This window comes from Herpailurus yagouaroundi, unplaced genomic scaffold (assembly GCF_014898765.1).
Source record: "Herpailurus yagouaroundi ecotype Mexico unplaced genomic scaffold, PumYag 182, whole genome shotgun sequence".
Classification (NCBI taxonomy): Eukaryota; Metazoa; Chordata; class Mammalia; order Carnivora; family Felidae; genus Herpailurus; species Herpailurus yagouaroundi.
Genome location: NW_024412413.1, coordinates 49,212,116 through 49,284,204, shown reverse-complemented (window position 1 = coordinate 49,284,204; position 72,089 = coordinate 49,212,116). Strand labels below are relative to the sequence as shown.

Genomic DNA, 72,089 nt, shown 5'->3' with positions numbered 1-72,089 from the left:
TACAGCAACATATATATATTTTTTGAAGTAATAAATTATAAAAGAGAAAAGCAAAAGAATGACTGTGAGAAAACATGGCCCAAGAGCCCAACAAGGATTCACTAACCGTTGGGAATGCATTTGGAAGAGGATAATCCCCTGACATTGAAAGCGCCCAAAACCATGCCATTGGAAAAACAAGCGGGGAAACGTGGGACCATCTCATCCAGAAGAGAGATGGGAAGAAATGACAGAGCTGAGACGGAAATGAGTGAAACGCTTGCTGTTTGCAAATGTTTAACAGTGGATGTGTCACCCAATGCCCATTCTCCCCCTCTCTCTCACAGGACAGAACCCTTGATTTTTAACTGAATGCATGCCTCCCCAAATACAGACTGCATTTTCTACCTTGCTTGGGGCCAGGCGTGACTCTGTAACCAAGTGCCGGCCCTGCTCTGTGCACACACACAGGGTGCATGTTAACTTCCAGCCTGAACCTTTAAAGGGAAAGGACAGAGCCTCTTCTTCCCCAACATACCTCCCAACTAATCCACCTGTCCCATGGAGGATGTGTCACAAGTACTCTGAACCTCAAATTTTGGAACTAGGAAAACAGATGATGAATTTCAAGAGGATAGATTTCAGGCCGATCCAAACAAATTTCTAATAGGCAGAATTAGAGATAGAAAGGGCTTTTCCGGGAAGTATTTTGTCTCTTTTAAGTGCAAGTGCTGTATGAGAGCAGTGTTATAAAGAAGATTCTGGTATAAGATGCAAAATTGGACAATACAGTTGGATTGGTCCTTTCAAGTTAGGAGGTTCTATGTTCCTGTGAAGTCCAAATTTCAAAGCATTTCTGTGTTAGGCTAAAAAAAGATGACGGAAGTTCATTACAGTGCATTTTTCTGAGGCCACATTTACTACACATCAGTGGAAAATGTAAAACTCCAGAGTCATCCTAGACTGCTTCCTCAATACTGATCCCCCCTCAACCAGTTGGTCTCCAAGTTCTTTCTGTTTGACCTCCTAAATATCTCCCAAATCCATTTCCTCTCTTCCAGCTTCACTGTCACTATTTTGCTTCCCCATTGTTTCACTCCAAAAACATTTCCTGAATATCTGTTGCACGACAAGCACCATGTTAAGCACTGAGGACACAATGCTGAACAAGACACTCTCTGTGCCTTTAAGAAAGAGATAAGCAAGCAAACAAAAAAATTACAATCTGATGTGCTAAATGCTATTCTGAAAATATGCTGTGCAAGGGGTACAGCCTGGGAAGAGGGAATCAAGCAAGGAAGGCTTTCTGGAAGAGGTGACACAGCTGAGCTGAGTCTCGAAGAAAATCTCCCCAAATATTGCCTCCTCGGTGGAGTGAGTCTTGCCCTCCACCCCATGCACTCTGTATATTTCTCCATTTTGCTTACATTTCACCGTATATTTATCTTCCTATCTCCCTTCCTAGGTCCTAACTTGCTAGAGAAACTGTGAGTTTTATTTATCATTATTAGCTTAGCCATGACTGCATGACAAGCACATAGTACACATACAATCAATATCCATAGAATTGATTGGTTTTCATTTTAGCTAATAACTCACAGCCCTGGTGAAGGACTCCATTTTTAATGAATCCTTCTCATGTGTAGTAATTCACGGCACAGTTCCACATCAACCTTTGAGACTTTCTGCTCAGCCTGACTGAACTTTCACTTTTTGTTACTACCATCGTGTATACATCTGACCGTTCCAGAAGACTCCCTAACAGGAAGGACAGTGACTCTCACAGCCTTCTTCCCTGGGAAGCTGCATCAACCATGGCCTGCCTGGGAAGACAGTGCTCTCCTAGAGGGCTGCCGAAGGAAGGACGAGGGCCACACTGCCATCCCAGGATCCTCTGTCAAGAGCGTCAGTCATAAGTACCGTGGAATGACTGACTGGGTGCATGTGCTTCCGTACCTTCATCTCTGGAAACAATGACAAGAGGTCTGAAACCAGTTTGAAACCTGAACATCGTGGCTTGACTTTTTTTTTTTTTGCATGTTATCTGTGGGCAGGTTAAAATGATCAAGTTCTATTTTCTAAGCTGGACCAGAATGAGGTAGTGGAAATTCATTATAATGCAGTGTTTCCCAATGTGTAAGACACATTCCACCCAGGGTTTGCAAGATGATTCTATGTGGTACGCAAATGAACGTGTTTTAGTTAAGAATTTATCTGTTTAAGGGGCACCTGGGTGGCTCGGTCGGTTAAGCGGCCGACTTCGGCTCAGGTCATGATCTCACGGTCCGCGGGTTCGAGCCCCGCGTCGGGCTCTGTGCTGACAGCTCAGAGCCTGGAGCCTGTTTCAGATTCTGTGTCTCCCTCTCTCTGTGACCCTCCCCCGTTCATGCTCTGTCTCTCTCTGTCTCAAATATAAACATTAAAAAAAAAAATTTTAAAAAAAAGAATTTATCTGTTTAAGTTTAGCAACCTATTTTAAGAGCCATATGTGTATTAACAGTTACCTTTTACTGGGGGCAAGTAAACGTATATGTTGATTTAAATCCATTGTCATGCAAATAATAGCACAGGTATTCTTAGAGGAGAACCACTGTTACATTACATTCCTCAAGATTCATACCGACCAGTAAAAATTACGGCAGGAGATGTGCCAGAGCCAGAAGAAACCTTGGAGGCTATCTAATTCAATTCAATACTTTATTCACTTATTCATTCAACAAATATTTATTGGGCACTTACTGTTTATTAGGGTTTGGGCAGAAGAACTACAGCGAACCGGAGATAGTCTAATGAGTGAAACAGATATGAAATATACAGAGGAATTATAATTATGATAGGTTCTGTGAAGAAGTAAAGCATATATGAAACCATTAACAGTAGAATAATGTTTGAATGAAATCTTAAAGGATCAGAAGGAGTTAACCAGGCAACCCGAGCTTGCAGGTGGTACTGAAGGCAGGCGGTGGGAAGAGAGGAGGGTGCGTGAGACCCAGACAGAGCAGTGTACCTGGACTAAGGGACAATCCAGCCCCTCAGTATGCAAATATCTGTATAGATCACCTGTGGCAGTTAATTTCAATCAGGACCAATCCAGAAATGGAGGCCCAATAGTGAAGTGACCTGACATTGGCCACACATCCTAAGAGCAGCAGGACCAAAGCCTCAATCTATTCCCTCCTGGGTCCATACATTTACCACATGCTTAGGTAGCGTCCTATATTCGGGCCCTGTACTGGGTGCTGGGGATTCTACAGGGAACAAAACAGACAAAACCTTGCCCCGCACAGCTTCTATTCTGATATGGTGGAGACAGCCAATAAACAAGTCAATGTAAGTGTGTCCGTCAGTGGGGTGATGAGGGGTGAAAGGGTGGCTCTGGAAGGGGTTGATACTTTGTATGAGTGACCCTCTGATGATGTGGGCAGAGGCCTGAAGGGAGACAGAGCACAAGTGGGGAGGGGCAGAGAGAGAAGGAGACAGAATCCAAAGCAGGCTCTAGGCTCTGATCTGTCAGCATAGAGACCAGTGCAGGGCTCCAACTCACAAACAGAGATCATGACCTGAGCCAAAGTCGGACGCTTAACCAACTGAGCCACCCAGGTGCCCCAAGACTAGTCAGGTCTCTTAACCCCACTGTGGCCTCTTCCTACCACTCCGTGCTGTTCACCGGTCTTCGGGCTCCTTCGGTTCTACCTGTGCTAAGAGCAGGCTCAGCTCCTTCAGCTCTAATGATATGCTGACCTACACAATGTTTTCATAGGAAATTTAGTTTCCTGGGTATAATATAGGAGGGACCTCTCGGAAGGAATCTCCATCTATAAATACTAAATGGCTTTAGGGTTCATAGAGCACTTTGCGGGTGTTTGGGGGTATGTGTCCATTTCCCAAAATGTAACCGTCTCTGGTTCTGATAAAGTCCAGAGTAGGACCTATAAACCGAAGGGAAGGCTTCATCCAAAACCCAGTGGCCCCACCAAACACTTTATCTCACTGTGCCTCGGGACACCAGCTTCTCTCTTCTTGCCTTTTCAATAGTCCAGTCTCTACTCAAACACACTAAAACCATGCTTTTTCCTTAGCATTTGAGAAAGTTTGCTTGTGAATAGGCATTGAGACATGGATATTGGTTTCTTACTGGGTGATGACCTTTAGAGTCCTATAGTGCTTCTGACTGAGTTTAGCAGCCTTTTGACTATTCTGGGCAAATGAATGATTTTGGGAAATAAACAAACACATTGAATTCAATCACCAAAAATATTGGGGAGCACGAGTGAAATTGTTTCCTTCAGGACCTCGGGTTTGCTGACCAGCAAATGAATATTTCATAGCCCCGCTGATGTCTGGAGTCCATAAGCAATGCGGCAGGTTAGGCATGGTTTGCAACCAAGACTGGAGACCCCGGGCTCTGTGGAAGGACAGCGTGGTCAAACTGAGGCACGAGGGGCAGCTTCTAAAAGTGGGGTAATGACAGGCCATGGGTACACCACCTCCTCTCAAGTCCATGGCAAAGCCAGGGAGCATGTTCCTCATCGCCAGGATCCCATCTCTTCCAAACGTTCCTCAAAGAAAGTAGGGTGCCCAAAACAGACCCATAACTAAATACGGAGTACAAACTGATGGTTGCCAAGGTTGTGGGGTGGGGCAAAAAAGAGGAAGGGGAGTGGGGAGGTACAGGCTTCCAAGTATGGAACAAATAAGTCAGAGGAATGAAAGGTACAGCATAGGGCCTATAGCCAACGGTATTGTAATAGTGTTGTGTTGTGACAGGTAACGGGAAGCCCTAGGTCAACAGCGCAAGATGAAGAGAGTCCTCCAGGCTCCCCCTTTCCATTTCCTTCTTTTCTCCACAACTTCACCTCTCTGGGGGGGTCTTAATGGAGATAAAACATGGGACCACAAGGTGTGGATGGGGAAAGCAGAGAGGAGGAGTGGCAGGGGACAAAGAAGTGATTTTGGAAAATGAGCTAGATCGAGAGAGGCTAGTCCCTGGCAAATAGAATAATCAGCATATGATTGAAAAGAAGAACTGGATGGTGGGAAAGCAATAAAGAGAAGAGGGGCCAAGGACCAAATCCATACGGACCTGGAGGAGGCCCTGCCTATTCATATCACAAAACACCAAGTCACAGTGTTGTCTGTGTGCCTCGGCGGCACGAGGAACACTTTGCAGAAGTGAACCGGCCATCGCACAAACTGCTCGCTGAAATGGCCCGGGTCTTGCAGGCCTCTAGGTGAGAAGCCGAGTCCATGTAAGGCAAAAACAAAGGCCCAGCCATATTATTCATTTAACTGAAGGGCTAGCTGGGCAAGTGAGGCTTTTAAGCCCTGAAAAGTTTCCTGTAGAGGAATTTCAGCTGCATTGAGGCTTTTATTTGACCTCCATCGACTTTCCTAACTGTACAGCACCTGGGAGGAGCATGACCAATCTCTGACAGCATCTCAGGTTGGTAGCTTGTGGTCTTTGAGGCTTCACGTTAAACCATTCCAAGCAGTTAGTTTACATGTCTGTCCCATTTGATCTGATCCGGTTGTTACCCACTGTACTCAATAAAATTCCAGCACGCTGTCATAGAAAGGACATTCAGGAGAAAGACGAACAGTTTACTTATTAACATAAAAGATCTGTTGGGAGCTAAGTTCACACCAGACATAATTAAAAGTCATAAAAACCCTTAAGTAGATAATAATCACAATAGCATCTATGGAAGTCTCGATAACATTATATCGTATTCCAGAAAGCTGTCACTTTTCCTCCACAAATATTACATGAGTTAATTCTGATTATGCAGCTTTAAATTAAGTGTACTTGGGGATAATAAAACATGTTCAGGATGAAAGTATTCTTTGAAAATATAGAAAATGTACATATTAGAGATCATTTATGGATCTCCAAAACTTTATCATGTTAAATTTACCTAGCCATCTAACTTGGTATCAGTACCATGTACAAAAGTTTTTTAAAAGCAATACAGTCTTATAAATTTATTTCCAGTGGTTCTCATTATATTCCAAAATAACAATCAAATCCATGCACTTGGCTTCTTGCATTACTTAATGCTTTCCAGGAATTGTTTAATCCAGGAAAGAAGAATATCCAGTTCACTGACAGCTTTGTAGATTCCTTTGTTTCCAATCTGCAGATAAAATAGAGATATGAAAGCAGAAATTTTCACATTTTAAAAAACAAAGTACAGTATTCAAAAACAATGATTTGAAATACTTACCCCATAAAATGTTCTTTTCATCCTGGTGATCGTTTTCATCTCTCTAGCTGATGAAGCACATGAAATCTAATAAATCAACAGAAAATACAGGTTATATTATTGAAAAGGCTGTAATAATACTTTTCTACCCATTCAATAAACACTTATTGAGCAGGTATAATGTTCTGGGCATAGATGTGCACTGGCAAATAAATAATAGTTGGTCTCTGTCATCACAGAGCTTACAGTTCCATAGGAGACGCAGATGATAAATAAAGAAACTAACATAAAGTTACAAATTACAAGGTACAAGTAAATCTGTGTTTGTAATGCCGGGGACTCTATGATAAAGGATTTACAGGAATGGCCTACTTTCAACTGGATGGTCAGGGAAGGCTCTTTTGAAGAATGACGTTTAAATTAAAATCTGAAAAATGAGAAGGAACCAGTAGTATGGGAGCATGAAGAAAGGATAAAGGGCATTTGGGGAAGACGCACAGGAGAGAATAATTCAGGCACAGGGGAGGGTGTGTAAAGGCCCAGAGGCAGGAAGGCAACAAGACTAGAGTAATCCAATCAGAGAGACAAAGGAAGCATAGGAGATGTGGGAACTTACAAGAACAAATTCCCTCTTTGGAAAACCATCCTGTCCACTACGTACATCGCACAGTACAGTATTCAGGCACTAATTGCCAGGAGAAAACATCAGGAAATATTAGTTTCTAAAGCAGGAGAAGGAGCGTTCAATGTTTTGAGAAGATGGCTTGTAACCAGGCTAGGAGAAACTGCCAATCTCCTTTGAGGAGGTGAATTTTCAAACCCTTTCTGAGCACAGAAATCACTTAGTAGTCAAGTAGGAGGTCATTAACATTGCCTTTTGCTTGCCCATGACTTTAGTTTTTACTTGTGGAAACTCAGTGCTAGAACAGACCAAGGAGGTGGTATAGGCCAATTCTTCTCAATTTACAGAAAAGAAAGCCAAGTCCCAAATGGCTAAGTTGCTTGCCAAAGGTCCTGTCCTAGTGATAAAATCGTGCTGGGCACATCAGTAAAGGTAACAGTTAAAACTCATGAAATGGAGGGGCTCCCGGGTGGCTCAGTTGGTTAAGCATCCGACTTTGGCTCAGGTCACGATCTCATGGTTTGTGAGTTTGAGCCCCGCATCGGGCTGTGTGCTGACAGCCGGGAGCCTCCTTCAGATTCTGTGTCTTCCTCTCCTTCTGCCCCTCCCCAGCTTGCGCTCGCTCACTCTCTCTGTCAAAAATAAATAAAAACTCAAAAAAAAAAAAAAGAAAACTCATGAATGGAAACGGCTAAAAGACAGCACTTTTGAAACCAATAAGACATGGCCAATGTCAATCAGCAGGTCCCTTTAGGCCAGAACACAAAGAGAAAATTGGGGACAATGGGCAGCATTCAGGCTCCTTTTCTTGCCAAGCAAAAATAGCTGAAATGATTTGACAGTTATATCCTGAATGCTGTTACCGGGCCTAATGGTGGTGATGGTGTCATGACTGCCCAAGTGGGGACTCTACTTTCAGGTATACGCTGTATAGAAGGAAGAGACCCCTCTTGTGCAAGGGGCCTCCCCGATTAGGCACAGAAGAGCTTGCAGACACAGAATGTTCGCGTTAAGGTATAGTTTACAGGACTCACGCCACGACATTGGATTTTCCTGTGGTAAGAACCCTGAATTAAGAAGAGGACATTTCAGGGGCATCTGGGTGGCCCAGTCAGTTGAACATCTGATTCTTGGTTTCGGCTCAGGTCGTGATCTCACGGTTTGTGAGTTCGAGCCCTGCGTCAGGCTCCTTGATTGACAGTTAGAGCCTGCTTGGGATTTCTCTCTCCCTCTCTCTCTCTCCCCCTCTCTAGCTTGCTCTCTCTCTCTCTAAATAAATAAATATTTAGAAGAAGAGGACATTTCAACCCAGACCAGATCCAGTGAGGCCAAAACAATGCGTGACAGATCCTGGACAGTGGTAGGCCATCTCAGAGAGTACAGTCAGAAAGAATCCATTCATTCATTATGCAAATGATGAAGTGCTCACTATGTGTCAGACTTCAGTGCTGGACCCTGAAGACATAATGATGAACCAAAAGAGTAAATAAAGAGCTGCGGACAGGAAATTAAAAACAAAAAACAAAAAACAAAAAACAAAAAACACCAGATCAATATTATTAGGTAAAAATTCAGCAGCTCCAGGAGCTCTCTACTTTATCTCAATCCCCCTGCAACTGAAGACAGAAACACTGAGAAGATTGCTACGTAAAAATAATAACAGTCAACAGGTATTATGTTAGTATTATGTATCAGGCACTAATCCGAAGGCTTTGATTATACTACCGCATTCGGTCCTCACAATAACCCTGTGAGGTAGGTGCTATTGTTATCCTCATCTTACAGATTCATAAGCAGAAGCACAGAAGTCAATAGTATGCTTGTGTACACACAGTAAGTGGAAGAACTGAGATCCAAACCCAAATATTCTGACTCCAGAGTCTGTATTTGAAACCACTCTATTATACCAAAAAAAAAAAAAAAAAAAAATCAGCATAACTTGGAAAAGATATTCCAATTCAGCCAAACTCTTGTTGAAAACCTTCAAAATCCAGTTCCAAAGAGAGATTAGTTCAAAGATCTCTGTTCTGCATTATAGAAGGGAAATGCTGGAAATGGCTTTAGAGGACGAAGCTGATCGGCAGAGACAGAGACAGAGAAGATTTCTACGTGAAAATGGGCGATGTGATAATAAGCAGAAGAAGAAATACTGTGGGGTGTGTGTGTGTGTGTGCGTGCATGTGTGTGTGTGTGTGTGTGTGTGTTTCTTTGTTCATTTTGTTTTTCAGACTGGAACTACAAGAGTAAATTCGAGACATAACAAAGTCTAGGTCCAGCCAAAAGAGTAGCTATGGAAAGAAATTCAGACAGGTCTGCCCATTATCGTATAAATAGACAGTTTGATTAGATGCTGATTCCTTCTGACCTGAAATTATCTAATAGAAAAGTAGTTGGTCCAAATCTTGCATTGGGATGAAAGAGAACTTCATAACAGAATCAACATTTGCCTAAATCCAAGGCACTGTAGCGAAGTTCTTAGGTGCAAGGATCGACCACAAAGTACAGAACCAAGTTACACGGCACAATATCCAGTATGCCTGTGCTGGGATGTAAAGATTTAACACCAAAAGTGGGAAGCCAAAAAAACCAACCAAATTCTGGACCTTACGGAAGTTAAATATCATTAAGGCATTCCTTCTGACTGTGTCCAGCCCGCAGCACATCCCAGAACAGGGTGGGAAGGACAAGAAGGACTTCTGCCTTCACTCCACCTAAGAAGGGCGAGGAGAGTAAAAAAGGAGAAAAATAAGGTTTGGCAAAAAACAACAACAAGAACCACCTCCACCACCAACAGCAATAGCAAGAAACACTTAATAGTGCCAATGTTGCCACGGGAGCGTGCTGGTTTATGGGATGCTTTCTGGTGCCTTGAGATCCATTCACTATATGTGGCCTCCTAGTAAAGATCTGATGCAGAAGGTTCTCGTTTTCCTCACTGCTGTCAACATGTCTACAGACCCAGCAGAGCAGCCAGGTTTTACGGTCACAAGTCAGATGGCTTTGCCATCTAATATGCAATTAGAGAAATTTCTAATGCAGTGATTTCCTCTACCTTATATTTCCGTGTATAGTTGCATTTGCTGAAAACAATGCACAACAAAGGGTCAGCGACATTACTGTAGGAACGGATGCATGATTTGACAAACTCAACCAAAGCAGATGTGATCAGACTGGAGGCCATTTGTTAGTAGAGCTAGAATAACTAGGGCTCAAAGAAAAGTATGAGATGTCAGAAGGCAACAGCCTAGTCATGCATCATTAAGTTAATACATTTTTATTGCATAGTTATTATACACTAAGCATACAATAGTGCCTCCACCCATATCACATTGATTAATTTAATTTTTAAAAGTAGCCTGCCAGGGGCACCTGGGTGGCTCAGTAGGTTGAGTGTCTGACTCTTGGTTTCAGCTCAGGCATGATCTCATGGTTTGTGGGTTCGAGTCTCACCTCGGGCTCTGTGCTGACAGCATGGAGCCTGCCTGGAATTCTCTCTCTCTCTCTCTCTCTGCCCCTCCCCTGCTTGCTCTCTCTCAAAATAAATAAATAAGCAAACAAAAAAGTTTTTTAAAAAAGTAGCCTGCAAGATAGGGGCACCTGAGTGACTCAGATGGTTAAGTGTCCAACTCTTGATTTCAGCCCAGGTCATGATCTCACGGTTTGGTTCGTGCTCTGTGGTTTGGTTCGAGCTCCTCGGGCTCTGTGCTGACAACAGAGTCTGCTTAGGATGTTCTCTCTTGAAATAAGTCAGTCAGAGAGAGACAGATTTCATATGATTTCACTCATACGTGGAATTTGAGAAACTCACAGATGAACAGAGGGGAAGGGAAGGAAAAAGAAGATAAAAACAGAGAGAGAGAGACAAACCACAAGACACTGTTAAATACAGAGAACAAACTGAGAGCTCATGGGCATTGCAGGGAGGTATTAAATGGGTGACGGGCATTAAGGAGGGCACTTTTCCGGAAAAGCACTGGGTGCCATATGTAAGAGATGAATCACTGGGTTCTGTTCGTGAAGCCAAGACTACACTGTATGTTAACTAACTTGAGAATAAAACAATTTTTTGACTTAAAAAGTTTTTTTTTTAAAGGAATGTTCTCTCTCCTCTCTCTCTGCCCCTCCCCCTGCTTGCATGCATGCACGCTCTCTCTCTTTCTCTCAAAAATAAATAAATACACTTTTAAAAATAAAATACAGTAAAATAAAATAAAACAAAATAAAATAAAAGTAGCCTGCAAGATGAAAAATGGCCTTGGCGCACAAGCGATGGCTCACAGTCTGCTCAGACAAATGGTGACGCAAAATTACAACACTGTGTGATAAATATTGTGATTTAAAAAAAAAAGACAATTGCTCCAAGAAGTAGAGGCAGCCTGACTGTGGGATTCCAGAAGACTTCCAGAAGAAAAACTCCAGTTAGCTGCACCTTGAAGGGTGAGTGTGGTGGAGTGCAGAGGCAGGGAGAAGAACCAAGTGGGCAGAAGAAACTCAGTGCTCCAGACTGAAGAGCGCAGAGATGATCTGGACACCCTTCAGGTCTCAGCTAAAATGCCCAGATTCAATGAGCTGCTGTCTGGCCCCCAGCTTCCAGCCCCGCCGCAGCGCCTCCTGCCGCCAGCTCCCTGCACAGCACCCAGCCCTAGCTGAGACCCACTGAAACTGGCTGGCAGCATTTTCAAGGAGTTCTAAAAGGACGGAGATATTATATGTCAATTTTGGTTGTTCCAGCATCTGGAATAGTGTTCAACAAGTATTAGATGCTCAATAAATGTTTGTTGAGTGAAGGGGTCAATGAACACAACGCAAGCACCAGCTTACAGCTTTGAGGTTCACAGGGCCTCTGGTTTAACAACAGAACGAAGCATGTCCCGGGCATCAGTGAGCATTTTGGTTTCTTAAAAACAACGGGATGAACAAATACAATCCGTAATTTTGTGTCCCCAATCTCCTCACATTTTGAATAATTATACAAATTTAGATTATGTACGACCGCTAAAACACAAATGGAAAATCCCTCTCCACTGATAATGCTGTGGAAATGAAATACGTGGGTCAAGGACTAGACAGCTACACATGCTGTATTCCTGCAGAGAACTAACTGTACATAGTGTATTCTCCAAAGAACGACCTCAAATTCTTTCTATGAAGAGTTTGATTAGCTTATATCCTATCATCAACAAATGCAGCATTTTCACAACCACTGGAGGAATGTAAAATCGTACATAAGCCCCTATGTTTACCTCATCATACGACTTCAGACTGGATTGCACCATCTTTTTTTTTTCACACAACATTTCTCCATGTTCCATAGAAAAAACTAGAAAGAGTTGCCAAATACCTTCACTACAAACTCTTAAACGCTCTCAATGTAACTTTATCAGAATGAGTCCATGCATGCCTGTTAACTAGACTTATTATGGTGATCGTTTCATAATTGATACAAATATTGGATCATTATGTTGCACACCTGAAAACTAATATAATGTTGTATGCCAATTATATATCAAGAAAAAAAAAAGAATAATTCCACGTAACGTAGCCCATGGAAAGATAGAGCTGTGCCCCATAATTCTGACAGAGAACTTATATACCGCTAACTAAGGAGCGAATTTGGCAACAAAGAGATTCTGTAATATCATTAGAAAATATATATACACCAAGATTTAAACCGGTTACTCAAAAATCATCTCTTTATGTTTAAAGAACTACTATAAATTGTACACATTATGCAAGTTAACACTAACATGGGCACTGAAAAGGAATTTGTTGTTTAGGTGACCCATTCCTTTGGAAATTGTCGCCAAAATGTAATTGGAAGAAAATTAGTGTTGTGTGTAAGGAAAGCAATAAGGAAAGACACTAAGAATTTGACAGCATCGTTATATGCTAATAGACACTAGCATGTGCATTTAAGTCTTCCAACAACCACAAGATGAGATTATTGGTATTGCTGAAGACAGGTTTTGGACTGGACTTTGCGCTTAATGAGAGAATAACACAGGGCTGGTCTCACTTTCTACTTCTGGTTTTATCAGTTCAATCGGTTGCAATGAAAACAACTTGAAACTGCCAGGATAAGTAACAGGCATGTTTTGTAAGTTGATAAGCTAGTTGCAATTAATGACACAAATTACCTGTTGAATACACTACAAGATGTGGAGACACAAATATTCTCTTAGCCAAGACTTACCAGACTTTAAAATTAAGTACATATAATAAATATAAAGAAATGTATCTAATGGAATGCCAATTAAAGGAGATAATGAAATCTTAAAAACTAGTGGAGTTTTTTTTCAGTTTCAGTTTCAACTTTGATCACTAGCGATTAGGCAAATTTTTCATGAATTCAACTGAGCAACTCGTAAGTTCCTTTTTAAGTCTGAGAGTATTTGAGCATCATGAGAATCTTTAGGGGCACCTGGGTGGTTCAGTCAGTTAAGTGTCTGACTTTGGCTCAGGTCATGATCTCACAGTTCGTGAGTTCGAGCCCTGCGTCGGACTCTTGTGCTGACAGCTCAGAGCCTGGAGCCTGCTTTGGATTCTGTGTCTCTGTCTCTCTCTGCCCCTTCCCCACTCATTCTCTCTCTCTCTCTCTCTCTCTGTCTCTCAAAAAAATAAATAAACATTAACAATTTTTTTCTAAAAAAAAATCTTTCATGTGTTTTTTCACATATGCATAGGTCAGCTTTCCAAAAACCATTTAGCCAAATACTATGGCTAGCAAAGATTATAAAAATAAAAATGTTTACATTCCCCATAACTTATTTCCTTTGAATAATTATACGATCTGAATTGCCCAAATCAGACTAATTTTAAAATACAATATTTTATTAGATGCCGCAAAATACCTAGAATGTTACAAGAAACAAGGAGATGACATTCAAATACAGTGGTACCAGAATTCCAGACCAAATAGCTTATCATGATAATTGTCATGGTTCTGTCTCTTAGGAGCGGTTTAATAACACGCCAGTCTTGGTGGACTTACAAAATGGAAGGCAGGAAGCTTGTAGAAGCCAGAAAGAGTCCTCAGAAGTGAAAAATAATTTAAGTCCATGAGTTAATAATAACTCTAGGAGAAAATAACAACTCACTGATCACCTGGGAAGAATGTTAGAAAATCAATTCCTTATATTGAAAACTAGTACAGAAAGAAAAAGAATTAAGTATTTGTTCTGCCTTTCTTATATGATAAGTTCCTCAGGAGAGCCAAGTAGTAAGGGTAGGTTCTGTTTGTGGAATTACCCCCATTTATAAATAAAGAAGGTATAATGGAATTTTTAAAGTATCATTTTGCAGTGCCTTATGAATAAATATATCTAGACAATAATTAACGATTGCTAATATCATAAACATAAAAGCCATATACTATGTGTCTCTGATGAAAAGTACACAACCCTACATATAAAGTGATTCAGCCAAAACATCAAGCTAAATCTGATCAAGTATCTATGTGTAATTACCAATGTACGGAAAATAAAGAAAAACAAATTAAATGACAATGAAGATTCAATCCTCAAACTGCAGACTATGAGAAACTTTGTCAGGCAAACAACGCTATATCTTTGACAAATAAATTGGAAGAAGAACAAGAAGAGGAGAAAAGAAAAAATCTGAAAGACTTCATCCCTAATAGAACTGTATCACAAGATATGCTAAAGGAAATCCTTCAGAGAGAAAGAAGATATTACCAGATAGGAACCTGGGTCTACGCAAAAGAATGAAGAGTCTCAAAAACGGCAAAACACGGAGTTTAATTAATGAGTTAATAAAAGGGATAAAATGGAATCATTTAAAAAATCAATCGAAAAGAAGTCAGAAAAAGAAGAAAATGGAACAAAGGATAACTGGATAAATAGAAGAGAAACAACAGGGTGGTAGATTTAACCCCAACCATATTAAACCCCCATCACATTTAAGGTAAATGATCTAAACCTACCAATAAAAAGATTGTCGGCATGGATAAAAACACACAGACCCTAAATATATGCTGCCTAAAAGAAATCCACTTTAAATAAAAGGCACAAACAAGTTAACAGTGAAAGGGCAGAGAAAGATATATCATGCTAACACTAATCAAAGGAAAGCTGAAGTGGTTCTATTTTTATCAGAAAAAGTGGATTTCAGAACAAAGAATATTATGAAGGACCATAGGGTACTTTTATAAAATAAAGGGGTCAATTCATCAAGACGATATTGTAGTCATAAATACTTACGCACCTGATAGCAGAACTTCAAAATACATGAGCTACTATACCATGAATACTGATAGAGAAATAGAAAAATTCACAATTAATGCCAGAGATGTCCATAAATGATAAAATAAGTAAAAAAAAAAAATCAGTAAAGATATAGAAAAATTGGAAAATAGTAACAATTAGATCTAAGTGATATTTATAGAACACCCCACCCAACAGCAAGATATCAATTCTTTTCAAATACACATAGAACGTTTATCAAAATTAACCAAATTCTGGGCCATAAAACATGGCTCAACAAATATCAAAGGCTTTGAGTCACATAAAGGATGCTCTTTGACGAAAATGAAATCAAATTAGGAATCAAAATCAAAAAGGCATCTGGAAAAATCCCCAAATATACAGAAACTAAAGGATTCCCTTCCAAATAACAAATGGATCTAAGAAGAAATCAAAAAGGAAACTAGAAAGTACTTCAAGTTAATGAAAATAGCACAACATATCAAAGATTGTGGGATGTAGCTGAAGTACTTTGTACCAAAAGGGAAATTCAAAACACTGAATTCCTATACTGAAAAGATTAACAAAACCTCAAACTAATAACTTCAGCTTTCACCTTAAGAAAACACTGAAAGATCTCAAATTAGTGACCCAATCTTTCAACTTAAGAAACCAGAAAAAAAAAAGAGTAAACTCAAATGTAACAGAAGAAAGGAATAATAAAACTCAGAATGAAAATCAGTGAAATCAAAACTGAAAATCAATAGAGGAAATCAAACTAAAAACTGATTCTTTGAGAAGTCAATGAAATTGATGAATTTCAATAAAATTTCAGGGGAAAAAAGGGTGAAGACAAAAAATACCAATATCCACAATGAGAGAAATGACATCATCCCATACTATTACAAACATTAAAAGGATATTAAAGTGGGTTGCCTGGGTGGCTCAGTCGATTAAGCGTCTGACTTCTGCTCACGTCATGATCTCACGGCTCTTGAGTTTGAGCCTCGCCTCAGGCTCTGTGCTGACAGCTCAGAGCCTGGAGCCTGCTTCGGATTCTGTGTCTCCTTCTCTCTCTGCCCCTCCCCTGCTCACACTCTGTCTCTCTCTCTTTCAAAATAAATAAACATTAAATTAAAAAAAATATTTTAAAGGATACTAAAGAAATAACATGAACAATTTTGTGGCTAAAATTTGGTAGATTTGATGAAATGAATAATAAAATTGAAAAACACAAATTATCAAAGCTCACTCAAGGAGAAATTAAGAACATCAATAGCTATGCAGCTATTAAAAACTAAAATACTTAGTTTAAAATCTTCCCATACACAAAACTCTATGCAAAAATGGCTTCACTGGATCATTGGCTTCAAAAAATGGCTTCAAAGGATCAATTCTATGCAAGCCCTTCCAGAAAATGAAAGAGGGGAGAATACTTTCCAACTTACTGAATGAGATCAGCATTATACTAATTCCAAAAATGAGACAAAGATATTAAAGGAAAGGATACAAATGTCCCTCATAAACATAGACACAAAACTTATTAATAAAATTTTAGCAAGTTGAACCTAACAATACATGATAGGGACAACGCATTATTACCAAATAGAGTACATCCCGGAAATGCAAAGTTGGCATAACTTTGAAAACCAATGAAATTGGTATCAATCGTCTAAAAAATAAAAATCACATGGTCATCTCAACAGGTGAAAAGGCATTGACCTAGATGTGAAACCTAAAAGTAGAAAAAATTGTAAATGAAAACATAGTAAAAGTTCTTTGTGACCTTGTGTTAAATAAAGATTTCTTAAATGTGGCACAAAAGGCATGATTCATTGAAGAAAAAAATTGATAAGTTAGACACCATCAAAATGTAAAATGTCTTCTCTTCAAAAGACACTGTTAAGATAATGAAAAGATGTCACAGACCAAGAGAAAAATATTTGCAAATTATATATCTGATAAAAGATTTGCACGCAGAATATACTTGAAAACAAACATACGCAAAACCCAGTGAGAAAATGACCAACCTCTTTTTTTAATGCGCAAAATATCCAAGCAGACACTTCCCCAAGGATATATTGATGATAAATAGGCAAATCAAGAGATACTCAACATCATTAATGACTGGGGAAATGCAAATTGAAAACACAATGTGATACCACAACTACACTGGCTGGCATGTGTAAACATTGACCATACTAAGTGATAGCAAGGATCCTGAGTAGTGAACTCTCACACACTACTGGTGAGAACGCAAAATGGGATAGTCACTTTAGAAAACAGTTTGGCCATCTCTTACAAAACATACACCTAACTTATGATCCAACTATGCCACTCCTAGGTATTTACCCAAGAGAAATGAAAATACCTGTCCAAAGACTTGCATACAAATATTCATAGCAGCTTTACTTGTGATAGCTTGAAAGCTGGGGGAAGAAAAACCCATCAGTAGGCAAACAAACAAATTGTACTACATCATTATCATAGAATACTACATGGCAATAAAAAAGGAATAAATGACCGATACACTCAGTAACACGAGTGAATCTCAAAATAATTATGCTGGGTGGAAAAAGTCAGACATAAAAGAGTGTAACATATAGGCCATTTACATTAAATTCTAGGAAATGCAAAAAAATCTACAGTGACAAAAGGCAGATCAGTGATTCCCTGGGGACGGAGACAGATCACAAAGGGGCACCAAGAAACTTTTGGGGGTGATGGATATGTCCATTATCTTAATTGTGGCGATGGCTTCACAAGGGTATACGCATGTCAAAACTACCAAATTACACACTTGAACTATGTCCAGTTAATCGTGTGTTGATTATATCTCAATAAATCTGTTAATAAATACATCATAAATATTAAACATACCCAAAATATATATGGAAAGCTTACTACTACTCTTATGATTACTCTGATGCGTGGGACTCCTGAAACTTCTAGCAGGTCTGACAGCAACTCATTTACCTTACTCCAAGCTTTCTCCTTCTCTGTTTAATGAATGACACCCCCTCCCACTCAGCCCCCCAAGTAAGAACCTTAGGCTCATCCCAGACTCTCCTCTCTTCCTCAGACTCTCCTCGCCCTTCCCTATGACCCGAGTGTGTTCACTCCAGCCACATTATTGCAATGCTTTTTATATACTTTTTTCTCCCTAGAGCCTCACCCCCCCCCCACCTACATCCCTCTACCTTCACCAAAGAGCTTTCTCTGAAACATAAGAGTATGTGATCTTGCCCTGCCCTTCGATGGCTTTACATTTTTCTTCAGGACAATCCTTAGCCGGTGTTATCATGCCTCTTTTAACCAGCCCTTTATTAGCATCTCCTGGCTAAAATCTAAACAACCAGCCTCCTCTAGACATTCCCCAAGCCATTCTACATTCATACTCAGTTACTTGCTGTTTCCTGAATATGATATGTCATTTCACACCATCAAGCTTTATTCAAGCTTCTCCCCCCACCATTCCTGCCCCCTCATTCCCCAGGAAACCGAATGCAGTCATCACCTCCTTCAATAATACATGCTCTCCAAACCTCAAGGTGGACAGAATTAACTACCTCCCCCCTTTGTGCTTCCACAGTGACCGGGTCACACAGAAAACTCAGCATCACACATGTCACATTTCATGATTCACTGGCCTTCTTTGTTTACATCTCACTGCCGGTAAGAAGAGTACAAGCACCAGAGACCGGGGACTTGATCAGACTGGTCTTTCTCACCCAGGACAGAACCTGGAAAATACAGAAGTAGGCCGCCTGCTGTAAGCCAATTTGCAAAAATTCAGTTTACAAAACTGACTTGTTTCTTTTAACCATTTAGTTCCAGTTGATTGGGTTTTCATTTGTCTTTACAACACCATTTGCAGGAAAGTCCTATATTCACAAGAAGAAATCATTCACTGACTAGAGCAGATGCTCAGTAAATTTATATTAAACAGATACCAGCTTCTCTTACCAAAAATACAAAATTATCATTGGCCAAAAGATTAAGCCAGACGCAAGCACCTATTTCCCCGACACGATGTCTGCGAAGGCTTTCCAAACTCAGGCTAATCCTCTGATTTTCTTTTTCAGTTTCGCAGAGGTGGTTGGTATACCTCTCAGCATAAACTCCAAAGTCTGTGAGACAAATTAACTGGGGCTAGCAACGCTTGACTTCAGGTGGGAGAAAGTAAGAAGGAAAGCCCAGAATTAGATGGCGCTCAGGGAGGTTGAGTGGACGTGTGTGCTCCTATTTGGCCACAAGGGGGAGCCAGCCACTTTGGTATGCAGTCACAGCCCGCGCCGGAGGTACCCCACTGCTCCCACAGGCCGTGTGACCCAAGTCCCTGAAAGAAACATCTCTATTGGCAGAAGTATCTTTTTTTGACAGATCTCGTTAGGGAAAAAAACTTCTCCAGAAATAAATCCAGGCAAACCAGAGTTCCTAGATAATTGTATTTTTCATCTAGAACGTTTCATGGTCTTGGTTATAGCCATCATTGAGTTCTCTAGCTATTTGAGCCGAGGAAACCCAACTGATGGGAAAATAGACACACCTTTAGGGGCTCCAGGCGTCTAGATACACTCTACAGTATCAGGCAAGGATTTATTCTAGTGCCTCACCACCATTAACAACTTCATTTGAAATAACATGATATGAAATCGACTGACTAATGCAATGAATAGCACCTACACAGAGGAATCGGGGTTAAAACAAAAAGTGAAGAGAAACAGGATGCATTTAAAAGAAAAAGAAAAAGAAAAAACAAAAACAAAAAACAAAAAACAGGCTGAAGAGGATCCTGGTCTCCAGACACCGAAATGGAAGCAGCTCGATTGTTCGTTTGAACTCCACCCCAGGCTACAGTGGCTGCCTTAGGTCTCATTATTTCCCCTATATCAAGTCCTTCAAGAGGTAGTCTCCTCCTCCTCAAATCTTTTAGCGGCGAAAACGCTCTTACTTATAACCTAATGGGCTGGCGGGAGGGGGAATGAAATATAAAACTACATAATAATTCAACTTAAATTTAAGAGGCTATTTATATTATTCACTATCTTAACAAGATGACCTCAAAGGTAAAGTACAAAAAAAGCCAAAGAGAAGTGAGGATCTTTCCATTCGTTTAGGCAAGGGAATTGGCCCAGGGCATTCTCTCTCTTCTACAAAGAGGCACCAGGTTGTAATTTTTATGTTGCAGATACATGAATGGGATCGGAGAGTTTATAAGACACCATGCAACCCTAGCTTCAAACAAGGACATAACTTAAACACAAACTAACCAAAGAAAAAGAGAAGATAAATTCAGTGAAATTTTTTACCTACCGACCACCTCACCCACATATAATGCCTCTGTGCTGTGGTCTGCAATTTGAGATCCTGAACACTTTGACAGACCCCAAGGAAAACACATCTTAACTCTTAAGTGAACCTCCACCTGCAACTGCCCGGAATTGAAGTCTCAGTGACCATAATGCCCAAGAGTGGAGAACTCGTTTCCATCTAGCAATCCAAGGACTGCAATAATCATCACTACCCCCCCTTCACACCGCCTGCAAGGCGCAATCATAAGAGGCTGAGAAAGCACGCTTGGAACCCAAACAGGATCATAGAAAAGATTTACCATCCCCCCCAGAGGCAAGTCGACTAATATTGCACTGATCCCAGCTTAATTGTTTTGCTTCATTTTGTTTCATTGTTCTGCACCGGTCTTTCTTATTGTGAATGTTTATAGAGAAATGTGGTCACTTTAACCTTCTTAATTAATTCCCCATTGCTTGTGGTGACAGTGGCCATACTGCAGCATCAAATAACTTAAGGGCCAAAGAAAACATACCCCTGTTTTTATAAAGTTTGGACTGAGACCGTGCCTTAAAAAGGGTATAGCTATAAAAAAAATTAGGTAAATAAGAAAAAAGCAATCTAAAAGCTCTCATCAATATGGCAAGGAAAGAGAGGAAGGAAGGAAGAAAGAAAGAAAGAAAGAAAGAAAGAGAAAGAGAAAGAAAGAAAGAGAAAGAAAGAAAGAAAAGAAGGAAATAACAGCCTAGAATAGTGTGTGGCACATGTTGGTGCTTAAGAAATATTTATTAAATAAGTGAATGAATCACTTGGGACTCATATACAGAGCAAACAATAAGCAAACAAACAAATAAATAAACAAATATTGAGGATCATTCCGTGGTATTTTAGATCTCCAAGATGTCGTATGTGCCACTCCTTAAGAATAATAAATATTAAAAAAAGAAACAATAAGTATTGGCATTATGAGTTACTCGTGGTTATTCAGTGCTGGTTCACTGACGATAAACCACAAGCCACCAATTAGAAAGCCCCTTTTACTCACCCTTGCTTGTGGAGACAGCTCCCTACAATGCTGTTTTCTAGGTAGGTTTCTAGGATCAAACTCACTGTGTTTGCTGTGCATACTTACACAGCGGCTCAATTGCTGCCTAAGGCTATGAAATTCTTCCACAAAGTGTCTTTCCTTGCAGACTTGTAATTGGAGTTGACCAAAAACATCGTCCATGAAGAAGGACAGAAGCTGTTCTTGGAATCTGCAGTTTTTCTATAAATAAGATATGAGAAATCGCATAAAGTAAACCGTGGGATATAGTTTTTGTAAAATGTCACTGCAATCCCCACCTGATTATGACGTAATGACCACCTGGAAAAATTAAAATGCAGGAGGGAAAGCATCAAACAAGTAGAAAGTTGAAAAACATTTAAAAAACCCTCTGGCTCACCATAAATAGCTTTTTTGTTTTCTTTTTTAATAATCGTATATTTTTAATGCGGTCTTCCTACAATAAAACAAAAGGAGATAAGTGTTATCCAGAATTACAAATGTCCGTTAGGTCATCATTTTAAGCAGAGCCTGATACTTACTGGAATTGTTGCTTTGAGCCATGCCGCCTTGACGTAGAGTCTGTCAACAGCTTGGGACAGTGTGCCCCTTGGGTAACAACCTTTCGCAGAGGAAGATTGCTTGTGCTTGGCGATGACAAGAGACAGAGTGGCAAACAGCAACCCAGACCTCAAAATGCAATTCGCCTGCATCTCCCTCCACCCCACTCTGGGCACCTGTCGCTCGCCAGACAGTTTCTTGCGCTGGTTCGATGATCGGATAACCTACTTACTTAAGCCCTCAAGGCCACCTCTTCAATGAGATCCTGTGGTAGATAACTTACAGTTTACAGAGAGGAAGATCACTCCGGCTGTTCTATTTTTTTTTAGAGCTTGCTTCATAACCGAAAAAAGCTTTGACCGCACTATCTGTGGCACTAAGAAAAAGCACAAGTTTACTGGGAAGGTTAGGGCCCCCTTTTCAAAAAAAAAAAAAAAAAGGGGGCGCCTGGGTGGCGCAGTCGGTTAAGCGTCCGACTTCAGCCAGGTCACGATCTCGCGGTCCGTGAGTTCGAGCCCCGCGTCGGGCTCTGGGCTGATGGCTCAGAGCCTGGAGCCTGTTTCCGATTCTGTGTCTCCCTCTCTCTCTACCCCTCCCCCATTCATGCTCTGTCTCTCTCTGTCCCAAAAATAAATAAACGTTGAAAAAAAAAAATTAAAAAAAAAAAAAGTCAAGTCAGAACCTCAGTTGCCTATCACAACAGATGCATTGTTTTAAACAGGTTCATGACATGCCAGTAAGGGAGACTCATCTCCGGGAGGCCGTGTGATTTTTTTTTTTTTTAATGTCCGTATGAAAAATAAAATCTCCTTTTTAGCCAATATCCCCACCCCCCCCAAAATTAACCACAGGTAGAGTGGAGAGCCCTGGGAAACTTGCTCATGATCTCCTATGGGTTTTACACATATCCCTTGCAGAGTCCTTCGCCAGGCTCCCTCTCTTCTCTCAGGAGCCACCTTTCTTTAGCCAGCCAGCCTTAAGACCCAAAAGAGTTTTCCAATTTTTCTCAAGAATTTTTCCAGCTCAGAAACTGTAACTCCCCTAACATACTCAAGATTTGTTTGGCATAGGGACCTGGGGTTAAGGCCCACGGTTTAGTAAATTCTCTATCATCTCTGTCCAAGTTGACTGCCCAGCTTCTAGCGCTGGACTTCGAGTAGCGTGCACATTTCTTAAGGAAAGAGACCCAACCTTTCTATCTCTGAATCCTTAGCCCCTACCCAGATGACGCCTCATCTAAGGAAGCACAGCCGATGTTCGTTGAATAAATGCTTTCCTTTCTACGTCACAAAATGCTACTGTAACTGTGTTGCTTTTTTATTCCATCAACAAATTTCTGTCGAGGATCTGCCTATACAGAGACCTGTGCTAGGTACCAGGGGGGCTATAAAGGCAGATGGTCCATGGAATCCCATCCTCAATTCTGCCCCAGTTCTTGTGATAGTGGTGACAGGTATGGTCCATGTGAGGGAGTAGCCCCAAGCTAAGAAGTGGATGTGGCCTAGAATCATATAAGGAGAAGCAAAGACAAGGCACCAAAGCCTAGCATGCGCAGTTAACGTAGTACTTGAGCAAAACAACACTGGAAGCTGGTTGTGAGCAAGAGATTCCTCAAAACTAGTCAGTGACAGACTTCAGAATTCAAGACAAATGTCTAAATCAAAGACCACCAGGCTGGCAAAGGAGCGAAGAGAAAGTAGGAGTGAGAGGTCCAAACACTGGGGAATATTTCCTGCTGCTTCAAAAAGTAGGTAGATTTTGCAACACCGGAAGTTTATGCCCACAGGACCAGCTCTGCTGTGAAAGACACACTCTCTGAGGTGAGATGGGAATGTTCACAAAGAGCTACAGCAGAAGACAGCTGATTGGGAGCACAAAGGGAGTTCACAGAAATTTTACAAAAATTCAGGAAAAGGAAGAATTCTTTTTTAGCTAGGAGTAGCTTAAAGGTGTTTGAACTGGGACATGGAATATCCCAAGGTGGTGGTTTTTTTTGTTTGTTTGTTTTGTTTTGTTTTTGAGAAGAGTGACGCCTACTATTCAAAATTCCTTTATAGAAAAGAGTATGAACTACCAGGGATCAAAAGCCCAAATGCTTTCAGAGCGTGTAGGATTAACATAAACACCCTGGGTAAACGCATATGGGACAGTCGGAACTAAATTGCTTACATTGCCACCAAACCTAAAATCTGCCTAATTATACAGCCTGTAAACACACCGTGTGGGTGCACTAAAAGGACCACACAAAATACTTCCAGGAGCTGTACACTGCCTTGAGCAGCTAATTTGGGGGTCCCTGGTGTGCGGCAACAAAACGTAAGTGCAACGCGAATCGCTAATATTGGTAAATGAATATGTGTTCTGACGAATTTTTAACTCCTGCTGGTTGCATTTACATAAATGTCTCATGTCCCTGAAACTATCAGGACCCAAGGAAGATCATAACACCCCAGGGATGCCTCCGCTTTGATTCACAACCAACTCCAGAAAACTGGCCATTTCCTTATGTCTGAAAACCGTATCTCCCTGTGGACCATAGTCATCCTACATCTTAGTTGGCACATCAGCCTCATTAGGGTCCTTCAAACAGTCCAATCTGGGGGCGCCTGGGTGGCGCAGTCGGTTAAGCGTCCGACTTCAGCCAGGTCACGATCTCGCGGTCTGTGAGTTCGAGCCCTGCATCAGGCTCTGGGCTGATCTGGGCTGATGGCTCAGAGCCTGGAGCCTGTTTCCGATTCTGTGTCTCCCTCGCTCTCTGCCCCTCCCCTGTTCATGCTCTGTCTCTCTCTGTCCCAAAAATAAATAAACATTGAAAAAAAAAAAAACAAAAAACAGTCCAATCTGGCCCCCAAAGGATGACAAGTGATAAAGGAGACTCAAAACCCAGGTCCTAAAGACAATTCCGACAGGGGGTTCCAAAAGTGCCCCCAAGTAACAAAAGAGCCATTAGAATAAGTATGTGATATCCTTGGGGCACCAGCTGAAACACAAGTCTCTCTCATTTTGGATGTATTTTTATTATGTCACTTTTATAAGTTCCTTATACAGAACTACATAAAAATGGCTATTGGTTACAAGGAGATTTGGTTTTGAAACTCAGATGCAACTACCCTACTAGTTGTATAGCCATGCGGAAGTTGCTAATCCTCTCTGAGCTTTAGTTTTTGTCGTCATTAAAATGGGACAATAATTGTACCTACTTCAGACGGCTGTCATGAGCAAAAAATATGATAATATCAATAGAATGCTGAGCACAAGGACAGCTACAGATGCACCCTGCAAGTGGTAACTATTACATTATTATTTTTCAAATAATAAATGTATCTTAATCTGTCCAGGTACTATACCAAAATACTACAGACTAGATAGCTTATAAGCAACAGAAATTAATTTCTCACCGACGTGAAGGCCGGGAAGTCCCAGATCAACATGTCCGCGTGGTCACAGTCTGGTGAAGCCTCTCTTCTGGGTTGCAAACAGCCAGCCTCTCACTGTGTCCTCACATGGTGGAAGGGGCAAGGGATCTCTCTGGAGCCTCTTTTATAAAGGCGCAAATCCCATTCATGAGGACTCTGCCCTCATGACCTAACCACCTCTCAAAGGTCCCACCTAATACCACCAACTTGGGGTCTAGAGTTCAACATATGAATCTAAGACACAAGCATTCAGACCACAGCAAAATGCATGTGCAATACTCTGAATAATGTTTAAGTCTCTCACAAACTTTCAAAAGTGTTGAGAAATGGTTGAAGAAAGTGAGGAAAGCAAAGGATGAACAATGATCTGACCATATTTCAAAGAGTATGCAGGCATGAGGAATTCAATTCACCCCCACACACATCCAGAAAGCAGACCGGGGCCATTAAGTGGATATTTTAAGGCTGCTACTCCTACATAATGTACAGGAGAACATTTAAACAACTGATCTGCCCCAAAGCACAGCTGGCTACCCCAATTCCCAAATGCCGGTATGGCAGCCATTTTCCTTAAAATTCAGCTCCACCCTCACACACCCAAAAGAATGCCAGCAGCGCCCTCTGATGGTCAAGCATATCGAATGAGCAAAATGGGTTTCATGCAGAGAATCACAGCTCACTTTGAGACCTCTCCTCTGTAGGAGGAAAAAACCAACACCCATTCGGGTTCCTTAATTCTTAAACGATTTAGTTGACTCTAAGACACATTTGCGGTTTGGCTTTTTTCTTTCCCCCACATCTTAATATCTCTGAAATCACAACCCGTTTTATAATCCATCGTCTTATAATTACATCACCAAGTCAGCCCATACACAGTTGTCCTTCCCTGTGCAGTCGCCAGTCATGTCCCCACTTCAGACTGTGTGCATGGCTGTTAGTACGTGTGTTGAGTTGAATTGCTGTTCAAATATCTTTAGAAAGATTGCACTATGATTCAGCAATGAAATGAAAGTTAATGTGTTCACAGAAAGGCACAGAACAGCAGTGGGATGCAAATCTGCTATTAGAGAAACAAGTATTTGTCTTTGGAAGAATGACCAAAATGACATATTTTCTTGCAAGGCAACAACCAAGTGCTAAATGTTAAGCAAGCACTGCATCATAGCTTAATCAGAAGCACTTATTTCCTTTCTTAGTGATAAAATAATGGTGCAGCTTTGATCATATGGTATCTTAAATTTGTTGAAATATGATGTTTAACGACCTCAGTGATTGGCATAATTCCTAAGGATCAGAAATCCTAAACTCTACATAGCTATAAATAAGAAGTAGGTGGATCTACTTTAAACTAGTCATTCTATTTGTAAAAAACCCTGAAACCCAATATTTTTTTTCCAGGATAGAGCCAGAAGATAGAGATAAGAAATAGTCATAGATTGATAAATATACTTAATACAATGATATCTGAGTTTTGTCCTTTCAGAAAAGGTAGGTCCCTCTCTATCAGACAATTCCACCCAGGAAACATGTTGATCTTATGTTTATGTCATCAGAGGGATGGATGAGAACAGGCTAGAGAAGGAATGAAGAGGGCTCTAAACGGTCTGAAGGGGGAAGAAAGTGGATCTGGAACCTGGATTCATGGAACAGCATGAAGAGGAAAAGTGCATGAAAACCCTCTGAGCGTCTCAGCCTGTGTTCCCGGTTCTATGCTGGGTGACTTATACTCTGTATGTCTTCCCCGTGCATCATTCATTCATTCATTCACCAAATGTATTTTGGGCGTTTGTTATCTCCCAGGCTTACTGGGGCTCAGTATGCACCAATAAACAGAACAGAAAATGATTGATTTCATAAAACATCCTCGTGATAGTAGAGGATGGGGAGGACAGACAATAAGTAAATATAATAGATATAACTTATGTAAGCTACAAGCCAGTTATGTACAGTTGAAAAATGAAGCTTTGGAGAAAATGGAATAGAATAAGGGGGGTGCTGGTGCTTGGATGGGGATAGGTTGTAAACAGGATGATCACAGAAGGTTCGATGGAACATTTAAGCAACAGTAGAATAACGTGATGAGCAAGTCACAGAGGTACCTCTTCAGTCCAAAGGCACAGTCAATGCAAAGTCCTTAGGGAAGGTGCACGCTCAGAGTGTTCCATACACCTAGGAAGCCTGTGTGATCAAACCTAGAGCAAGGGAGGAGGGTAGAAAAATGTGAGATAGAAGAGGAAATGTGGACAAAGTCACAGCCTTTATTTCTTTTTTAAGTTTATTTATCTACTTTGAGAGAGAGCATGCAAGCAAGGGAGGGGCAGAGAGAGAAGGAAAGAGAGAACCCCAAGCAGGCTCCATGCTTAACCAACTGAGACACCCAGGCGTCCCCAAGTCACAGCCTTTAAAGCTATCAGTGGGACCTCAGCTTCCACCCTTGGTCGTGTGGGATATTTGAACAAAGGAGCTATATTGTCTGACTGAGGTTCTTTAAAAAGGAAACAGGAACCAAATACCCAGAAATAAACGAACAGATAAACCAAGTGTGATACATCCATACGGTGGAATGTTAGTGATAAAAAGCAATGTAGAGCTGATGCACATATGCTACAACACGGAAGAACTTTGAAAACAGTACGCTGTTTTCAGTGCAAAAGGTCGCATATTTATGATTTCACTTCTGTGACACATCCAGATGGGAAAATATAGAGACAGAGGTCAGCTTCATGGTCGCCAGGGCTGAGAAGGGGAAACGGGGGAGTAGCTGCTTCATGGGTACAGGCCTCCCTTTGCAAGTGATGACAATGTTTCAGAACTGGATGGAAGTGGGGTTTAGTACACTACGAATGTACTAAATGCCGATGGATTGTTCATGTTTAAGTAGTTAATTTTATATTATGTGAATCTCACCTGGGTAAAAAAAAAGAAGGAAGGAAAGGAAAAGAAAGGAAAGGAAGGGGAGGGAAGGAGAGGAAAGACAGAAGGAAAGGGGGTAAAAGGGAGAGAGAGAGAGATGGAAGTAAGGAGAGCCCGGCCACTGGTGCAGCAGAAAAGAAGCTACCGCTGTGGCATAGCTCTGTTGAGCTTTATGGGAGGGCCTGGCCCTTCCCTTCTTGTTTAATCCAGAAGACAACTGTTTTTTATTTTTTGGGTTTTTTTTTATTTTTTATTTTTTTATGCTTATTTATTTTTGAGAGAGACAGAGACAGAATGCGAGTGGGTTGGGGCAGAGAGAGAGGGAGACACAGAAGCAGAAGCAGGCTCCAGGCTCTGAGCTGTCAGCACAGAGCCCGACACGGGGCTTGAACTCACAAGCTGTGAGATCATGACCTGAGCCGAAGCCGGACGCTCAACCGACTGAGCCACCCAGGCGCCCCAAGACAATTGTTTTTTTTAACTACGTTGCCCATGTGAACATTTTAGTAGCTCTCGAAAAACATTTTTAAGAAGAAACTCCTACCTCATCCACCTTTTCAAACATATTTAGATCTGTTTGAACGCTTTTTTAAGAGGTGAAATCATGACCTGGCTACTTGTTTTTCTGCTGCAACCGAGAATCGGTGGAATTCGACAGGCCTTGACTGTCATATGTGAGCACTTAATAGTCCACGGGCTGGTTGGGAGAAGAACCCTTTCATACCCGAAAATATAGAGAGAGCTTCTCATTACGCTGGAGGCTAGGTAGTTTCAGAGCCTCTGGCACCGCTCCATTTTACAGAATCCAAGGAAGCTTAATCATATGCCCAGGTGACCCTTAGATCAACAAGGCGGAGGATTCCATCCGTGCTCACAAGACCCCAAAGCCCGTGTGCTTCCCACCGCCCGTGCGGCCTCCCACCGCACTGGAGAGCAGGACATAGGGACTATCTGAGGTTGTGAGGGACACTACAGAAAATAAGAGATGGCACGGTGACCTAAGGAAAAAGGAAAAAGAAGAAAAACACCTCAAGAACAGTAAAACAATTATTTATGGTATTTTACAGCCCTTACATATACATTATAAAAGTATCTAACGTTATACTTCACAAAGTATTCCTTTACTCGGTCTTATCATACATCCCAAGAGCTCTTTTTGTATAGCCATTTTTTCATAGCTCTGTAGGCTTTGACACATTGGTACCAGACACATTGGCCATTCATTCTCTGGCAATGAAAGGCACATCATCCATAAGTCCTGCCGAAAATATGACACCCTAACCACGATTTCAAAAATTAAAAAAATCAGAAGCCGATTATACTAACCCACCACAAAGGAGAACAGAAAACTGATCTCCACAGCTGTCCCCTTCGCTCAGACCAGCAGAAGAGAGAGAAAGGATACACGATGCACAAATCCAAGCATCCTCCAAAGTTTTGTCAGAGCACATATGACCACAAGACAGCCTTTGTACCTCATTTTCTAAGTGCATTAGAAATAAGGTTTGCAGTAATAACAGCAAGACTGGGGACAGAGTTTAGAAATCATGATTGTGAGAGTCACAGAAATAGATGTGCCTTTTCCATCAAAATGGATCAATCATCTGTCCTTCTCTTCAGCCCTGGGGACCTATGGCAATCAGCATAAACACCTAGTAGACAGTTACTCAGACTGAGCAATGCATTTGAACCTGAACTTACAGGCCACCAGCAACATGATGTCCCCCTTCAGGACTTGCTCTCACATTCAGAGTAAAAGCCAAAGTCCTTTCCATGGCCTGAGGGCCTGCCTGATTTTGCCTGTTCCCCTTCCATTTCTGGCTTCAGCTCCTCCCGCTGTCCCTTTGCTCTCCTGCTCTAGCCACAACACTTCCCTGATGCTCTTGGAACTCACGAAGCACACATTCGTCTCGGGGCCAATGCTTTCCGCCTACAAACCTGCATGGCCAGCTCTCTCACATCTTTGAGGACTTTGTTCAAATACCACCTTCTCAGCAAGGCTTTCCCAGGATATCTGCTATGGGCTGAATGTTGTTCCCCCCAAATTCGTACGTTGAAATCTTAATCCCCACTCCCCTAGAGGGTGACCATATTTGGAGATAGGGTCTTCAAAGAGGTAATTAGTTAAAACGAAGTCCTCTGGGTAGGCCCTAATCCAATATGACTGGTGTCTCCATAAGAAGAGGGAGATTAGGACACAGACATACACAGAGGAAAGGTGGCCATCTGCAGGCCAAGGAGGAGGCCTCAAGAAAAACTAGCCTTTCTGACACCTTGATGTCAGGCTTCCAGTCTCTAGAACTATGAGAAAATAAATTTCTGGGGTTTTTTGGTTTGCTTTATTTTGTTTTGTTTTTAATGTTTATTTATTTTGAGAGAGAGAGAGAGAGAGAGAGAGAGAGCATGAGTGGGGTAAGGGCAGAGAGAAAAGGAGACAGAGAATCTGAAGCAGGCTCCACACTGTCAAGCACAGAACCCGATGTGGGGCTCAAACTCATGAACTGTGACATCATGACCTGAGCCGAAATCAAGAGTTGGACGCTCAACCGACCGAGCCACCGGGCACCCCTAAATTTCTGTAATTTAAGCCAGTCAGCCTGTGGTGCTTTGTTACCACAGCCCCAGGAAATTAGAGTAATTAACCACACGCCCCCCACTCCTCTATTTCATTTTTGTTTTATTTTTTTCAAAGCCCTTATCATTCTCTAACATATGACATATTTTATTTATGCATTTTGTTTACTACCTCCTTCACTAAAAATCTATGCTCTTATCAGAGCAGGGATTTTTGTCTTCTTGCTCACTGCTGTTACACCTGTTCTAAACAGTGACTGTCACAGAGTATGTGTTCAATAAATACTACGCCCCAACGTGATCACCACTGAGTGCCCTGGGAGGTGAGAAAAGACCAAAGGGCAGTCAGGGTTCGAAGGAAGAGGGAGGAAGAGATTTGGGCGCTGGCACAATAACTCTGCTTTGGGAGGGCCTTTCTAAATGTTTCTTCTTGACCCACTTCTGAGCTGTGTTGGGCAGCCACAAGCAGCTCTTTATCTTCTAATGCTGTCTAGAAGATCTCTGCAGAGCCCACAGTGGGTATCCCCTCCCCTGCCTTCTGTATTGTTTCCTGTCTCTCCTCTGCATTTCAGGCCAAACCAGAAGTCTACAGAAGATATCAGACCAGCTGCCCGTCTGGGCTGGACAGGAACCTCTCATGCAGCTCTGTGATGAGTGATGCCAGCTACTCCTTGTTGTTCTGTATCTTTTCTTGTTGCTCCCTACACACCAGCTGTTCACTTGCCTGCAGTTAAACACATCTGTGCTTTTTGTATTGCAGGCCTGGGTCTCTCTGAAGGCAGGAATCAGCTAATAAGAGGTCTCTATCCTTCCCACAAACTTGTTTTTGTGCTAGTGTCTTCCAGAGGTTCTGCCCTGAATCAATGCATTCATTCTTTCAAAACATGTCTTGAAAGAATTATATATACACACACACACACACACACACACACACACACACGTACTATATATGGCACATATATGCATGTATGACGTATATGTATACATGTATATGCCATTCTGCTGCTCATAGCAGATCTTACATACGAGAGAGAGAGAGAGAGAAGTACCTTATATATATTGAGCACATGTTATGTGCCAGGTAACATGTAGGCAGTGAACAGAATAAGCCAAAATCCATAACATCATGATGCCTAGATTCTCGTAAAGAATCTTGTTAACCCAGGTTTCCCAGAAAATAGAGCCTGAAGCAAAGCTTGAGTGCTGATCCTTTACTAGGAGCAGTGAAATGAAGGGAGAAAAATGAGGCCAACAAGGATGGCCAGCACCTTCATGGTGGCCACTAGTAAGCTGGCCAGTGTTTTATGAAGAGGGCCAGTCTGTTGGGTGGCTCCAACAGGCTGTATAGAAACACTATGCCTGGGATCAGACCAAAGGAAGGGAAGAAGAGGATGAAAATTATATGCCAGCATCCTCCCTTGAAGATTTGCCTAATAGAGAGTTAACTTCTCATGCCTCTGGCCCCTCAGCACTTCAGGGGAAGCAGACACCACAATCTGCCCCACAGCACTTTTTCTGAGTTCAAAGTGACAGAAGGAGCCAGAAATGATCATTGCAGTAGCAGTTGAAAACAAGAGAGAACAAGAGAGTCTGAGATGACACATAAGATGTGTTTACAGAGATTTACTTTCCATTGTAAAAAAAAAAAAAAAAATTCATTGTTATCAAAAATAGCTAACAACAATGTAGATCATCCATTGTGATAAATGTATCACTCTGTTGGGGATGTCAATATTGGGGAAGTTGATGCATGTCGGGCGGGGGGGGGGGGGATATATATGCTTATATTTGAAATCTCTATACCTTCCTCTCAATTTTGCTCTGAACCTAAACTCTAACAAAATAAAGTCTATTTTTTTCAATGGGTAGCAAGATAAAACATTATTATAGTAATGATTACAGTTCATGGTTTTGCTATAACAACTTGTAGTTGATAGGGAAATTTAATTTTAAGTGTAATTTTTGTTGACTCTGGTTTATACTCAATGCTGAATTCATTTGCCATCCTGTCACTCAGAGCAGATCTTACTAGTTACCCATGAAACCATTCCCTTTTAATCTTGCTGGCAGAATTTTTTTGTGCCTAATGCTGGAAAATGAACTATGAATGATCTAAGCCAAGGGTTGTCAAATTACAGCCCAAATCTGACTCACAGACTGTTTTTATAAACCCCAGGAGCTAAGAAATGGTTTTATACTTTCAAAGAATAGAGGAGGAGGAAGAAGATGGAAGTGAAGAAAAAACATGCAACAGAGATAATATGTAGCCTCCAAAGCGTAAAATATTTACTATTTTGCCTTTACTTGTGCCTGAGCAGTTATTTGTTCGTCTTCCTCACGAGGCTGTCAGCACCCTGAGGACAGCATCCAAATTATATCTAACCTTGTATTTTCATAGTCCCTAGTCCAGGATCTTGCTACCCTATGATCTCAACAGTTGCTTACGGAACTAAATTGAATTGAAACGTCTAAGGGTGTTATTGAGTCAAACAGCAATGTAAGAATCATAAAGTTCCTGGGCTGTCACTGTGCCTAAAAATAGCATCTGCTGCAATGGCAAGTGGAAAATGTCATAGATGAAACAAGAGCTCAGCAGAGCATCTCACAGCATGCAGGTTTCAAAGAGAAACAGCACAGGCTAGTAAGGGCACAACAGATCGATTTCTTGATGGTATTGAGCTTATCCTGCACACGCATCGCTAAAGTAAGATATGGGATGCAGAGAATGAGCCAGACAGTTAAACCCCGTAGAAATAAGGAGAGACTGTGACTAAAATAGGCATGGAGGGTCACCCTGAATATCTTGGATCAAAAGAGGAGAGAGAAGGGGCTGCACACAGGACAGACAACCAAAACACAAGGTTGAGCTGTGGAAATTACTCAAGTGTAATAATTCTCCCTTCCCCTAGCTGGCGTAGTAGCCTGATTTAAAGATACCCCTGTTTGTCTGGCATGAAAGCAGCGGAGAGGAGAAAGACTCCAAAGGAACAAGAGCACTCCTGGCCCAGAGGGAAGGAGAGAGCTCTTTAGTTCCTGCATGTTGACGCAAGTGCCTCTCTTCCCCCATGGAGAAATCTGTTGGATAAATAGGATTTTTTTTTTAATTAAAGAAAGTGTTTTGATTTTAGAATTCAAAATACTATTGTTTCTGATTTTGCTTTGTTGCAGGGTCAAAATTTACAGACCACTCAGATATGCCAAAAACTGGCTTTCTTTATTGTCCATGGATGATACCTAAATTAACAGACTTCATCTTGCTGCTATGTGACTCGGGAGAGAATGGAAGAGAGAAAAGGAATATATAGATCAGAATCCCAGCAGAAAACATGTTGCATTCAAACTGGGTAATAGAGAAGAGTTTCAGAAGGGATTAATTTTTCTAAGGTGTAGAAAGAGTTTAAGGAACTCCGTAAGAAGCAGTGCAATGCCCTAAAGCTAAAAATACCTGGAAGCCTATTGGGAAACAGGGTTGAGAGCAATTTCCAAAACCAGGAAAGAAAGCAACATGGAAGAGAGCTATCTGCAAGGAACTACGGCATTTGGTAGAAGTATACAACCAACCTGCGTAGAAATCTGGCAGGAAGTCCCAGAAGAAGAAGTATTCCGCCCTTCTTCAATCTCCAGCTAACTTCTCCCACTTGCCACATGCAATCGAAAGCCAGAGAACAAACACATATATGAAGCATGTCGTATACGTCAGCCTCTGTGAGCACAGAGCAGAGAGTGCAAGAGAACAGAAGATGGATATGGATGGCCAGATTGGCACAACCCATCTCTTTTGTCTTCAGCATCCACTCTTGGATTTGCTGAGGTGAAAAATGTAGGTCTCCAGCACAGGAAACCCTTAGAATCTCATCAACCACTGTGTAGTTACAGGACAATATCAATGTGGTTATATTCCCACTTGCAAACTAGAATAACTTCTACCGTATTCTTCATCTAAGAGGTGGGGGAAAGGGAAAAGGGGAAAAAAGGACAAATGGAAAACATATCTGCTATAGTTCTTACTTTTATAGCTGTTCACAGGACCTACGTTAATAATTGTGAATTCCTTCTTCTACCACTCATTCCATTTTTCCTTTACCCACTGCCTGCACCTCCCTTGGATGGGGTCCTTCACTTGGTAAAGTGACTTAAAACCTCATTGCTATGGAAATGAAGTTCTTGAGGATCCTGTCTTTTCCAGTTGATGTAGTTTTCCATTGACAAGACTATTGAGTGAATTGACAAGACAATCTAGTCCATACCTTTGGTCCAGTTACAGTCTACCCAGCAGTCGTGGTGTAATGGCAGTATGATTTTCTCTTACTGACAAGGATCCATCATCTCAGTTTTCTCCACCTATTATTTCAACAATAAGCATTCACTGGGGAGGAGCCAAGATGGCGGAACAGCATGGAAGTTTTTTGTGTCTTGCATCCATGAAATACAGCCAGACCAACACTAAACCATCCTGCACACCTAGAAAACTGATTGGAGGATTAACACAACAATCTGCACAACCTGAACCACAGAATTCAGCAGGTACGCAGCGCGGAGGGGTGAACTTGGGGAGCGAGAAGCCAGGCAGTCAGGGAGGTGCTTTTGCGGGCAAAGAGAGGATGGAGATGGTGGCGCGGAGTGGGGGGGGGGGGGAGGAGAGGAGAGAATATGGGAAAATCACCCCTCCCCAAAAGCAGCTGGAGAGAAAGTGGAAAATTGGAATCAACAATAAGCATTCACTGAAAGTACATTTTAAAGATAAAGTCACCGTAGCTGTGGTTGCCTCAGAGACAAGAGGACCTCGGCTTTCAACCCTTGGTATCACTGCTTCTCATCTGATATGTGTCTTCGCTCAAACCTTAAAATCCTGACCTCTTTTCAGAACAAAATCACCTATCTGTCTTTACTTTCATTCCTATCTGGAGAACTACATACTAGCGAATAATATAGTGTAAATAAAAAGCCAGAAAAAAGAACTAACAGATCACTTTTCCTCTTAATGTATATGACCTACACAGAGCCCTTATTTCCTAAGCAATCCAAACTAAGTGTCACAGAGAGGGTCACACACCAGTTTCCCTGGCTCTACTCTCATCCACTCCAGTGCAATCATTACCTCTTCCCTAAACTATTGTGCTGGCATTGTTTCTAGTCTTACCCCTGTTAAACTTAGTCTCCATCCAATACCAGAGCGATCTTTATGAGTCATATCAAGTTTTTTCCCACGCTTGAAACTCTCTAGTGGCTTCTCATCAGTCCTGAATGCTGGTTAGTGTCTCTGGGGGCTTGCATCTCATACAACCTCACAGATGAATCTCCCCAACACCCAGGTGTTGCCATCTGCTACTGGGGGAGGAAACACCCATGGCCTCTGCCAACGCCAAGAGTAAGAGCAGTGCTCATAGTGCCAGCCAAATGCAAAAGAATTGCTACAGCAAGTACCAAGGTTTATGTCAAGACTCCCTGTGGGAAATTTGGACTATCTCATGCAGCTGCAAAGTTTGCCAGAACCGCCCTTGAGAACTGAAGAAGATCCTGGTACCTTCTGTTTTATGTTCCTCAGCATTCAGAATTTTTTCAATCTCTTTATTTTAGACTCCTTGCCCTAGATGGAAGCATTCATGAATCCAATTCTAAGGGTATTCTTCCATGTATGGTTTAATTCCTAGAAGATTGGTCAAAAATAAGTAAAATCACGGGCTCCTGGGTGGCTGAGTCGGTTAAGTGTCCAACTTTGGCTCAGGTCATGATCTCATGGCTCGTGAGTTTGAGCTCCACATCGGGCTCTCTGCGTCATCACAAAGCCTACTTCAGATCCTCTGTCCCCCTCTCTCTGCTCTTCCCCCATTCATTCTCTCTCTCTCTCTCTGTCTCTCTCTCTCTGTCTCTCTCTCAAAAAAAATACGTAAAATCCCAAATTTTGCTCAAATTATTACCCTGAGATTCATTTGGAAGGAGAGAGGAAAAAGTCCAAAACTCCAGCTTATCCCAGAAGTAACTATAATTGTATTAAAAAGCTTAGCTGGGGTACCTCTTAGTATTTGCAGCCCACACCCAAAAATATTAACTTCAATTAACCTGTGAGTGAACTTACAATTTACATATGTGCTCACCAGTCACCACCAGGTTGACCTAACCCTGCAAGAATTTGGCAAATGATTGGTGAGTGACCTATACAATAAACCTGGGATTCTTCACTTTTCAGAGGAGGAAATACTGTAAACAGTCAACCACTGACACACTGACCTCTCCTGACCACTGGCTTTCACCTTCTGTGGAAAGAACTGTATATTCCTCAACGCTGGTGTCATTTGTCCATTCTTCTAGATAGAGCTCATCCAACTAGCTCTACTTCTTTTCTCTTTTTTGAACCATTGCACAAATTTGGGAGAGTCCCCGAACTTAGTCCATTTCCCCTTTACTTTGTTTCCTGACTTACAGGAAAACTGGAGAATGCCTTCCTTAATAGATTCAATCTAGTTCCTCCATAGCACCAGGGGCTATGTGTATTTCTCTGCGAGCAACATCACCCCATTCTTTTATCCACAAACTGGTAATGATGCCAATGGATCCTTTTCTGTGTCTTACTGTTTTCCTTTCAGAATTGCATGCTGAATCAACATAATAAATCTACATAGGCAATATAAAAGAAAGCCCAGAAATCCCATAGACCTAGCTCAATACAGGTCAACTAACGTTACCCAATGTTTTTTTTAACATGTCTCTGATTCAATTTTCTCATCCTTAAAATAGAGATAATACTAACAGCTACCTAACTGGCTTAGATTCAAGAAAAAGTATATGAGGTTCTTGGCCCATTTTAGCAAATGAGAATGTTTACATGATGATGATGATGATGATGATGATGATATTAAAGGGAAACAAATCACAAAGCCACAAGATTTAGGATATCAAAGTGTTTATTGAGATCAAATAAACATAGCTCCATAATTATTGTCATAAATATTAGCTTTGTACTTAAGTAGCAATATCACGTAATACTTCTATAAATAAATCTATATTATTAAAATGACATAAATAAAATGTGTACTTACAACAATAAATAAATTCATAAATATAAATATTGATTCTGGAAATGAAGTTATTTAGGGCTTTTTTTTTTCCCTAAAGGAATGGGAAGTAATATTTTTTATGGGAGTAGACAATTGTTTTAAAAAAAATAAGTTTCTGGGTATAAAACACCAACCACAATAAAATTTTATCAATAATTCTCATTAAGCATGGAAGGTCTACCTTCTGATCCTGTGGACACAGGTGACATTGTTCTCTTTTTTAAGCTAAGCAGCGGTTTACTTAGAATCCACCCATGATTAAAAAGTTTGGCTTCCCATTTTCCTTTTGGTAAAAGAAACCTTTAAGGGATCTTGTTATTTCTAAGGGGCAAGAAGGGTTAGTCTTCCATTTTCCAGCTTTGCTCTGTTCAATTACAGGCATTTCTCAGGGCCATAAACAGCAAATCCAGTTCTCCAATTACTTTGATCTCTCCACTCTCTCCAAGCTGTAAAAATAAGAACACATGAGTATTTGAGCATTCATACCATACTTTTTAAAGAGGAACAAATTAGAAAAAGATGGTTGGGTTGCTGGAGACAAAAACCAAGGTTTTGCCTTTTGTAAAAGACTAATAACAATACCCTTTTTAGCGGAATATAACATGATTTGCCATAGAGCTTAAAATTATGGTTAACTGAACTTTAAAGGCACCAACGGGCATCAAATCTCAGTTGTATCTACACTAATGAAGCTGTTTAAAGCCACTTCCTAACCAGAGCAAGCGGATGGGAGCTGTGCAGACATCTGCAGGACTGAATGCCCCCACTATGCTCTGCCCTCCCTCATAGCCTCACTACAGTCTATGACCACCTAATTATAACAGCTCAGCTCACACACTTTTGTACCCAAACTATACATTTACCAATACACGTGAGCTTCTTCTGTTCTCACCTCCTTAACAAAGGGGGAAAACAACAACAGGTTTTCACTTTTGTAGGGAAAATACCAAATAAGTCCCATCCAGTTGCTTTAATTAGTAGAAAGTCAGATACACATTATAACACCACTTCTCTCCTCCTCCTTCCGGGTAGGCTGTAAATGAGGCTTTCAAACTCCGTAAGAGAGAGAACTCAGATTCAAGTTCAAAGCATTCTCCTCTGAAATTCATCTAATCTATTAAATGTGCTCTAGAGTATTTCAAGGAAACCCGTAAGCCATCATTGTCCTCTCTGCTTTGTTCTCCTTTCTCTTCCTCTTGTCTTCCATCATTCCACCTTTCCATACTTCCTTTGACATAATGCCAAGTGATATTTCTTATATCTCAAAGACTGCCAAGACTATAAAGAATGTTTGAAGTTGGCTTGCCCTACTGTCTATCATCCGTTCTACCACAGCCTGCTCTCTGCTTGTACCTGCAGTGGCAGGGACATAACACCTCCAAGACCGCCCTCCCATTTCAGCCAGTGTTGAACAGTTATCTCTGGTGTTGAGCTTCCTCTGGGTAATGTTCCTCTCTTGCCTATGCTCTCTGGAGCTACAGGGTTAAAACAAAAATACCATAACCGCTCTTCTAGGTGGCACCCCATTGCAAGAGTTGATTCTCCCCAAATGGATTAAAATTTGTTTTAAAAAATGCATTTAAAAAAATGCTTTAAAATTTGTTTCCCCACATGGAACACCGTCAGATGTTTCTCTCCCACCCTGCATTTTTCTAAAGCCAACAAAGTAAACTGACGTCAGGATTTTTCAGACCAGAAGTGCAGAGCACTTCTTTGCAATGGCATGCTAATATCCAGCCCTCCACATCGAGGTAATCGATATATGACAAGAGAATTGGTCTTCACAATGAAAGGCTACAAAGCCTTCCACTATCCAAGGAAGAAACAGACACATTCGTGAAATCATGATCAGGAAGAAATCCTTTTTTTAAGAAACACCAAGGTGGGAAGGAAAAGAAAATTTAGGTTACACCTGTTAGTGAAAATTCCATCGGCTAGAGCTTTCGTGCTTCTGAGGTATCACTGTGCCTGTCTGCAAAAGCATCACTTTCGCTGCTAGTAATCATTCCACTGGTTTTTGGATGAGTCACAACTGCTAGTCTCAGCTTTCTACTATTGTTCTTTTCCCCAAATAGGCCACGTGACAGTATCATTCACTGTTCGAATATACAGTAGCCTACATAAGATAAATGCTCACTGGGAATTTGTTGAGGGAAGGAGGAGACCAGAAAGGAAGGGGGAAAGAGAGAGGAAGAAAAGATTATTCCCAGTTCAGACTTTCATTCGCTACATGAAAGCCATTACTAACATTTCATTCTATTTGAAACTGTATAAAAGAAATTAGGGGTGGCTCACTCTTGCTTTTAAATTAAAATCTACAGCTGTTGGGTATTGTACAATGATGATTAAATATAAGCATGAATCATTCCAGAGATTCATCCCCTACATAAGCCCAGCTCTCTTATTATGATTTTTCTGGGCTTCTCTCTCCAAGTCTTAAACCGTCAAATCAATGACTTCAAAAATCACCTCAAATAAATTTTCCCCCAGGTGCTTTTCTGTTTTTTGAACAGGTGCCTATTCAGATTACACGCTAGTAGGAATCTCAAATTTCCTGAAGAATTAATAAAACTAAAACCAACACAAATTGCTGCTGGAAATAGTGTTGCATAGAGTATTCAGGAGATCTGCCTAGTAGCCCTGGCTTTGCTACTGGCCATGCCCAGAACATGGGGTGATGAGATTAGAAGACTTAATTTCCCAGCCGGTTCTAGGATTCTAGGATTTGCAAAATTGGGAAGCTTATTTATAAATATACAGACACATCTATGTATATGCACCGAAATGATCAACCCAATGGTAGGCGAATCAAGTAAAAAATTATCCATAGGGGGAAAAAAGAAAGAAAGGGAAGAAAAAGAAAGTGACACGTGTCTCTCCTCTTTAATAATTTAGCATTAATAGTTATCAGTAGTACCTTTTTCACTGTGTCCTTCAGGTTTTGCACATTTCTCTGGATATGCTGGTCATCACTGTCAACATGCTACAAAATGAAAACCAAAACACTTATTTTAGCTTTATGAACTTGAGTGTCCCTAACCGAGGTGCGTTACAATGCACCTGGAATTAAAGTTCTTAGCAATTTTGCCCACAATGACCCAGATTTCACCAGTGACCTAGATTTGCACAGCTCTTGAATTCCCTTGGACACCCAAATCCAGTCATTTCCCTTACATGGGACCTCTCTCCACCTTTGGGAAATCCTACTGAGGTTTAAGTGTGTGGAAAGAGTGGAGTGGTTTATGCAAATTCTGTGAAGAATAAAACCCTAACTCTCCCTCACGAAAAATGCACGCTCAGAACAAGAAACGGACATAAAGTATGTCTTGGGTGAACAGTAGGCCCTCCTTAATAAATACTGAGTCCCGTTGCTCCACCCAGTCCACCCCAATCTTTTTTCAAAATTGTAAATATTCAGAGCCATCAAGGTCATACACCTCTGACTCGGTCACTTCTTGCAGCATCCAAAGGGCAACCATGTTTGCCCACCCAGCACCAAATGTTAAATCTTTCCATTACCCTTTCTCTTTCCCATCCCTTCCATCTCTACTCAGAGGAACCATTTCCACATCTAGGCATTTTTTCCTACAGCTCCCAACACCTTTCTCTTCTCACATAACTTAAGTTGCTTTTTCCCAGGAACAGAGGAGCCTTCTGTGCTCTTGTCTTTCAGATACCCTTCATCACCATAAATTCAAAATGTGACTCAATTAAAGCAAAAACAAACACTCTGACTCCAAATCACTCCTGTAATGGTGTTGCTGAGGCACCTCTTGCTGCCAGCCTGGGTAGGGGCAGTGAGGGTTGGCGTGGAAGGGCTCTAAAGGGAAGAAGGGGGGGAAGGCGGGCTAGGAGTGGGTGGAGTTAGGGTAGGAGAAGAACTCACACATTGGCTTAGTTTGTTGCTGAGCCTGGCCAGGAAGGGCACCACCTCCTGCATGTAGGGCTGGAACCTATCAGATTGGGGGAGCAGCACTTCTTCAAGGGTAAAGTTCAGCACCTGCTTCATCAGATAGCAGCGCTCTCCCATCTGCAGGCAAAAGTGGAACAGCAGGGGTCATGGTAGGGGGCATCCAGAAGATCCAAACCATCATCACCACCGCCCAAATAACCATGGATGACACACTGCCTTGCTCATCATGACTATGACTTACGTTGACTTCGTAGAACAGTTTCTCCCCAATGAGACGAACATCTGTGTTGTTATCTGCCAAACTAGCCTGGAAGAGAAGAAAAGACAAAGTGCCTGGACGTCAGGGAGATAGGAGAAAAGTCTGTGAGTAGAGATGCATTCTATCCACGTTCCCCAGAGCAGCCCCAGGAAGACTAAAGAAAGAATTCAGATGTGTGCATGAGTTTAAAATAATGCACAGAGGAGTAAAGGGAAAAACAAAAGTCAGGTGGGCTAATGAATGGATTTTTTTGGAGTAAAGCTCAACCTACATATCCTCAAGGCCAAAGTGGAAGGTCTTCTGGTAAAGCCCAATCTCCAAAAATTCTCTAAAGAGACATAGAAAATAATCTCTGGTCTACCAGTGAGGATAGATGATGGGTTCCTAAAGATTTTAGTAGTGTCCTGGAGAAAATTTTTGGAACTCTCAGGTTCCAAGTAGATAGATGTGAAAGAGAGAGAGAGAGTTTGAGATGAGTACCTCCTTAGCCAACATGAAGGTGCGGTTGGTGATATAGGGCTGCTGGAAGTTGGACCCGTCGAGCCTGCAGTGTGAACTGATGGGCACAGCCAATCCTCCCTGCGTCCACAGGGCAATGAGAAGGAGGCAGCTAGCGGCCAGAGTTCTCATAAGGGAAGAGCTCCCAGGTTTCTGCAGGGCGGCCATCGCAGACACCTCTAACTTAAACAAATGGCGACTAGAAAAGGAGAACCTGGTGTGGAGAGAACAAGAAGCAAGATTACAAGGGAAAACAATGAGGCATCAAGAAGTTATCATTTCAAACCAAGCTTGCTGAAACACTTACCTGTTTCAACGATTCTGCTTGTGATGGAAAGGGAAAAGCTGCTGCTTTTATAGCCCCCAGAACACGTTTTTTTGTGAAAAAGATGACATCAGCAATTATCTAATTTCCAGTACTGTCTTCTGAGAACTACCTAACCACCAGAAGAGCCCACAAAACGCTACCTCCTATTTTTCCCACCCCGAAATGTGAGTGTTTCCCTAAAACGTCACTATTAGGGCCCAGAAGGTGTTTTTACAGATAAATCCCAGAAATTTTCTAAACCCCACTTATTTTTCAAAGAAAACAATTGCTTTGTCTTCGCAGATTCCGGATTCAGCATACTAGTTTTTGATCTTCCGTAGTAGCTGAGTAAACATTTTGGTTGTGGACTCATTTTCCTACCAGCTTCATAGATTCTTATCTCATTACAGGTGATAAGAAATAAAGGACCCATGTCCTATATCCTCTGCTTTAAAATAAAGAATAATGATAGCTTGGAGATAATCCCATTTTTAAAATTAATTTTATCTCTTTTTTTCAATATGCTGAATCCTGAGGAAGACTTAAAATTTTAAAATAATAGTGTTGGCTAATCTTAGCACTGCTTTCCTCCCATTCTGTGACTTTTAAATATTAACAATTATGGTGGCTGCAAATATATCGTAAAATTTTTTATTGAGGGGTGGGCGCCTGGCTGGCTCAGTCAGTGGAGCATGTGACTCTTGATCTTGAGGTCATGAGTTCAAGCCCCATGGTGGATGTAGAGATTACTTAAAACAATTTTTTATTGAATTATAATCAGTATCAGTTTAAATTTGGAGACCTTAATGCTAAACAATCTAATTGCCATTTTTCTTAACATGCAAATATTTTAAGAATACAGTGGCTATAGTAGTTTATCTTAAAATTTTACCTGTTCTCATTCTAAACAACACACAAGTTAAGTCTCAAAATAATATTTCCAAAAATATTTATTTTTTAATGTATTTATTTTTGAGAGTGAAAGCATTAGAGGGGGAGGGCAGAGAGAGAGGGAGACACAGAATCTGAAGCAGGCTTCAGGCTCTGAGCCACCAGCACAGAGCCCGAAGCGGGGCTCGAACCCACAAACCATGAGATCATGACCTGAGCCGAAGTAGGATGCTCACCCATTGAGCCACCTAGGCGCCCCTCCAAAAATCTTATAACAGTTTTTATTATGTGTATGGATGTCTAAGGAAGAGAACCTGGCAATATAGTGGTTATATGTTGACTTTGAATTATTAAAAATACATTGAATTCTTTTTTTAAGTTTATTTAAGTTTTTTAAGTGTATTTAATTATTTTGAGAGAGAGAGCACAAGCAGAGGAGGAGCAAAGAGAAGAGAGACAGAACCCCAAAGAGGCTCCGCACCTACAGTGTGGAGCCCAACTTGGGGCTCAAACTCGCAGTGAGATCATCACCTAAGCCAAAATCAAGAGTAGGAAGCTTAACCAACTGAGCCACCCAGGCACCCCTAAAAATACAATGAATTCTAAATAACACCTAAAAACTCAACTGGAACCCCTCCCAAAGGGTGGGAATGGGGAGCATGTGCTAGGGGAAAGAACGTGCAAATTAGTTTGTTCAGATTTTTCTCCTCCCAACTAGTTAAGATCAGGAATGTTGAAGAACTGGAAGAAGGAAAGCGAGTAATTGAATCTTGAGCGTTGGTAGAATGGCACAGACCCAGATGAGGAGCCACAGGAAGGGTTAAAACAGCACAAGGACACTGAGCATTTGGGAGGGTGCCTTAGGAGAAAGATGCAAAAGGGAAGATTCAGGAGAGTGCATGAAACTACACCCATTCCAAATGTTTGCTTGAGGTTGTTTATGAGTCCAAGATGAGGAAACTCTTTTTCATCCAATTTCCTATTGTATGAGATATGGCCATTTTTTTCCAAAATTCTGTATAATTATGTTAGCACTGATTTATTCTATATTATGGATTAAATAGTCTTTTGTTAGCTTGCCTGGGAATCTGACCAGCATACATAATTTTGTTCCCATGGGAAATAAGGGTTTTTTTTTTGTTTTGTTTTGTTTTTTTAATTTTTTTTTCAACATTTTTATTTATTTTTGGGACAGAGAGAGACAGAGCATGAACGGGGGAGGGGCAGAGAGAGAGGGAGACACAGAATCGGAAACAGGCTCCAGGCTCTGAGCCATCAGCCCAGAGCCCGATGCGGGGCTCGAACTCACGGACCGCGAGATCGTGACCTGGCTGAAGTCGGACGCTTAACCGACTGCGCCACCCAGGCGCCCCGAAATAAGGGTTTTTTAAGTTTATTTATTTATTTTGAGAGAAAGAGAGAGAGCTTGGGATGAGCACAGAGAGAGACAGGGAGAAAGAGAGAGAATCCCAAGCAGACTCCATGCTGTCAGTGCAGAGCCCAATGTGGGGTTTGAACCCACGAACCATGAGATCATGACCTGAGCCAAACCCAAGAGTCAGACATTTAAGTGACTGAGCCACCCAGGATCTCTGGGAAAATAAATTTTGACATTATCAAATTATATGCTTCCCAGGGAAGAGTCTCAGTCTTTTTTATCTTCATATCTCCAATACTTAAAACAGCTCCAGACACATAAAAAGAAATCAACAAAAAAGACGTTGATCTGTGAATTTAAATAATTCACTAAATATCTTTGGGAACACTCATGGAGGTAATTTGGAACTGCCTTTACAGTACTTCTAAAGTTGGGGTTGGTGCAGTACTACTTGCCAGCTTCATTGTTATTCCTGAATAGGGAATAAATAGCTGTGAAACAAAAACAGAGTGCCAGAAAATTGCAAACCAGTCTTTAACAGCAGCAACATGCGTATTGTTCACTATCTAGTCCTGAGGGACAAACATCAAAAAGATAGCGTTGGGGCACCTGGGTGGCTCAGTGGGTTGAGCTTCCGGCTTCAGCTCAGGTCATGATCTCGTGGTTTGTGAGTTCAAGTCCCACATCAGGTTCCCTGCTGTCAGCCCAAAGCCCACAGAACCCGCTTCAGATCCTCTGTCCCCCTCTCTCTGCCCCTCCCCCACTTTCGCTCTCCAAATAAATAAATAAATAAATAAATATTAAAGTGCTAATGGAGCCAAGATCTTAGGCTTCAGTGAACTTGACCAAAACCCGCTAACGTGAAAACCTGCTCTAGGATTGCTGAACAAGAAGTCTCAAAAACCCTTATTATTAGGAGAGGTTGTGGATACAGTATAAAACTGCTCCTGTGAAAAAACAACTGGAGACAAATGGGTGCTAAATAATTTCAGATCATGAAAGGCCTTCTCTTCAGCTGTTCCCTTGTGAATTTTCAAGTGTCTTCCAGCAGTCACCCTAGATAAACAGCAACCCTGGCTTCCCAGACCCAGACAGACATACCCATTGTTCATCTTTGATTTATGCAACAGTTTTCCTGCTCTAATGCCAGGAAGGGCTAACCAGAATCCCTAACCAGAAGGTAGCCTTCTCTGTCTCACTCACTCTACTCTCCCTAGCACCCAGAATAGTGCCTGCCACATAAATATTCACTGCATGATGAAACTATTTCTCAATTCATTGACTGATGCTCAGAAATCCACAATGCATTCTTTTTCTTTTTACGTTTATTTATTTATTTTGAGAGAGACATAGCACTAGCAAGGTGGGGGGGAGACAGAGGAAGAGAGAGAGAATCGCAAGCAAGCTCCACACTGTCAATGCAGAACCCGGTGCAGGGCTAGAACTCATGAACTGTGAGATCATGACCTGAGCCAAAACCAAGAGCCAGACGCTTGACCAACTGAGCCAACCAGGCACCCCAACACAATGCATTCTTTTAAAGTATACATCTCTCTGGGGCGCCTGGGTGGCTCAGTCGGTTAAGCGTCCGACTTCAGCTCAGGTCATGATCTCACGGTCTGTGAGTTCGAGCCCCCTGTTGGGCTCTGGGCTGATGGTTCAGAGACTGGAGCCTGCTTCGGATTCTATGTCTCCCTCTCTCTCTGCCCCTCCCCCGTTCATGCTCTCTCTCTGTCTCAAAAATAAATAAAAACGTTAAAAAAAATAAAGTATACATCTCTCCAGGAGAAATAGAACTTCAGGTGTCTGGTAAAAAGTTGTGTATTCATCATACTCCTCAGTATAACACACATGATCATTGTTCCCTGCAAGTTTCTCTCTCTCTCTCTCTCTCTCTCTCTCTCTCTGTCCCACTGTGTGTGTGTGAGAAAGAGAGACACGGAGACAGAGAGAGAGAGATCTCACCCTCCTAATCCTCCTTCCTTCTGCACCACACAACATCACCACCTCCACACCCGCCATAGGCCATTGGGCTAATGTATTTATACACATTTCTGAATCCTTGTAAAACGTCATGTGTTGTTGAGCATGCGTAGGTATTTTTATTTTATAGGAATGGTTCTCCTTCTTAATCTTTCACTCAGCACTGTGGTCTTGCAATCTATCCATGTTGCTATGTGCAGACCCTTTTTCTAACATGCCACTCATCAGTGTATATCCACGCTTTACTTATTTCTCCCCGCCTCAGTGGGCACCTAAACCGTCTCCAATTGCACTCTACAGACACTGCAGCACTAAGCAACCTCATCCAAGTCACGTAATGGTATGTTTTTGAGAACATCTTCGGGATACTTACCCAGGAGTAGGTCTACCCAGTCTTAAAGATAAGTTCATTGCCTTTTTCTAGATACTGCCAAACTGCTCTCCAGAAAGACAGCACTAAGGTTTGTTTTCTTTGGTTTTTTTCGATTTTGAATCCAGCTTTGATTTTGCCAACTTTTGGAAGTTTAAAACGCTATCTCATTATTGTTGTAATTCTTTTTTCACACACTTGGAGCCTCTTGAGTTTCCCCCCTCTCTGAATTGATTGTTTACATCTGTTGCCCATTGTTCTAGTGGGCTTTGGGGTTTTGTTGTTGATTTCTGGGCGTTCCCTGTATATTTCATACATTATCTCCTTTGCTTGTAGGCATAACAAACTCTCCTCTCAACTTGCATTCTACTAACTTCATTAGTTTGGTTTTTGTTGAATAGAAATTTGATTTGGATGACATCTAAGACATTATTTTTTATTACACGGTTTGCACTTTTCAAGGCTTTGTTTGAAAAGTCTCTCTCCACCTCTAGGTCACAGAGATATTCTTCTGTCTTTTCTTCTATTTATGGTTTTACCTTTTACAATCAGGTCTTTAATGGCTTTTTGTAGATGATGGAAAGTAGGGAATCCAGTTTACTTTCCTCCACATAGCGAGTCAGTTATCCCAACACAGTTCACTAAATGGCGAGTCCTTTATTATGTACGTATTTCCCATGTACAAATAGCTAGCTCTGAGCTCCCTGTTTTGTTCCATTGGTTGGTTGGTTGGTTGGTTGGTTGGTTGGTTTACTTATTTATTTATTTATTCTTGAGCCAGTTCCATAATATTTTTATTACTGAGGAATATCTTTATATCTGGAAAGGAAATTCTGCTCTCTTTGTTCTTTTTCAAGACTGACGTTGTTATTCATGGGCTTTCATATATTTTTTACATAAATCTTATAATAAATTTGTCCAGTTCCGGAGGGGTGGAGACTCAGAAGAAACTTTGATTGGGCTGTCACTTAATTTGAGGAGAATTGGCAACTTTATAAGATGAACTCATTCCATCCAAGAGCGTTTACCTGTTCTCTACTACTTAAGATCTTCCTTCATATCCTTTGACAGTGTGTCAACATTTTTTTCATTGAGGCCTTGTGTATTATTTTTAACTCCTAGTCACTTTATAGGTGAAGTAAGACACTAAAGCGTTATTAATCATTTTCCCCTTGGTGTGAATGAGTACCAAGTTGGATTATTGGGATATTCATCTCCTGGGAAAATGAAGAACGTATGCTTTTTTTCGCGGTCAGCAGAGAGGAGAGTTAGAGGTAGCCAGCAACAAAGCTAGAGATATTTTACTTCCCCATTATGCTCAGAGCTGACCCTGCCAGTACTTAGGCCAGCTTTCTTCCCTGCCTACTGCACCCTGTGAACACCCGGCCCAAGGGCACTTTTCAACCGTAGCCACCTTTCTCTTCTTCCTAAGGACGAAATCTTGTGAATTCATCTTAAGGGGGAAGACTATACCCCCAGGAATGTGTCATAATATAAATGAGTATATTTTCCTCTCTAGTAAGACCAAGGACTGAAATCAATTTAAATGATAGAAGGAAGCAACATTTATTCAAACGCCTCAGTACTCCAGCCCATATAAACAATTAGGCATCAGCTCCCTAATGTCTGTCCTCTACTGTGATTGATGTTGTTTTTTTAATTCATTTTCTTAAGGTTTATTTTTATTTATTTTGAGAGAGAGATAGGGAGCAAGCGGGGGAGAGACGGAGAGAGAGGGAGACACAATCCCAAGCAGGCTCCGCACTGTCAGTGCAGAGCCCAATGCAGGGCTCGAATCCGTGAACTGTGAGATCACGACCTGAGCCGAAATCAAGAGTCGGACGCCCAACCGACTAGCCACCCAGACACCTCTACTGTCAAATATTTTTAAAATCTATAGGTCTCTCCCAGTTGCTCACTTATTATTTTGACTAGTAAATAAGTTTAGAAAATCGTAACTCACACTTACTTGTAACACCAGATGTTGATATTCATAGTCAACTATTATCAGTGAATCTCTTATTCCAATTCTCTAATCAATTTTAGAATTATTAATGCTTCTCACAATCATTTCCACAGGTTGAGTACTATTTTTAAACACAACTTTTAAAAATTTTTATTCAGGGAGCACCTCGGTGACTCACTTGGTTAAGTGTCTGACTTTGGCTCAGTTCGTAATCTCACAGTTCATGAGTTCGAGCCCAGTGTTGAGCCCACTTCCATCAGACAGAGTCCCCTTTGGATCCTCTGTCTCCCTCTTTCTCTGCCATTTCCCCACACACGCTCTCACTCTCTCTCAAAAAAATAATAAAAAATTTAAAAATTAAAAATTAAAATTCTTAGTCACCACTGTATCTTGGTACAGATTTACTAGACTCTCTTAGTCTCTGAAGGAAAATTGTGGGCCAAATAAACTAGATATTTCCTACATTCTCACCACCCTGTTGAAAGTTTTTCAACGTTTATTTATTTTTTTGGGGGGGGGGACAGAGAGAGACAGAGCAGGGGCAGAGAGAGAGGGAGACACAGAATCAGAAACAGGCTCCAGGCTCTGAGCCATCAGCCCAGAGCCTGACACGGGGCTCAAACTCACGGACCGCGAGATCGTGACCTGGCTGAAGTCGGACGCCCAACCGACTGCGCCACCCAGGGTCCCCCCCTGTTGAAAGTTTTAAAATACATATAACCATAGCTGGGGAGAGTAAGACAGTTCCAATTCTGAGGGGATTTGGTTTTAAAATCTCATAAACATCATCGTGAGAAAATATTCTTTTTCCTTTTTCTTTGTCATTATCCTAATTCAAAAGCTTCATACATGCTATTAATGGAGTGAAGTATCACTAATTTAGTTTAGTTGGAAAAGATGTCACCCTGAATCTATGGTAAGTCTAAAATACAATGTGTTTTTAAAGAAGTATATTTTGGGGGCACCTGGGTAGCTCAGTTGGTTAAGCATCCAACTTTGGCTCAGGTCATGATCTCACGGTTTGTGGGTTCAAGTCCCGCATCGGGCCCTGTGCTGACAGCTCAGAGCCTAGAGCCTGCTTTGGATTCTGTCTCCCTGTCTCTCTCTGCCCCTCCTCTGCTTGTGCTCTCTTGAAAATAAATAAATAAAAAACATTAAAAAAAAAAAGCCTAACAAAAAAGAGGTATACTTTTGTTATCACTTCCAAATTCATACAAATAAATCAACTAGGCTAATAATATTTCATTCTATTTAATAAATATATATTTTGTTGTTGTTTCAATATTTTACCACGCAGAGGTTCTTAGACTCATGTTTAATACTTCAAAGAAATACAGTAATAGGTGACATAGTAATTGTGTTGTAGCAGCCTTAGGATTAATCTGAAGTGGGCTTACTTTTGAGAGAAAACATTGAATGTACCTAAATACTGATTAGAGAACTGCAATTTAAGTTGTACTCATGTTAGTTAATTAACCTGATTTTAGAAAAATTAAAGATCGACAGGTACTTGAATGAGTAGGGAGGGAATTAAATATTAAGAACTGGATAGAAATAGTGCTTGGTACACATAATCGGCTGACAAAGGGAGGAGTTACAATAAATGATAAAGCCATAGATAAGTGGGATCATTTGTTAGAATACACGGCTTAAACGCAGGAGAATAAGAGGAAATGCCTGGGTGATGTTTGCCAGGAAATAAAACTGCAACAAAGAGCTATTCACAGGGTGCCAGGTTGGTGCTGGATGAGAGAGAAAGGGGCAATATGCTTTATTCACTCATTTAGTCATTCATTCCTTCACCATAAGATCAGCTCCATAAGAGCACAGACTCCCTCTAGCACAACCCTTAGAACATACTGAGCCTTCAATGAATTGTAATCAGATGATCAAGTGAATTACAAGCAAAGGTGACCTGATTATTGTTGCAATAATTATATTTTGACTTTTCAATGCATTAAGCTTCTAGAATAGTGCCTGGCATCCAGCAGGGCACTTAATAATTGTTCTCTTAGTTGAGGGGACAAATGAACATTTATTGGGAAAATAACTCTCAGTACTTTTCTGTTTTCTCATCTTTGCAGCCACCTGCTAGACACCCTAATGTAGGAAAGACAAGCAGTTTTACCCCCTTTACAACTGGGAGAGTAAGATTTGTTTGCGACCTACCCAAAGCCACAGAGTCATCATGGGAAAGCCAGAACTTGAGGTCAGGTTTTCTGATTCAATGGCCACTGTTTTTACTATCTATCTCTTTCTCTTTCCATTCTCTGCAGTCTGGTTTCCTCAAGTTCATTGCTGAAGATGGCTTTGGGCTATACATTTAATAAGACTGACATTTGATATGAATTAACCAACAAAAGTCCCATGGTTGACATAAGGTCAGCTTCGTATAGCAGGAAGGCAACCATTGAGAGTATAGTCTCTAGTCGGTCTGCTTAGATCTGAATCTGGCTCTACATCTTACTAACTGGATAGCCTTAGCTAAATTACCTAAATGTTCTGTAAAAAGAGAGTAATAATAGCACCTACTACATATAGTTTTGACAATCTGTATGAGGTGCTTGGACTTTGTTCAGAAAACATTTGTTATTGATAATAATTATTATTATCCAAAATATGAAACAACCAGGAGAAAGGAATGGAGATAGTCATAAGGTAGCCAAGAGTTGGGAAACAGAGGTTCAGTAACTTCACTAGATGTTTACCTTGCACAGGCCAAGTCTGTTGAATGAATTAATGCACCATTGTTCTTGAATTCAGATTTTAGCATGAGTATCCCTTCTCCTTCATCCACTATGGTCAAGCTGTCCTAAGTCCTTTTGTTTTTTTCTTTGAAATATCTCTTAATTTAGGGTCTTTTCATAAACATCTACTGACACTTGTAGTAGAACCACCACAAGTGTGAGTTGTTAAAAACAATTCCAGAAAAAATATTTGTAACATATCTGAATTCCAGAATATGTAAAGAGTTCTTGCAAATAAATAAGAACAACCCTAGAGGGGGGGGACAATGAAAAAGACAAAATCTTGAACAGATGTTTTTCAAAAGAGAATATGCATATAAAAGGGGTAAGACTTCATGAGGCATAGGGAAAGGCAAAATTAAAACCACACACCCACCAGAATGACTACCAATTGTTGGCAAGCATTTAGAGCAAATGGAACTCTCATAAGCCACATGAAGGGGTATAAGTTGCTACAATCACTTTATTTTTTTATTGAAGTATAGTTGACATGCAATGTTACATTAGCCTCAGATGTACAACAGCAATTCGACAAATCTACATGTTACGCTATGCTCACCACAAGTGTGGCTACCATCTGTCACCATACAATGCTGTTACAATACCATTGACTATATTCCCTACGCTGTATCTTTTATCTCCATGATTTGTTCATTCCATAACTGGAAGCCTGTACCTTATATGTAATATAATATAATATAATATAACATATAAAAGTATATATCTTTTTGAATTAATGTTTTCATTTTCTTTGGGTAAATACCCAGTGGTGGAATTAGTGGATTATATGGTATTTCCATTTTTAACTTTTTGAGGAAACTTCACACTGTTTTCCACAGTGGTTAAACCAGTTTGCATCCCCACCAACAGTGCCCAAGTGTTCCTTTTTCTTTGCATCCTTGCCGATGTTTGTTCATTTGTTATTGACTTTTTTTATACTAGCCATTTTGACATGTACGAAGTGATATCTCATTGTGGGTAAAACCACTTTAGAAAATTGTTTTTGCAATAACTACCAAAGCTGGACAGATAGATGTCTATGACAAATTATTTAGTTTCTAGCTACGTACCCAACAGAAGTGAATTTGTTAACAAGAGACATTCACAGAAATATGCATGGTAGCATTCTTTACAACAGCCTGAGCCAAAATCATTAGAATAAAGTAAAGTATAGTTATATATTGGAATACTACACAGCAATGACATATAACATATGTCATATAATATACACATAACTACAGGCATGAATCTCACAAATAACTGAGCAAAAAAAAGCCAAATACGGAAAAATATAAACTATGTAACTCCTTTCATATAAAGTTCAAAAGCAGACAAAATTGGTCTATCAAGTTAGAAGTCAGAAGAGTCACCACCTCTGGGGGTGGTTAGACACTGAACTAGGATGAAAGGGCATGTCTGGGGGTGCTAGTAATGATTTGTTTCTTTATCTGGCTGATTATTTGGGTGCGTTTATCTGGTGCAAATGTATTGAGCTATGTATTTATTATTTATTCATTTTCTATATATATTTTATAGTCTAATAAAAATGTTCTTCATGTCATTATTCCTCAAAATCAGCTAACCTTTCCACTTGTGGCCTTGTTCACATTTTCCCTAATTTGGGCAATAATTTCCAGGGCTTCCTCTGCTCAGTTGTGTACTTCCTTGGGTATACAGCCTGGAGTAAAATGAAAAAAAGAGGAATATAAGAATATAAGTACTCTACATAACTTCCAATAAGTTATATGACTATTCAAACTCAACAGGAAGGTTTTTAATAGGAAAACTCCTCCTTACTTTAGAAACAAAGAGAGGATGGCAAGGAAGAAGAAGTGACCCAATGACAATGACTACCCAAAGTCACCACTGATCTGCTCTTTCCACATCGGTGGTGGAGCCACCCTGAGGGCACTCTAGATGAAAAACCTCTATGGCAACCACACACCTCTTTACTAGCTCTGTTCTCCTCTTGCTCTGCCAGCCCTGGTCACACTTATGTTGACCTCCATGCTGTTCAGGCTTTCCAATGCCTCCTCTATAGAAGCACAACCTCACTAGAAGCACCCCATGCTCTGGACCCTCCATCCTGCCCCCAACCTTATATATATATATATATATATATATATATATATATATATATATAATCTACCTAGCCTAAGTTGCTACTACCTAAGGTACCTAAAGTAGCACCAAGTAAATGAGACTATCATAACCAACTAATCCATACCTAGGTATAAATAACTAAGAAATTCTAAATGCAGATAGGCATTTTTGCAGGATTTTTTTCACATCTTAGCTCAAAGGAATGACTAATGAGAAATTTGGGGAAAATGACAGGCTTATAGAGGAAAAATTGGATAAATATCTCTTGGCAACTCTTTGCCTCTTTCACATATGTTGGGCTAGGTCTTACCTAGCCCTGACCCTGTGACTTTCTCCTAACATTAAAACTTCTGTGACCTCTTTGGAAATATTTGTGGTTGGTTACACTCACTGTAATTGAGAAAAAGTAGAGAGTGGTTTTATAGTTTTTGCATAGAATCCCAGAATATATGTTATTTGGTACCAGGTTGACTTCGGGGACCAACAACATAATTACTACCAGGTAGCCATTAATTAACTCCCCAGGGATGTCCGGAAAACCTCTCCCAGAGACCCCTCTGAGGACATGTTCTCATATCATGTTTGCCAGTGGGATTCCCCTGTATCACCCTGGTGGTTTAGTATTCTCGACAATGACTTACAAAATGAAAAGGATTGAGGGAAAGAAGTGGAAGCTAGCATCATTTTACCTCAAGAGCCACAAATGCTTCCTTCTTTCATTTTTTGTACCCACAGATAGAACCAAAACTCTACCTTGATCTTTTGAAGTAATCCACTTTCCTAGATGTCTACCTTTGTCACATTGTGTTGCTAGGTCATTTATTTCATGAATTGGTGAAACTCCAGTCGTGCTGGCAAGAGCTTTGTTCATCAAAATAAATTAAAAGTTCTGGCATTATGGTAGAAGTTCTATCCTAAAGTCCTAATCAATCCACAAAGTGCCTTTCCATGAATTTACCAAATTCCCCACAAGTCAGTCTCTCACAAGAGCATTTGTTGCATGAATTCTATGTGCCCAGCCCTCTGCTAGTCTTTATTATGCAGGAGAGAAGAAACATAGGGAAAGTTCATCATTTTATAATTGAACTAGTGAGACAAATGCAACGAAAAAGCAATTAGGGAGCATTGAAGTAACAAAAGGTATTGACCTTAAGTATAATAGAGATTCGGGTCAGAGTGAGAAACAGGTACATATACAGATTTCTTGTTTAAGGTCCCTCTGTGTTTAGAACACTGCCATCTTCCTTTTACTGTTTCTATTAGAAAATAAAGAAATTTGTCTTTCAGGGTCCCAAATGAAGCTAAATATTATCAGTGTCTGTTCACAATTCTGCTCTGAGAAACACAAATAAAAGGTTTCAGAATACAATATAACAATACTTTGGAGTAACAGCCTTCTAGGCCAGCAGAAAGTCAGCCAAAAACACAGGCTCTCCCTTGATTGACCAGGTCCTAAACACTGAGAGAATAATCCAGAATCATTTGAAATTGGCAGAGAGTGGAAGCAGTGTAAGAATTGTATACTTCTTTGAGTTGTTATCAACACAGAATTAATAGAAAGTTAAAAGCCCTTTGTAGCAAGACCACCTACATTTGTCAAAATTCAAAGAACTGTATTCCTAAAAAGGATGAATTTTATTATGTGTAAATTATACCTCAATAAACCTAATGAGAGGGAAGAAAGAAAGAAAGAAAGAAAGACAGACAGAAAGAAAGAAAGAAAGAAAGAAAGAAAGAAGAGTTTGGCTAGTATTTGTTTCTTGTGTCCTAAAATATCCACCTAATTGTGATTGAAAAATTAAAATGGGCCTCACCCAGAGAAGGTATTAATCCCCAATTTTGCCAGTTTTAAAATAAGAGTTTTCTCCTAAGTAGAACTGCTCAATAACGATGGAATGGACTGTCTTATAAGAGAACAAACTTCCTATCTATCACTAGAATTTGGCATTGCTTATGTAGAACTTCCCCTGCTGGGTGATTTACATAGCCCATTTATGATCCTACCATAATGCTCCAAGGGGGAGCACGTTACAAATGAGCCTCAGAGGGTGTGTGTGCCTATCACTTACAGCTGTGTCCTTCAGGTATCTGTGACAAGGCTCCCTCCTGGTGAGGCCTCCACCAGCCACCATGGCAACTGCCAATACTTCCTAATACATATATTCACTATTTTCTTTTTGTCTCAGTCACCAATTGCTATATAACAAATTGCCCTCAAAATGTAGCAGCTTAAAACAAAAACATTTGTTATCTAATATAATTTCTAGGCGTCTGGCTCTGGGTCACTCATGATGTTATAGTCCAGATGGCCAGTGCTGCAGTCATAGGAAAGGTTGGCAGGGCCCAGAGGATCCACTTCTAAGAAGGCTCATTCATGTGGCTGCTGTTGGAGGCCTTGTCTCATTACTATATGAGGTTCTCCAGAAGGCTGTTCGTGATATGGTCTCTAACATCTCCCAGAATGTGAGATCTAAGACAGAGAGGTGGGGAGTCACAGTGCCTCTCACGACCTAGTCTCCAAAGTCACATACCATCACTTATGACTTACCCTATTCATTTGAAATGAGCTGCTAAGTCCAGCCTACACACGAGGAAAAGGAAATTAAGCTCAATCTCCTGGAGGGAGGAATATCAAAGGATTTGTAGACATATTTAAAATCATTACATCTTCCATGATATATTTTCCTCCATGGCATTCATTACCATCTGACATAACACATTTTATTTATTTGCTTATCGTCTGCCTTATAGCACTAGCATATAATCTCCAAGGGACTTTTCTCTGTTTTATTTACCGTTGAGATCTCAAAACAGTTCCTGGAACACAGTAAGTGCTCAATAAATATTTGATGAATAGGCTGATAAAGGAATAAATCAATGAAACAAAACTGAAGACATCAGCAGAGGCTAGACTGTGGAAGACCCCTTAGACCATGTTGAGGAGTTTGGACTTTGCCCTAGAAACGTGGGAAACTATCAAAGAGTTTTAAACAGGTCATGTCATGTCCTGGATGTTACAGAGTGATTCTTGCATCGGTTGTGGTGTTTGAACTCCATTCCTCTCAGGTCCTTTCTGACTCAGAGTGTGGCCCAAATTGCCATGACACAGCTCTCCTCAGCTTCACTGCTGGAGATGGGCCCACCCGCAGAGATCCACCTACTGTTGAAGTAGTCTCACGATATGGAAATTACGTGTTATAAGTAATTGACAAACTTTAGTCTCATGATATGGAAATTGCGCGTTATAAGTAATAGATAAACTTTAGTCTCACAATATGGAAATTGCGCGTTATAATTGACAAACTTTAGTCTCACGATATGGAAATTGCACGTTATAAGTAATTAACAAACTTTAGTCTCACGATATGGAAATTACGTGTTATAAGTAATTGACAAATAATTTCTGGCAAATTATTATTGACTGACTTCTAGAAGTCTAAGACTTTTACAATATAATCATGTTATTGTTCGACGTTACAAAAAATTTTAGAGTAGGAGAATTCACAAATATAGAATCTGCAAATAATGAGGATGGGCTGTACATATATTCAGGAGAAGGAATAGTCATTCTCAAAACAAATCAGTGCTGTGGAAGACTATCAGTAAAAGGGGAAAGCAAATAATTGTGGCACATTCCACATAGCATTCAAGTAAAATGAAGACTGAAGTCTCAAGAGTCCACTGGATGTTGTGAATACAAAGTGGCTGTTATTTCTTAGAGCACTTTCACCGGAGTAGTTGAGACAAGGATTTGGTTGCTATGACTTGGGAAATAATTAGGGGGTGGAGAAATGGAGACAAGGAAGATGCAACTGTTTTAGGAAACTTGGTCGTGCACATCAGACTGGAGAATATTCACCATTGCAATGTATGTTCTGTGAGGGTAGGAGTCTTCTTCTCTGCCGTTCATTGTCGCTTCCTCAGCATTTAGGACAGCACCTGAGACACTGGCGCTCAATATAGTTCTGTTCCCGATAGGCTTGGCCCGATAGAGCTGGGAGGGACCATTGAAATCATGTGCCCCATCTGCTGACTTTACAAAGAAGAAAACTGAGGCCAAAGAGACTGAACAATTTGCCTACAGTCCCATGGCTAGCCAGTGACAGAATTATAGCTAGAAATCCGAGACTCTTTAGCCTTATTTCAGTGTACTTTTTTTGGCTATACTATGGAGCCAAAAATAGGAGAATGGAAATGAGAGGGAGCAAAAGTATTTGGCCTCATTATTACAACAGGGATTTCAGCACATGGAGAGGCTGGGAAGTTTTCTTCAGTGAAGAAAGCCAACTGCAAACCAATGTGTATAGCGTGATTCCACTTTTGTAAAATATGGACAATCTAGCCAGCACACCCTTTTTGACAAAATGGGGAGTACTAGACTGTTAAAATGGTTTTCTCTGCAGGGTGGGATTACAAGGGACCGTCACTTCTAGCAGTACGTATTTCTGCAGTGTTTGGGTTTTATCCAAGGTATACATTATCTTTGTTAAGAGAAAAATGAAAGAAATACTTTTAACGCCTACGAGAAAAATCCGCTGCTGTTAGAACAGTACAACGTTGGCTACGTAGAAGATTAGTGGATCTCTGGCCAACGAAGAGAACAAGTTTTGTGAGGACGCCTGCCTGGAACCACCGCTGGAGTTTTCTTCAAACACCAGAGGGATCTAGAAGGAGAATGGGAAAAGATAGAATTTCTATGCAAAGGAGGAGAAAGAGAGGTGGGGGAAAAGAGATAGGGAGGCATTCCCACTATGGCAAGGGGGCCGAGGTATGCTAAAAACAAACCACAGATAATCTAGGAATTAATAACATGGGCACCTACTGAGAAAGAAAATGACTCAGAGGTTTGCAGTATCAAGCACAGAGGGTTTCCTGCCCGCTCCCACATCTTGCTCCGCTCACATTCACACATGCACGCACAAACAGCTCGGGCACACTCCCGCTGTCTGCACCGTTTATAAATTACCAAACCCGCAGAGCTAACTTCATCATCAAGGCTGCTTGAGGAGCCAATGAAGTGATGCATGCAAAAAGTAAAGCACAGCAGCAGACTCATCAGCACAGCTGTTATCATGGGGCTGAATCAAAAGGCAATCCTCGGAATGCATACACCTTGGGGAAATGCACAGATTGCTTTTCTGGACACGTACGCTTTCTCTTAATTAAGCACCGTTGTACAGCATTGTCTGGAAGTGGGAAATGTTGGGTGTATCCTGACTGAAGATGATGCTGGAAAGTCTCCCAAAAGGCAATTCTACTTTTTGAGGACCTGGTGGACAAGAGAGGATTTAGGGGGCTTTTTTGGCCAAAGTTCAGGGAAGCACTCTCTTTTCTTTTCCAGGCTGTAAAGTAAGAGGGTCTTTTTAAAAGTCGGTGAGCAAAAAATTTAAAGCTCTGAGAGACAGGCATCAAGCGTAAGACTTTCAACTTAGATAGCACTTGGGAGTGATTAAATATTCCCTGAGTTGGCTTCTCAGTGCTCCTCCAGGGAGGCTCCTTTTCAGGAACTATTTCAAACATCCAAGCAGAGCAGGAGATCAACACCTCCCTCGGCCCCAGCCCCAATACTGGATGAGTAAACAAATGGACCAATGGAAAACAACAGAAAGTCAGAATTAGAACCAAATTCTTATAAGGATTTGGTGCTTGACAAAGGTGGCTTCTAAAATGGACTAGTTAATAAAATTGCTGGGGCAATCGGGTACTCACCTTCAAAAAGACAAGGTTAGATCCATAACTAACATAACACTCATCAGAATATCACCAAATAAAAATTTATACATGGGTGGAAAACAGAAGAAACTATAGAAATATGACAAGAAAACACAGGTGGAACATCAGAATAAGAAAGGCCTTGCTAACGGTGACTCAAAATCCAGAGGTTATGAGAGAGAATCATGATGCCTTCAACTCTATAACCAACAAAAGCCCTCTGAATGGCAAAAGAATAGCAATAATAATGATGACAAGGGCAAAATCAAAAGATAAGTGACAGATTTAGATATGTGTCACTCATAGGCAACATAATCTCCCCACTACATTTTTTTTTTCACAGAAAGGAAATACAGTGCCCTTAGACGTATGAAAAGATATCAACTTTGGTCATAAAAAGAAAAACAACAACTGTAAATCAGAACTACATTAGAAAACCATTTCTTGCCTATCAGATTGGTAAAAATCCAAGAGTGTGATAACATACTCTATAGGCCGGGCAGTGGAGAAAGAGGTGATTATATAATGCTGGTGGGAGAGTCCTATACGGGACAATTTGACAATAACCATCAAAAATGCATTTGCCTTTCAACCTACCAATCCCACTTCTGGGAAGTTATCCTGCAGATACAGCTGCATGAAAAAGAAATGCCATTTTTACAGGTCTATTCACTGCCATGTTGTTTATAATTACAAGATCTCAAAAATTTTAATATCCATTTAGAGTATCTTAATGCTCTGAAGGCCCATTAATTGGGACTAATTAGATAAATCACAGTTCAGCCACACAATGGAATACTACACAATGTAAAGAGTAAAAAGTGAAATTTGCACGGAGTACTCAATAAGTCCTAGAGATCTAATGCACAATAGAGCGACTATAGACAACATACTGTGTTAGAATTATCAACTTACTAAGAGACTACATCTTAACTATTTCAACCACTAAAAGGAAATGATGATTATGCGACATGATAGAGATGCTAATTATTGCTACAAGGGCAACCATATTATAATATCGAGATGAATCAAATCAACATGTTGTACCTCTTACATTTACACAATGACATATGTCGAATATATTTCAGTGAAAAATAAAAACACATGCAATGAAAAAAAAGAGTAGAAAGTAAATGTTTTCCACGTATTAATATAGAAAGATTACCATGTGTAATATTGCAATATAATTAGAAATATATATTTGGTCCCTGGCACAGATCTCATAACACCCTTGTAATTTCCTGAGTGATAAGGGTGGTAGGACCATCTCTTCTTATATCATTTGGTTTTTGTCCCTGATTCCTGACAGAAGACCTTCTAAGACCCTTGGAATCTCCAGTGATGAGTCCTTTTTTGAATGCTAATGAGTTGACTCCAGGTGGGTCCCTTGGTAGCTTCAGGATTGCATGCTGGTGACACAGAAACCAGACCAAGGGATAATTAGAGGATTGAAATGTTCAACCCCATCTCCCAAACCTTCAGGGAGGAGAGAGGATTGTGAAACTCACCAATGGCCAAAGACTTAATCAATCATGCCTATGTAATAGAGCCTCCATAAAAACTCTAAACAAAGGGGTTTGGATAACTTCCAGGTTAGTGAATGTGTCCGTGTGCTGGGCAGAGTGGCATATCCCAAACTCCACGGGGACAGCTTCTGTCTCCTGTCCCAATCTGCCAGATAGTGCCTTATGTAACCCTTTATCTGGATGTTCATTTATATTCTTTATAATAAACCATAATAATAAGCAAAGTGTTTCCTTGGGTTCTGTGAACCATTATAGCAAATTATGGAACCTGAGGAAGACTACACAGCCACTATATATCTCCAAAAGAGGGAATCGAGGCTATCTTGTGCACGAAAGCTGAACAAAGCAGGACTCTCTATAGTCAAGGGATGCAGCTTGTAGATTCAGTCCAGCTGAATCAATCAGTCCATTATTGGTTACTTTTTCTGAAAGTCAATATGTCATGGTGGTAAAGACTGAGATGTCCAAAATCAGTTGGGTTTGGATTGAGCCCCAAGTATACCATTTATACCGGATGTGAACTTGGCCAAGTTACTTAATTTCTGTAAACCTCAATTTCCTCATCTGCAAAATGCAGGTGATAACAGGGAAGATTATCCACATATGAGCACTTAGCACAATACCTGGCACATAGTAAGGGCTTAGTAAGTGGTTACCATGAATATTATTATTTGGCCAGGGTAAAAGAGGCCTGTTGTTCCGTATCTCAGCAGGCAAAATGTCATGCAGAGTCATTACAGTTTTGAAGGAGGGATAGCAAATATTTTCACTACCTCTCTCTCCTTTTATGTTTCAGTTCAGCTCATTTAAATTAAGAAGCCCTCATTTGTACAGTTCTTATGGGAGACAAGTGTGTAAAAATATGAGTGTGAGTGTGGCAAGACTTCCAAATGAACCCACCCTATGTTCCAGATGTAGAGGGCCACCCCTTACAGCAGGAAACAAGCCACTTCTAGCGATTTAATCATGTGTGGGAGAAAATCTCAACTCTACTTGGACGTCTTTGATTGAAGTCAGCAAATCTTTCAAAAGCAGTTAAATCATTTGGCTTCAGAAAATCTTTTCAATACAGGTGCAAATAGCAGTTTGGCCTTTTTTCCCCCTACTTTATTGTGATATTGTTGACATATAACATACGTAAGTTTAGGGCGTACAATGTGATGACTTAATATACATATATATTGTGAAATAATTACCATGATAATGTTAGTCAACACCTTCATCCCCTCACATAATTACCATTGTGTGTGTGTGTGGTGATAACAGTTAAGATCTACTCTCTTAACAACTTTCAGGTATATAATACGGCATTGACAACTATAGTCATCATGCTTTACATTAAATTCCCAGAACTTATTCATCTTACAGCTGGAAGTTTGTACCCTTTGAACTTACATCTCCCCATCTGCTTCCCCCCCACCCCCACCAGGCCCCTGGCCACCATTCTACTTTCCATGAGTTCTGCCTTTTTAGATTCCATACATAACTGAGATTACACAACATTTGTCTTTCTCCACTGACTTACTTCACTTAGCATAACGCCCTCAGGGTCTATTCATGTTGTTGCAAATGCCCAGATTTCATTCTTTTTATGGCTAAATAGTATTTACTATATATAATAGTATATGCTATTATATATATATATATATATATATATATATATACACACTACATTTTCTTTATCCATTCATCTATTGATGGACACTTGGGTTGTTTCCATGTCTTGGCTTTTGTCAGTAACGTTGCAATGAACATGGAGTTGCAGTACCTCTTTGAATAGTGTTTTCATCAGGGCACCTGGGTGGCTTAGTCTGTTAAGCTTCCAACTCTTGATGTCGGCTCAAGTCATGATCTTAAGTTTCATGGGTTGGAGCCTGCCATTAGTGCAGAGCCTGCTTGGGATTCTGTCTCCCTCTCTCTCTGCCCCTCCCCTGCTCTCTCTCTCTCTCTCTCTCTCTCTCTCTCAAAATAAAGAAATAAACATTTAAAAAATCTTTTTGAAATAGTGTTTTCATCTTGGAATATTTACTCATAAGTGGAATAGCTGGGTCTTATGGTGGTTCTATTTTAATTTTTTGAAGAAACTCCATACTGCTTTCCATAGTGGCTACACCAATTTACATTCCCAGAAACAGTGAACAAAGTTTGCCTTTTCTCCACATCCTCCCCATCACCTGTCATCTCTTGTCTTTTACTAATCACTTTCTGGCAGATATGAGCAGTTTGGGTTCAGCTCTTGTTCACCATTTTCATGGTAACAGAAATATGTATACCCTATGAGAAGATTCAGTAAATACTGTATTTGGTGACTAAGAACTGAGCTACTACCCAGAGAAATCATTTCACTGCCACATCAGTGCAGGGGCGTTTATCTGTTATCTTCTGAGACATTGTGAGCTCTAAAAGGCTGGTGCTTATCTGGGAATCCATTTAGGGAAATCTAGCCTATTTAAGTCCAGTGCTATTTCTATGGGCATTTTGCAGTATCACAGAGAGGAATCAAAGTTAGTAAGACCTTTGCTGGAACCAATGCACTTGATGCCTAGTTTCACAAGCAGTTTGGCGACTCTGCATTTTCAAAAATCAGCAGCGTTTGCAATTAATGTCCATGCAAAGATGTTTACCAAGTCCTTAGTGAGACTGGCTGAAATATCAGAGAAGATGAGGGGATGCTCTTTGATCTGGACAGGCAGGATAGAAAAGGCAACAGAATGAAATAGAGAGCTAGCTTCGAACTTAGGCACTGAGGCCCCAAACTGGGTCAGTCTCATTTCAATCTGCTCCTCTGCCTCTACTAATTTTGAGAACCTCAGGAAATGTTTGAACCTCTTGCACCTTGGGGGTCCTCCTCTGAGGAATGAGGACATTTATCTTATAGGTAATAAGTAGCATTTAACTTATAGGTAATGAGATCATTCATGTAGAACATTTAGTACAATGCTTAAAGCTGCTGTATACAACTTGATAAATTTTCAAATGGAAGTAATAATAATTCTTATTCCACACGGTTATTGTTGTATTAAATGAATTAACATACTACCTCGGACGCAGCAATTTCTTACTTGACGTGTCACTGAAGGCAAGGGAAACAAAAGCAAAAATGGAACCGTTGGGACCTTACCAAGATGAAAAGCTTCTTTGAATATATACATATATACACAAAACACTTAGACTAGAACTAGGGGCATTGTAAGAGTTCAACAAGTATAAGAGCTTGAGACAACAAAGCCTCCTCCTATTGCTATGATTATTGTCCAGTCCTATTTTGGGAAAGAAGAGATGTTCATCAGGAATCAAGATTTAATTTAATCAATAGTTTGAACCATGTGAACTGTTAATATTTGATGATTTGGGACCTGCAGATATGGTGATTTCTAAGGTTCAACCTAATAATTTAAAACCTTTTTAAATTTAAACCTTGCTAACTCAAAGAAGTAGTGGAGCTTTCCCCATTGCAACTCAATCTCCCCTGTGATGTTATGGGTTGTACTTTTTTTTTTAATATGAAATTTATTGTCAAATTCGTTTCCATACAACACCCAGTGCTCATCCCAACAGGTGCCCTCCTCAATGCCCATCACCCACTTTCCCCTCCCTCCCACCACCCTTCAACCCTCAGTTTATTCTCAGTATTTAATTAAGAGTCTCTTATGGTTTGCTTCCCTCCCTCCCTCTCTAACTTTTTTTTTTCCCCTTCCCCTCCTCCATGGTCTTCTGTCAAGTTTCTCAGGATCCACATAAGAGTGAAAACATATGGTATCTGTCTTTCTCTGAGGATTGTACTTTTAAAGACAACCTCCTTAGACTCAGTGTTTCCATTTAGGTCAACATTTTGGCGTTTATGTAGCCACCACCAGATGAACAGTGATAATTAGCCTCAACCAGTTGGGCTTTCCTGGGGCACGGATAAAAGATAACTATATTAAATGCCCAGTATAATTATCAACTCTAACTACTTAGCAAAAACAAAGTGGTATGCAATTTAGAGTAAGATATTCAGGTATTTGTTAAAAAATAAATACGTGGGTTCACTGTAACACCTTTCTTAGACAAAAGTGGTTGAACTGGTATCTTTGCCTATTTAGAATAAACTGTTTTTCTTCTCTAATGAAAACCTCTTAGTTGTGACTTATATTTCAAAAGTCAAAAAGAATGTATGTAGTTTCTCATGATTTTAGAGTCAGAATCTCCCACAGGCCATTTAAGTCTGCCATTTGGCTATCAAATTGAGTTGAAAGAAGTCTTTCAACTTCTTTGTGCCCTTTGTCCATTTTTCCATGGCGGTGAAAAGGATTGTTAGAAAATGTAAGTGCCCTTTGTCCATTTTTCCATGGCAGTGAAAAGGATTGTTAGAAAATTGGTATTTGGATTTCAACTTATCTTAGCCTCAATTTTCTTACTGAGAGAAGGGAGACAACACTCATAAGATGATTCAGGAACATGAATTAAATCATGTAGTCAAAGGACAAGTCACATAAAATGCATCGATCACTGTTACTTCCCTTCTAATAATAGCTAGAGTTAACTGAACGTTTGCTGTGTGCAGGGCACTAGTTAAGAATCCTTAATGGACCTACTCATTTTATCCTTGTAGGAGGAGCTAAACACAGGCTTGTAGAAATTCAGCCACTTGTCCAAGAGATGACATCAATGTGCCAAAGCAAAGATCTGAACCCAGAAGGTCTAACTACACAGCTTATATGCCTAACCACTGCACCACTCAAAGAGATGCTTTTTCCAAAATATATCACAAGTTGGTGAATACCATTTGTTTTTACTTATCAAAAGTTTACAACTTTTACATTGAAACAGCTTGGAGAAGGGGTTCTCAACTAGTTCATGCAGACATACCCCAGATGGTACTACAACTTTCTTAAGAGTTCAAGTGGTAAGTATACAGTTCAGACTACAAGATCAGGTGTGCAAAAAAACATAGTTTCATTTATTTTTTGTCTATAATGGGACTTAACTTTCTATCAAGTGGGTGAGTGGTAGAATGGAGTCCAGGTAACTGTAATCAAGAATCCCTCTCACTATGCCTGATGAACCTAGATGCAAAAATTCTCAACAAGATACTAGCAAATCAAATTCAACAGTACATTAAAAGGACTATTCACCATGATCAAGTGGGATTCATTCCTGGGCTGCAGGACTGGTTCAATATTTGCAAATCAATCAACATGATATATCATATTAGAAGAAAGGGTAAGAACCATATGATCCTGTCAATAGATGCAGAAAAGGCATTTGACAAAATACAGCAGTCTTTCTCAATAAACACCTTCAAGAAAGTCAGGATAGAAGGAACATAACATCATAAAAGCCCAATATGAAAAACCCACAGTCAATATTATCCTTAATGGGGAAAAACTGAGAGCTTTCCTCATGACAGGGATGTCCACTCTCACCACTGCTATCTAACATAGTGTTGGAAGTTCTAGGCTCAGCAATAAGACAAAAAATTGAAATAAAAGACATCCAAATTGGCAAAGAAGTCAAACTTTCACTCTTCACAGATGACATGATACTCTATGTGGAAAACCTGAAAGACTCCACCAAAAAGCTGCTAGAGCTGATACATTCAGCAAAGGTTTACCTCTTTTACCAAAGAGGTAAAAGACCTGTATGCTGAAAACTATAGAAAACTTATGAAAGAAATTGAAGAAGACACACAAAAATGGAAAAACATTCCATGCTCATGGATTGGAAGAACAAATATTGTTAAAATGTCAATACTACCCAAAGCAATCTACACATTCAATGCAATCCTTATCAAAATAGCACCAGTATTCTTCATAGAGCTAGTACAAACAATCCTAAAATTCGTATGGAACCATAAAGACCCTGAATAGCCAAAGTAGTGTTGAAAAAGAAAACCAAAGCTGAAGACAACACAATCCCAGACTTTAACCTGTATTACAAAGCTGTAATCATTAAGACAGTATGGTTTGGCACAAAAACAGACACATAGATCAATGGAATAGAATACAGAACCCAGAAATGGACCCACAAATATATGGCCAACTAATTTTTGACAAGGCAGGAAAGAGTATCCAATGGAAAAAAAGATTGTCTCTTTAGCAAATGGTGCTGGGAGAACTGGACAGCAACATGCAGAAGAATGAATCTGGACCACTTCCTTAAACCATATACAAAAATAAGTTCAAATGTATGAAAGCCTAAATGTGAGACAGAAAGCCATCAAAATCCTACAGGAGAAAACATGCAGCAGCCTCTTTGACCTTAGCCACAGCATCTTCTTACTTGACATGTCTCTGAAGGCAAGGGGGAAAAAAGCAAAAATGAACTACTGGGACCTCATCAAGACAAAATCTGCACAGCAAAGGAAACAATCAGCAAAACTAAAAGGCAACTGATGGAATGGGAGAAGATATTTACAAATGACATCAGATAAAGGGTTAATATCAAAATCTATAAAGAACTTACAAAACCCACCCCCCCACTCAAAAAAAGTAATCCAGTGAAGAAATGGGCAAAAGACATGAATAGACACTTTTCCAAGAAAGCTATCCAGATGGCTAACAGACACATGAAAAGATGCTCAACATCGCTCATCATCAGGGAAATATAAATCAAAACCACAATGAGTTATCTATCACCTCACACCTATCAGAGAATGTGGAGAAAGGGGAACCCTATTGTACTGTTGGTAGGAATTCAAACTGGTGCAGCCACTCTGGAAAACAGTGTGGAGGTTCCTCAAAAAATTAAAAATAGAACTACCGTATGACCCAGGAATTGTGCTACTAGGAATTTATCCAAAGGATACAAAAATGCTGATTCGAAGGGGCACATGCACCCCAGTGTTTATAGCAGCACTATCAACAATAGCCAAATTATGGAAAGAGCCCAAATATCCATCAACTGATGAATGAATTAAGAAGATGTGGTATATCTATCTATATATATATACAATGTAATACTACTCTGTAATGAAAAAGAATGAAATCTTGCCATTTGCAACAACATGGATGAAACTAGATGGTATTATGCTAAGTGAAATAAATCAGTAAGAGAAAGACAGGTATCATATGATTTCACTCATATGTGGAATTTGAGAAACTTAACAGATGATCTTAAGGGAAGGGAAGGAAAAATAAGATAAAAACAGAGAGGGAGGAAAACTACAAGAGACTCTTAAATACAGAGAAAAAACTGAGGGTTGGTGGGGGTGGGCTAAATGGGTGATGGGCATTAAGGAGAGCACTTGTTGGGATGAGCACTGAATGTTATATGTAAATGATGAATCACTGGGTTCTACTCCTAAGGCCAAGACTATACTGTATGCTAACTTGAGAATAAAAAAAAAGGGGCGCCTGGGTGGCGCAGTCGGTTAAGCGTCCAACTTCAGCCAGGTCACGATCTCGCGGTCCGTGAGTTCGAGCCCGGCGTCGGGCTCTGGGCTGATGGCTCAGAGCCTGGAGCCTGTTTCCGATTCTGTGTCTCCCTCTCTCTCTGCCCCTCGCCCGTTCATGCTCTGTCTCTCTCTGTCCCAAAAATAAATAAACGTTGGAAAAAAAATTAAAAAAAAAATCCCTCTCATTTCTCTATCATATCTGGGGGCATCTCCACATTCTTGCCCACCAATGGGAGCAAGGAGGAAACTTGTCCTCTGCTGTCACCTGTCTACCTCTTCCATGCTGAGATGTACATCTTCCTGCCTGATTGTTGATCATCAAACCCACAGGTATGACTCCATTTCAATTACTTCTGAGCCACTCGCAAAAGTACGGGTCAAATTTGAGTGGTCTTCCATGCGCATCTGTGGCCATGGAAAATTCTGGGATACTGTCTTACATCCTTTCTGCTAAGATAAGCCACAAGTCATGCAGCAAAAGCCATTTGTACCTTTTTCCAGATGTAGGGTAGGCATGTGATAGATTTCCAAAGCCTTGCCACCTCTCTAGACTCAACCTGGGAAGTGAAGCAGAGTTCACCTTTATCCTCAATAGTTCCCAAACCAGTGATGCGCTGGTAAATGTTTACCAATCAGTTCTCCAAGGGGGGGGGGGGGGGTCTTGATTTGTCTCTGTTTGCCAATTTCTGTGCTGTAGAGATTCCCACCATGGCCAATTTCAAGCTCCTAGTGAAAGAACACTGAAGGGGGAGTTGGAAAGAGATGCCACTAGTGACTTCCACAAGCAGGTACTGTGGTTCAGTACACCATTGCCTCACCTGAACTGAAATGCCTGTAATCCTTACTCATTCAATCAGCCCATGTCTCCATCCAGAAGAGCCTCAATGAAGGATCTTTTGTCAGCAGCCCACCAACATCAGTCCTGTCTCCCTCTCATTTCCACCCCTAGTCTGACCACTTTGAGTCTCCTGCAGGCTAGAAACACTGGCGATGCCTGACTACCAAGTCATCCAACTTTTACCTTTCAAAAAATCCTAAAGCTTGACTTTCTTTTTTTTTTTTAATTTTTTTTTCAACGTTTTTTATTTATTTTTGGGACAGAGAGAGACAGAGCATGAACGGGGGAGGGGCAGAGAGAGAGGGAGACACAGAATCGGGAAGAGGCTCCAGGCTCCGAGCCATCAGCCCAGAGCCTGACGCGGGGCTCGAACTCACGGACCGCGAGATCGTGACCTGGCTGAAGTCGGGCGCTTAACCGACTGCGCCACCCAGGCGCCCCTTAAAGCTTGACTTTCTATTTCACTACTTACTCAGTGACAACCTTTTTATAGGTAATACCAACTTGTATTCCAGTGCTGAACCGGAAGAGAGAAACCGTTTAAAAGAAAATGCCAGACTGGGGAATGGGGATAAGAAAGATATATAATGACTGTATAGACATAATAGCTTACTACATTATAAAGAATTCACTCCCTCTCTCACCTCCCAAACCCCTACCAGCACTGGCTGCCAAGGATTATTTTCTGGGTGGCAAAGGCGTGGCATATATTTCAGAGCATGAAACACAATTTTATTTATTTTTCCCTATAATGAAAATTAATATTTTTAGGATGACACCTTGGCCAATTTATTAAAAATTTAAGATATATATACTCTGTAATCCCACAATTGTATATTTTTGATATATACCTGTTATAGACTGAATTGTGTTTGCCTCCCACCCCAAATTCATATGTTGAAGTTCTTACCCTCCAGTACTTCAAAATGTGACTGTATTTGGAGACAGGATCTTCTTTCTTTCTTTCTTTGTATCTTTCTTTCTTTTTTTCTTTCTTCCTTTCTTTCTAGAGGGAGAGAGATCATGAGTGGGGGAGAGGGGCAAAGGAAGAGAGAGCAAAAATCTTAAGGAGGCTCCATGCTCCAACCTTGGTATCATGACCTGAGCTGAAATCAAGAGTTGGATGCTCAACTGACTGAACCAACCAGGCACCCCTGGATACAGGGTCTTTAAAGAAGTAATTAAGGTAATATGAGATCATCTGGGTGGGCCCTAATCCAATATTACTGTGTGCTTATAAGAAGAGATTAGGACGCATAGGGAAGATCCTGTGAAGACACGGAGAAGAAAGCCATCTACAAGCCAAGGAGAGAGGCCTCGGAAGAAACCAATCCTGCCAGTGTCTTAATCTCAGACTTCTAGTCTCAGTCTGGGAGAAGATAAATTTCTGTTCTTTAAGCCGCCCGGTCGCTGGTGCTGTGTTATGGCAGCCCTAGCGAGTTAATATGATACCCTAGAAAAATACTTGCACATTTTCACAAGGCAGGTATTTGTGGAGCAGTACTCAGACCTTTAGGACTTGCCTGCAAGGATTCCAAGTGACGGAGGACAGGAGAACACAGTGCTGCAACAGACACTATGAGTGAGCATCCTCTACCCACCACCCAAGCCTTTAGCGCACCTCTGCTGATTTCCAACGGCAGCACCTGCTCTCCTCGGCTTGCCTGTCACTTCCACGACATGTGTTGCCAGGGAACTGAGGCCATTGACGTTTGTTCACTTCCCTCCTCATCCCAGCATCCTTCACCCAGTGACTGATGGGAGTTCCCTCAAGCCTCAGTGCTGAGATACAAGCTCCCAGAGTTTTCCCAGCTGTGTTAAGCTCAAGTTACTCAGCATGGTAGCTGGTTTAATAATACAGCCCTTTACTGGATGCTTCTGTGATTAATCTCCAGGGTAGACGCATTGCTGTAGTTGCAGCTTTCAATATGAAAAGCATCCTCTCTCTTTTCTCTTTTTTCGAACTTCTCTTTCAAGTCCCATTCAGGTGGGTGGTAAAATGCTGTCTGCAGATAGCATGCTTGAGGTCCAAAGTTATCAACGCACCGTGGTACATCTATTAGGGTTGGCTCTCCCAGCCTCAGGCCACTGCCCAACTTCCTGTCTCACTAGCTAGTTAAAATTTCTGAAAATACTAAATTAAAAGTATTTTTATTCCTCCCCATGTCCTTCATCTGCCTTAAAATAGAGCAGTTTTGGAAAATGAGATAGAAAATAAGTGATGGTTGCAATTATTGAGCTCTAACTCTGTGCCAGCATTAAGTTGCTTCACATGCATGAAATTATTTCATTTGCACAAGAAACATTTAAGACACCTTATTATTATCCCTATTATTAAGGATAATATCCCTCACTACCC

The 72,089-nt window shown here is 40.7% G+C and overlaps 2 protein-coding genes across 2 annotated transcripts; both read right to left on the bottom strand.

Annotated features, from left to right (window-relative positions):
• Positions 1 to 5,679: 5,679 nt before the first annotated feature.
• On the bottom strand, positions 5,680 to 25,405 carry IL26 (interleukin 26). The gene is made up of 6 exons (XM_040491839.1): positions 25,302 to 25,405; positions 21,885 to 22,279; positions 21,743 to 21,799; positions 21,430 to 21,564; positions 6,204 to 6,269; positions 5,680 to 6,113 (listed from the first exon to the last, which is right to left on the bottom strand). Exons 2-6 carry the CDS (start codon positions 22,053 to 22,055, stop codon positions 6,027 to 6,029), a joined length of 516 nt encoding a protein of 171 aa, XP_040347773.1. The 5' UTR covers positions 22,056 to 22,279; positions 25,302 to 25,405; the 3' UTR covers positions 5,680 to 6,026.
• A 12,824-nt stretch (positions 25,406 to 38,229) lies between these two features.
• Positions 38,230 to 42,699, bottom strand: IL22 (interleukin 22). The gene is made up of 5 exons (XM_040490427.1): positions 42,514 to 42,699; positions 42,016 to 42,081; positions 41,748 to 41,891; positions 40,779 to 40,844; positions 38,230 to 38,307 (listed from the first exon to the last, which is right to left on the bottom strand). The coding sequence occupies exons 1-5, from the start codon at positions 42,697 to 42,699 to the stop codon at positions 38,230 to 38,232; spliced, it is 540 nt and encodes a 179-aa protein (XP_040346361.1).
• Positions 42,700 to 72,089: the final 29,390 nt, after the last annotated feature.

What these genes read in the sequence shown, in the direction of transcription:
- IL26 (XM_040491839.1), bottom strand. Translation starts at nt 22,055, where the DNA reads ATGCAGGCGAATTGCATTTTGAGGTCTGGGTTGCTGTTTGCCACTCTG. An exon ending in GGCTCAAAGCAACAATTCCA is followed by an intron (nt 21,800 to 21,884) that starts GTAAGTATCAGG and finishes GTTTTATTGTAG; the next exon opens with GAAGACCGCATTAAAAATAT. An exon ending in TGAAAAGAACATTTTATGGG is followed by an intron (nt 6,114 to 6,203) that starts GTAAGTATTTCA and finishes TTTTATCTGCAG; the next exon opens with ATTGGAAACAAAGGAATCTA.
- IL22 (XM_040490427.1), bottom strand. Translation starts at nt 42,699, where the DNA reads ATGGCCGCCCTGCAGAAACCTGGGAGCTCTTCCCTTATGAGAACTCTG. An exon ending in GCAACAAACTAAGCCAATGT is followed by an intron (nt 40,845 to 41,747) that starts GTGAGTTCTTCT and finishes TTCATTTTGTAG; the next exon opens with CATGTTGACAGTGATGACCA. An exon ending in TGAAGGACACAGTGAAAAAG is followed by an intron (nt 38,308 to 40,778) that starts GTACTACTGATA and finishes TTATTTTTACAG; the next exon opens with CTTGGAGAGAGTGGAGAGAT.